General features: G+C 39.0%; 4 protein-coding genes across 4 annotated transcripts; all 4 read right to left on the reverse strand.

Annotated features, from left to right (window-relative positions):
• Positions 1-37,993: 37,993 nt before the first annotated feature.
• On the reverse strand, positions 37,994-38,371 carry LOC110704668 (uncharacterized mitochondrial protein AtMg00310-like). The gene has a single exon (XM_021882487.1). It carries the CDS (start codon positions 38,369-38,371, stop codon positions 37,994-37,996), a length of 378 nt encoding a protein of 125 aa, XP_021738179.1.
• Positions 38,372-38,599: 228 nt separating this feature from the next.
• LOC110704669 lies at positions 38,600-41,529 on the reverse strand. The gene is made up of 4 exons (XM_021882488.1): positions 41,020-41,529; positions 39,807-40,857; positions 39,450-39,724; positions 38,600-38,995 (listed from the first exon to the last, which is right to left on the reverse strand). Exons 1-4 carry the CDS (start codon positions 41,527-41,529, stop codon positions 38,600-38,602), a joined length of 2,232 nt encoding a protein of 743 aa, XP_021738180.1.
• Positions 41,530-43,202: 1,673 nt separating this feature from the next.
• Positions 43,203-43,877, reverse strand: LOC110704670. The gene has a single exon (XM_021882489.1). The coding sequence runs from the start codon at positions 43,875-43,877 to the stop codon at positions 43,203-43,205; it is 675 nt and encodes a 224-aa protein (XP_021738181.1).
• A 1,268-nt stretch (positions 43,878-45,145) lies between these two features.
• Positions 45,146-53,134, reverse strand: LOC110704813 (lipid phosphate phosphatase delta-like). Its single transcript, XM_021882630.1, has 8 exons — positions 52,673-53,134; positions 52,468-52,563; positions 52,231-52,305; positions 52,015-52,145; positions 50,963-51,066; positions 50,701-50,829; positions 46,305-46,420; positions 45,146-45,683 (listed from the first exon to the last, which is right to left on the reverse strand). Exons 1-8 carry the CDS (start codon positions 52,832-52,834, stop codon positions 45,270-45,272), a joined length of 1,227 nt encoding a protein of 408 aa, XP_021738322.1. The 5' UTR covers positions 52,835-53,134; the 3' UTR covers positions 45,146-45,269.
• Between the last annotated feature and the right edge of the window lie 5,160 nt (positions 53,135-58,294).

Genomic DNA, 58,294 nt, shown 5'->3' on the forward strand with positions numbered 1-58,294 from the left:
CGGAGCTAAGAGTGAAGATCCAAATCTTCATATTTTGGATTTCTGCCAATATTGCAATACCATCAGACAAGCTAGGGTCACGCAGGACCAAATCAGGGAGATTCTTTTTCCCTTTTCTTTATGTGGTAAAGCTAAATTGTGGTATAATGGATTGAATAGGACTGCTCTTGGTATTACTAACTGGAATTCTCTTGCTATGAATTTCTATAATAAATATTATCCTGCAGAGAGGACAACTTTGTTGAGGAGTTCGATCCTTAATTTTTCCCAAGAAGTGGATGAAACTTTATATGATGCTTGGGAAAGATTTAAGGATTTGTAGAGAGAATGTCCCCAAGGGATAGCACAGTGGCAAATAATCCAAGCCTTCTACAACGGGCTTGGAAATTCATCCAGACCAATCTTAGACTCAGCAGCTAATGGAAGATTTATGAATATTCAAGAGGATTTAGCAGGAACAGTTATTGAAGAGATGGCAATTTATAATTCCCAATATGGGAATCCTAAAGATTTTGCAAACAAAGGGAAACACAATGTCGATTCCGCATCCTTTGTGCAAGCTCAATTAACCTCTATTTGTCAGAAATTAGATAATATTAGTACTGATATTCCTGCTTCTTTAGCTAATGTTTCTGCTGTTAATAATAACGCTACTGATGTTTTTTGTGAAAATTGTGGAATTGTAGGTCATTGGGCACAAGATTGTAGGAGTTCCGTGGAGCAGGTTAATGCCTTCCAAGCCTATAGGCAAAATAACCCATACTCCAACACTTATAATCCTGGTCTCTGGAACCATCCAAATCTTTCCTATCGGAGTACTAATGTGCTAAACACTCCACCTCCAAAACAACCACAACAACAAGCCCCACATTCAACCACAGTTCAAAAATATTACCAACCCCCAAACCAGAGGATCCAACCACAAACTCCACCTCCATCTACTGATCCTGCCCTGTCAGAAATTAAAACGATGTTAGCAAATACACAAAAGCAGATGTAGAGTAGGGATGCGCAAATTGACTCGATCCTAGAAGATAATAAAATAATAGATAATCAAATTGTGCAACTTTCCTCTACTCTACAAACTCGCCAGTAGGGAGCCCTACCATCGCACCCAGTACAACCTACAGATCATGCTAATGCAATTACCCTGAGAAGTGGTTCACACTATGATGGGCCTTCTATGCCCAAAGATGATGAACCTGTTATAACAAAAATTGCTAATCTTGATTCTGTTATACCAAATGATGTTGTTACTAGCCCCGCAGGGCCCCAGGCTAAAACTAACCCTTCTGATAATTCTTTGCAGGGTAAATCTCAGGACAAGAATGGAGATGTGCAGGTCCCAGCTATCAAACTTCTATTCCCTAATAGACATTTAAAGAGTAAGTTGGATAAGCAATTTGGTAAGTTCTTGGAGGTTGTTAAGAATTTGCAGGTAACAGTTCCTTTCATAGAATTAATTACACAAGTACCTGCATATGCTAACTTTATGAAAGATATATTGACAAGGAAGAGAGCCTTTAATGAGGTAGAGACTATAGCTTTTACAAAGGAATGTAATGCTTTATTGCAAAATAAATCTCCACCAAAATTAAAGGATCCCGATACTTTTTCTATACCTTGTCATATTGGTAATGTCTTCATTGATAAAGCATTATGTGATTTGGGTGCTAGTGTTAGTGTAATGCCATCGTCTGTGTGTTCAAGGCTTAATATGGGTGATTTAAAAGTTACTAACATTACTTTGCAAATGGCAGACCGTTCCGTTAAATATCCCTTAGGTATTTTAGTGGATGTACCTATTAGAGTTGGTAAATTTTTTATCCCTGTTGATTTTGTTGTCCTAGACATGGTTGAGGATACACAAATTCCAATAATATTATGTAGACCTTTCCTCCCCACTACAGGAGCCATTATTGATGTTAAAAATGGAAAACTCACTCTCTCTGTTGGGGATGATAATATTACATTTAATTTAGGGAGGGTGTTGAAAGGTCCTATGTTAGAGGAAAATTGTTGTAGTATTGATGTGATTGATATTATTGATGTTATTTGCAATGATAGCTTACCACAAGTCCTTGCAAGGGACCCTTTGGAGGAAGTTCTTTGTGGTGATTTTACTGCAGGTGATGCTGGTATTTGGAGTAGAGAGGTGGATGCTATTGAGGAAGCTCTCGCACTTGAACAACTGACTCTAAGGAGAGCAAGAAGGTAGTAAAATTAGTTCAGGAACCAAAACCTGCAGAGGTTAAGAAACCTGAGCTAAAACCTCTTCCTTCTCATTTAAAATATGTATTTCTTGATGAACAAGAACTGCACCCACTGATCATCAGTACCGCACTCGATAATTCCCAAATTTCCCAACTCTTAGAGGTTCTTCAAACCCACAAAAGGGCAATTGGGTATAGTATTGATGATCTCAAGGGTATTAACCCAGACTTTTGTATGCACAAGATATACTTAGAGGACAATCACAAGCCATGTATTCAACCCTAGAGGAGGTTGAATCCTAACATGCAGGAAGTAGTCAAGAAAGAGCTTATGAAATTACTTGATGCAGGTATTATCTATCCAATTTCTAACTCAAAGTAGGTGCGTCCCGTATAGGTAGTTCCTAAAAAGGGTGGGATGACTGTGATTAAGAATGATAAAAATAAATTAATTCCCACTAGAACTGTAACAGGGTGGCGTATGTGCATTGATTATCGTAGATTGAATATTGCCACCAAGAAAGATCACTTCCCTCTCCCTTTTATTGATCAAATGTTGGAAGGTTAGCTAATCATAATTTTTTCTGTTATTTGGATGGGTACTCGGGATTTTTCCAAATTCCAATTCACCCTGAAGATCAACAGAAAACAACATTTACATGCCCTTATGGTACTTTTGCATATCGTAGGATGCCCTTTGGTTTATGTAATGCCCCTGCTACCTTTCAAAGTTGATGATGAGCATTTTTTCTGATTTCATAGAGTCTATTATGGAAGTCTTTATGGATGATTTTAGTGTGTATAAGTCTTCACTTGATACATGTTTAGCTAATCTCACTAAAATATTAAAAAGATGTGAAGAATGCAATTTGGGTTTAAATTGGGAAAAATGTCACTTTATGGTGACATAAGGTGTGGTCCTTGGTCATATTGTATCTGATAAGGGTATACAAGTAAATAAAGCTAAAGTTTCTGTGAATGAGCAATTACCTCCACCAGTTAATGTTAAGGGGGTTAGAAGTTTCTTAGGTCATGCGGGGTTTTATCGTCGTTTTATCAAAGATTTTTCTAAAATTGCTAAACCACTAAATCAGCTTTTACTCAAGGATGCCCCATTTGGTTTTATTGACAAGTGTCTTGAGGCTTTTAACAGGATTAAGCAGGCTTTGATATCGGCACCTATCATATGTGCTCCCGATTGGGATCTCCCATTTGAGATTATGTGTGATGCCAGTGATTTTGCAGTAGGAGCCGTGCTAGGACAAAGTTTTGCATGCTATTTACTATGCAAGTAAAACTTTGGATGAATCCCAAGTCATCTATGCCACTGCGGAGAAGGAGTTTCTTGCTGTGATTTATGCTTTAGAAAAATTTAGATCATATCTTGTTGATTATAAAATTATTGTTTTTACTGATCATGCAGCTTTGAAATACCTCATAGCTAAGGCGGAAACAAAGCCTAGGCTCCTCCGTTGGGTTCTCTTGCTCCAAGATTTTGATGTGGAAATTAAGGATAAAAAAGGAGCAGAGAATGTTGTTGCAGATCACTTGTCGAGGATCATGTATGATGAGGGTAAGGATTCTCTTCCTATAGATGATTCTTTCCCCGATGACCACTTATTTGGAGTTGTAGAGCAACACCCTTGGTATGCCGACTATGCTAATTATTTGGTGGGCGGTACTCTACCTCCTGATTTGTCATACCAACAGAAAAAGAGGTCCTTTATGATGTTAAACATTATTTTTGGGATGACCCTTTTTTGTTTCGTGAGTGTGCAGATGGACTTTTTCGTAGGTGTGTTCCCGAATGGGAAGTTCACGGTATACTTACAAGATGCCACAACTCACCCTATGGTGGACATCATGGCCCCACTAAGACAGTAGCAAAGATCAATGAGTCAGGTTTCTTTTGGCCTACCATGTTCAAGGATGCTCACTCTTTTATTCAAGCTTGTGACTCTTGCCAGAGGCCTGGAAATATCTCGCGGCGACATGAGGTGTCTTAAACTGGTATTTTAGAAGTTGAAATTTTTGATGTTTGGGGTGTTGATTATATGGGACCTTTTCCCTCTTCAAAAGGAAATCGTTATATCCTTGTCGCTGTTGATTATGTATCCAAGTGGGTTGAAGCTATTGTCACACCTACCAATGATGCTAAGGTGGTCCAAAAACTTTTCAAGAAAATAATTTTTCCTAGATTTGGTGTCCCTCGAGCCGTTATTAGTGATGGAGGATCTCACTTTCATTAGCGGAAGTTAGATACTCTTCTAAAGAAGTATGGTGTTTACCATAGGACGAGTTTAGCTTACCATCCCCAAACTAGTGGCCAAGTTGAGGTTTCTAACCGTGAGATTAAGTTTATTCTAGAGAAGGTGGTAGTGAAGTCTAGGAAGGATTGGAGTGATAAGTTAGATGACACACTTTGGGCATATAGAACCGCATTTAAGACCCCAACTGGTACTTCCCCCTATAGGCTTGTGTATGGAAAAACATGTCACCTCCCGGTGGAATTAGAGTATAAAGCTTATTGGGCAATTAAAGAGCTCAATTTGGATGCTAAGTTAGCGCAAGAAAAGAGGCTTCTACAACTTAACCAATTAGATGAGTTTAGGTTGATGGCCTATGATAGTGCACGCGTCTACAAGGAGAAGACCAAGAAATGACACAACAAGATGATCTTTCCGAGAGAATTCAAAGAGGGTGATAAGTTTTTTTTTTTAACTCCAGACTTAAACTTTTCCTAGGAAAGTTGAAGTCAAGGTGGTTGGGTCCTTTCACTGTGAAAATAAAGGGCAAATAGATTTGGTTCTGTTGAGTTATACGATGAGCATGGTGGTAGGTAAATGGTCAAAGATTAAAGTTATACCATGAAGGGGCTATGATAGGTGTAGTTGAATTACTTCACCTAATTGATTCCATCTCATCTTGATTGGCATATGGTAAGAAGGTCGTGCGGGACCTAGACAAACCAGCGCTTTGCGGGAGGCAACCCGTATTTTTCTTGCTTTATAGAGTAGTATTTCCTTTTGTTTTTGTCTTTGAGAGAAGAGAGGAGGGAAGTTAATGTGTTTTTGAGTATTTTGTACAGGTTGGAGAAAAAGAGTTAGCAAAATGTGAAGAAAAGAAGAAAAAAAATTAGAGTCACAATGCTGAAGGCGCGCCCGACCGGGCGCGAGAAATACATCAATTACGAGGCAAAATCGCCCGACCAGGCGCAAGAACAAGGTTGGAAAAAGAAGTCGAAATCGCCCGACCGAGCGCGAGAGGAAGCAAATTTTTTTAACAACTTTCGCCCGATCGGGCGCGAGAAGGAAAAAATTTGATGGAAGGAATCGCCTGACCGGGCGCGAGTAATACACATTAAGTTCGTCAGATCGCCCGATCGGGCAAAGTAGCGCCCTACCGGACGCGCCCTTCTTTCTTCGGAGTTTTCTTTTTTTCTTCTTCCTCTTTATTTCTTCTTTTTTCTTTTCTCCTTCATCCTCCATTACTTTCTCTCTCTCAACCTCTATTTTCTCTAACTTCTCTCTAAGATCTCTCCTCCATTTCTCATCCAAATTCAAAGATTTTTACATATTTCTTTTCCTCTCTTCATCCTCTTTATTCCTACACTAATTTTGAAACAAAAATTTTGTAGACCCATTCACAAACATGGCAAGTAAAAGGGCAAGAACACAAGGTGGTGGACGTGGCTCAACCTTAAGGGCACCAATTGATGAGGCTCTACAACTAGATGCGTGGCCGACGATCCAGATCGCGACACCACAACAACGGAGCCGGCTCATAAACCTCTACGACCGGGAGGTACATTCTTCTCGGTGGTTACACCGAGACACTCTAATTGCTTTAGGTGTCTATGACCATATTAGGAGATTTATGAATGATATTGGAATGCAGAAATTTTTGACATGTATTATCCTATGTATAGAGAATTAACTTGTGAATTCCTATCTTCTTTACATGTTGATCAATCTAGGAATGGTCCCAACTTGCGTTTCGTTTGAATAATAGAAATGTTAAATTAACATATGTCGAGTTTGCAAGATTATTTAAGCTTGATCCCCATCCCCCCACCCAAATACATGAGGACTTTAAAGCTAATGATGTATATTTATCTTTAACGGGCAAACCTTGCCCTAATATTCAGCATTGTAGTTCACTTCCTTTTCACCACCCCGTCCCAAAAATCTTTCAAAGATTTTCCGGGACTTGCTTTTTGACCTGCCATGAGCCTCATAACCGCCCAATCCTTGGAGCTAGCTATCCTAGGGCACTACATGTTTGGTTATGGTAAATTAAACATTGCTAAATTTATTATTAGCCATTTAAGCAGGCATGCTAACACTTGCGATACCAATGTCAAAACCCCTATTCACTTTGGTGGCCTAATCACTAGGATAACGATTAAAAAGGCGGGGTGTAGTGAGACTAGCTACCAGGGATTGACCAACTGTGTGGGGGCCACTTTTTAGAACTTGCCTTACTACCAACACTTGAACTGGGTTAAGACTAACCACCGCCAGGTCCTATAGTGGCAAGTAAAGGTAGGGAGGGATTATGTGCCTGTTTTTACTCTCCCTAACTCAGACTTGACCGTCTTCCCTGCTAGGCAGCAGTCTTATACCTATGATCGTCTGCTTGCACAGGCCCAGCCACAGCCTCAGGTGCATGTGCCACAACCACATGTGCCTCAACCACCCCATCACCAGCCTAGGCCGGACCCCGAGACCATTTAGGACCTACAGATTATAGGTCGGGCTATAGGTAAGATAGAGGAGACCCAAGGGGAGCTTAGGACACAGGTGGGAGACATTAGGAGGTTAGTTGGCTCCCTTGACCAGAGGGTGGGTTATGTGTAGAGGAACATGGGTAGGGGACTTTTCCCTATGTACGATGACTATGCTCGTTGTGGTGCTATACCTGCTGACTCCCTTTACCCTAACTGGTTCCAGCCACCACCCTAGGGATATGTGGGATTCCGACTCCCGTGGTATTTACACAGATTACTTCTCATTCTCTGGCTACGGCCAAGACTTTCCTTTTGGGGGAATGGGGGGTAATGTTAACCCTAACTATTTTGATGGGAATTCTTCTTGTGCAGGTGGTAGCGGTGGAGGATTTGGAGCGATGGATGGATGGTGCTGATTAGCCATGCCGCGGCTAATTCCCAAGCCAATGAGGACATTGTTATTTTGGCTTAGGGGAGATTTTTGGATTGAGGTATCTTATTTGTTTTCTCTCTTTTCTCTCTCTTTTTGTTTTGGTGTGTTTAGTTTAGCTTTATTGCTTGCTAGTGTAGATTTTATTGCTTTGAAAAAATGAAAAAATACAAAAAAAAAATTTGAAAAATTGAAAAAAATACAAAAATACGATCCAATGAATGATAAATCATGCTTCCCTGTGCCCCATACATGTAAATTGTTTTGATTTTTGGTATATGATGATGAATATTGTGGATAGGTTAGCCATGATTTGATGTTTGATTGCTTTGATGCCCTAATTTGAGTCAACTTTGTCCAACTATTTGTGGATTTGGTGTTTGACTAGTTGATTTGGTTAGGAATTGTGTGTTAGTTCCTGGTATGTCAATGAAGTTGAGTATTGGTTTTTAACTTTGAGTAATGTTTGTATGACTCATATTATGCACCTTGAAGAGGACGAAGGCATTTGTTCTCTTAGGTAGCCTTCAGACGATATTAGATGCATTTGTTCCCTTCTTGCTACCCATGTTGTTGCCTTGACTTTTCATTATTGTATAGCCACATTACAAGACGATTTTGCCCCATTGGTTGCTAGTCCCAAGCTTGGCTTGGGGGTGATATTAGTGAGTGAGGTGAGGGAGTTTGTAGTGTGCTTATATTTTGCACAATGTGGGTGGGTTTTGGGAAGTTGTTTTGTTCTTGATTGAGGTTTATTTTTGATGAGTTTGAAAGTTGAATTTTCATGAAAAAATAAAGCATAATGAAAAAGAAGAAGTTCAAGAAAAGAAAAAGAAAATGAAAAATAAGTGAAAAAAAAGAAGAAAAAAAAGTGCAAAAAGAAAAAATTGTTCAATGTTCAAATGTTCTAAGTGAAGGTTGATCAAAAGAAAAAAATGAGTTCTAAGAAAAAAATCAAGTTGAAAGAAAAAAAGGTTTCAAAGTTTGTTTGATTCACTCCAGTTCTATAATATTATATTTTGTATATATGAGTGAAGTTGTAAGTGTTGGGAATTTTTTGTTTGATTGGATTTGTGTTTTGCGAATTTTTGGAGTTGAGTTGAGATATGTTGGAAAATTATGGTCATTATTTATTTTTTATCTTGATTTTGTTTGTTAGGTTTTGGCTCCCTAAAGCATGGCTTTGCTCTCACATTTTCTCAAATATTTCCTACCCTTTACCTAATCCTTACATTACAAGTTTTGAAGACCTTCCGACTTTTGTGCATAGAGTTGTAAGGATGTGAAATTAGTTGTTTATCAATGCAAAGAATGATTTGACATATTTTGAGTCGACTTCTAGGTTGAGTGCTTGTCATCTTAAACACACGAGTGTTGTGAGTTTGGGAGGGCATTGTTCACAATAAAGGGGTTGGATGGAGAGCGATCGGATACATTCTATATCCGCCACATAAAATGAGCACTAGTCATGAATTCCATATACACTTGTGGTTCGCTTGTTTGACGATTGTTAAGATAGATGAGTAGTTGGGTGGATTTGATTGGTTGACTTTGATGCATATTTGTTGGATTTTCCTTGAGTCGATTATCACTAGTAGAAAAAATGAATTACGCAGCGCATTTTTCGCACCGGTTCTTGAAAACCGGTGGGAAAAGAAATGGGCGGGATTGGGGAAATACTTTTCGCACCGGTTCAAACCGGTGCAAATTACGAAATATTAAAAAAAAGGGTGGAAGGGATTTCGCATCGGTTCAGACCAAACTGGTGTTAAATACTGTTTTCGCATCGATTCAAACCGGTGCCAAATTTGAAAAAAAAAGTGGGCTGCTTTTCTTCTTCTTTCTTTCTTTCTTTCTTTCTTTCTTTCTTTCTTTCTTTCCATGTTCTGTTTTAATTTCCCTCTCGTTTTCGCCTTCGTTCTCTTTCCAGCATCCCGAATTTTCACCTTCTCCGTTGAAGTGGTTGCCCTAGCTTTCTCACTCCATTGAAGCAGCACCTCCGCCTTCTCACTCCATTGAAGCAGCACCTCCGCCTCCATTGAATCGTGCTCTATATTCTCCATTGAAGCCGAATATGAGCTTTCTCACCTCCATTGAAGCAGCTTCGAAGTAATGTGGTCTTCTTAATCTATCGGAATCCTTCGCAATCTAGGGTTTTTCGTTGATTTGTTTTTCAATTTCATAATTCTAGGGTTAGTCTGCTTCTTCACGTTTGATTTTCGTTTTATTTTTTTATTATTAAGTAGTAGTAACAATCCTACATAGTAGTAACAATCCTACATTTAAACCTTATTCTGGCTACTTAGGGCCTATAACTCCTAGAAGTTGAACTCGCTCGCAGGTAGGGAAAATTGGTTCACATTCATTCCCAGCTAACCAACAGAGTGATTAGTGGTGGGCAAGAGGGTTTACAGGGTGAGGTAGTTTATTTATTAAAAAAGAATTCCCATGGCCACAGTTCGTTAGCTTTCTAAACTCCTGAAAAATTTACTAGTCATCGCCTTGAGTCTGCCCTTTCTAGTTGTGAAATGTATTTCTGATTTTTGATGTTTTTTGGGTTCTCAGAAGGGTGTTGTGGACAAAAGACTACCTCATAAACGACCAGATCTTAAGGAAATTACCAAGGTAAGTTGTACTTCATTTTTGTGTGGTATTGGTGTTGTAATTTATGTGGACATTTTTCATGTTTGGTATTCTAGGGTGACTTGGTTTTGTCCTACAAATGCTTGCTTAGTATGCACATTGTCATAGAAAAGATTGTAATTACGATTGTTGCTTGTACATGCTAATTATATGGTGAGTGGTGATTAGGGGATTTTGCTCCTACCAATCGGAATGCGCCACGTGGATCAATCAGGTCCTGCCAAGTGTCCCCCAGTTGGAACAGTCAGGGCTTCCCACGTGGCACGCGCTTATTCGTCCACCTTGGACCTGTTATGTCAAGACATGTGGCATACTCCATGCCTAATGGAAAAACCGGCCACCCAGGCCCAGCTTCCGAGGGAAGCCCAATCAGCCCTAGGTTTACCTAAACCTAGGATGGGCACGTTTCCCAAGGTTATAAATACCTCCCTTAATCCTCATTAAGGGGAATTACAAAAGGGGAACAGAAACATTACGGAAAAAACACATTAATTACACACAGTAATAACCGACTGATCTCGCTAACAAAGCAGATTACCTTCATTAAACACTCTCACCTAGAGAGACCAAATTACTTTAATTTCCGCATTAATTACTCCTTAATCAGGTACTAACTTGACCGTTGGAGGCGGAGCTCACAAGAGTCTCCGTTATTTTGCAGGTACAGGCGTCCGGTTCCAGTCTCGGAATTGTAACTCTCCCGCAGGACATCAGAAAACACCGAAACATTTGGCGCCATCTGTGGGGAGAGTACTTCTGAGATGGCATCCAAGTCTGTACCGACTCCTGAAGAGAGGCGTCCCCTAGACGACCCTCAAGTTCAGTCAGACCATGATACCGAAAGTGAATTTGAAGTTGAAGCTCATACAGCTTCAGACGGGACCCTAAGGGCCCGACGTACCCGTCATACCGAAAGGAGGGAACGGGAGCATCTTCAAACAGGAAGCGAGCCAGCAGGCGCATCGCCTGTTCGGCAACAGCCGACTGATGGGTCTGCTCCCATCACAAGGAACGAACTCATGACCTTCATGAGGGACTTCAAGGGAGAGATTCAAGAGTTGATCAACAAGAAGCCGCCTGCTCCAGTCAAGGAGCAGTCGGCCAAGAAACCCTCCACTTCACTGAAGAGGAAGCCAGTTCAAGGGCGAGAGGCGACTCCTCATCCTAAATCTAGGAAGCGGGAGCCACCTTCCCTTGATTTCACAAAATTCCGTTATCCTACAGGAAATAGGAAACCTGTTCGTCATATTCAGGCGGACGGGTCGAAGCAAACATTCATAGATGCTCGGCTACTGCTAGAGCAGAAGAAGAGTGACCGATTGTCAGAGTCGGCCTCTACTTCAAACTTTCAAGACAGTTTACGAAATGCCTCGATGAGGCATACTCAGTCGTATCATGAGAGTCATTCAGGCGGCACCTCCCGTCAGTCCGGCTTTCATAGCGACCAGGCGGTACCAAACTTACCATTTGTGCCGCAACAACAGTATTTTTTGCAGCCACCTTCGTTTGGTGGACCTGCAGCAAAAAACGTCCAACCTATGGACTGGCAGCTACGGTTGCTTAGACTTGGTGAACAGCCTTCGGCCTTCTCCAAGGAAATTACTGAAGCCGCTCAGCCGGCCAAAGTGAAAAATGTACTAGTAGGCGCCTATGACGGCACTACTAACCCAGAAGACCATATGATGACATTCACCAACCTGATGTACCTTCAAGGGTTGGATGATCCCACCTGGTGCAAGTGTTTCCCAGCGACTCTCAAAGGAATAGCACAGCAATAGTTCGGCAACCTGCCGACTGGTTGTGTAAATAGCTTCAGGACGCTTGCTTACTTATTTGCCTCCAACTTCGCCATGAACATCCCTGCGAAGAAAACGACCCTTGATTTGGGAACAATTCAGCAGGGCGAGAAGGAGGGGCTTCGTTCTTACATCAAGCGGTTTAACCTGATGAGAATACAGATTCAAGGGTTACCGGATGAGGTAGCTTATACTGACTTTTTCAGAGGTCTCAAAGACGGGTCTACCTTCAAATTTGATTTGGTTCGAAAAAGGGTGGCGACTCTTCAAGAGGCCTTGATTGAAGCAGAAGCCTATATACAGGCGACTGATCTTTGTACGATAAAACAGTCGGACGGGAAAAGGTTCGACAAAAGAGAAGGACGACAAAAACAGTCGTCAAACAAAGATGAGAAAAGAAAAGAGGTCTGGGCGGCTGATTCCTCTAAACATCCGGCCCAGAAAAAGAAAAAAGAATTCAAACCATACTCCCCAAAGTATGCGTTTAACAAGGATAACCAGTTTATCCTAAAAGAAATCAAGGGACGGATCTCAATTGAGAAGCCGGTCCCCATGAAGGGTTCTGCAAACAACCGAAACCAAAATAAATTCTGTGCTTATCATGATGATGTTGGTCATCACACCAATGACTGCATCAGTCTCATGCGGTACCTAGAACGCCTGGCTGAGCAAGGTGATCTTGACACTTATTTCAAGAAATCCGCGGGGAACACTTCCTCAAAAAAGCAGTCGGCCAAAAAGCATCAACAGGCCGATAGCTCCGATACAGATGATGCAGTCGTCTACACCATTGCAGGCGGCTTCTCAGGAGGCGGCCCCACTATTAGGGGCAACAAAGACAATATCAGGCGGTTAGATGTAAATTCCGTTCACCAAGAACGGCCGTCCAAATATTCATTTCCTGAGATTGTCATCACTGAAGAAGATCTAGGAGGGGTAAGAGGGTCGCATGACGACCTCTCGTTATTGAATGTAAAGTGGCCAACCAGAGAGTTGGCCGAATCCTCATAGATACCGGAAGCTCCTCAGATCTCATCAGTAGCAAATGTCTGGCGAAACTAAAATATCATACTGATTGCATACATCCGGCCTCCCACCCTTTAGTAGGGTTTGGAGGAGGAGTCGTCCACCCACTGGGACGAGTAGATTTACCCATCCGCCTGGGCGAAAAAGGGGAAGGACGACACATGGTAGTCCGGTTCCTAGTAGTAGAGGAACTCTCGGCCTACAACATGATTCTGGGTCGACCTACCCTGAATAATTCCAAGGCTGTTATAATCCCATCTCTTATGTTGCTCAAGTTTGAGAGGGATAATGGAACAGTCGGCTCCCTAAGGGGAGATCAGAGGATGGCCCGAGAGTGCTATCTCTCGGATGTCAAGCCCACTGTTATGGCTACTGGGTCAAGCGGTGAAAAAGCAGAACTTGACAAGGAGAGTGCGCCTGTTCAAGAAGCAGGCGGGAAAAAGAGAAAGGCATCCCAGACAGGGGCCGCAAGAAAAGAAAGAAAATAGCAATCATTGGCAGAGGAGCGGCCAGATGAGTTCCGCCCTCAGCCGGCTGGTGAGCATGCAGACCTGATCTTAGACGACTCACGTTCTGACCGAACAGTCAAAGTTGGGACGACTGCTCTGAGAAACCTTGGTGACAACTTTCACAAACTATTGAAAGAATACAAGGACATCTTTGCATTCGAAGTCCATGAAATGCCAGGCATTAGTCCTGATCTGGCGGTACATAAACTGGCCGTGGATCCGAAAAAGAAGCCGGTACGGCAAAAGAAGCGGAACCATGGCGAAGAAAGAAGTCAGGCGGCAGCCGCCGAAGTTAAAAAATTACTTGATGTAGGGTTCATTCGGCAATGTTACTTCCCAGACTGGGTTGCAAATGTGGTGCTTGTTAAAAAGCCGAATGGCACCTGGCGAATGTGTGTAGACTACACAGACTTAAACAAGGCGTGCCCCAAAGACAGTTACCCTCTGCCTAAAATTGATAACCTGGTCGACTCAACAGCCGGCCATGCCTTGATGAGTTTTATGGACGCCTATTCTGGTTTCCATCAAATTCCTTTATGGAAGAAAGATCAGGAGAAGACGGCCTTCGTCACTGATCAGGGGTTATACTGTTACACGGTCATGCCGTTTGGTCTTAAGAATGCCCCGGCTACCTTCCAACGAATGATAAACACTGTGTTCTTTGATCAGATTGGGAGAAACGTCGAGGCATACATTGATGATATGATTGTCAAGACTAAACTTCAGAAAGATCATCTGTCGGACCTCCGAGAAACTTTCGCCACACTCAGGCGGCACCATGTCATGCTCAATCCCAAGAAATGTGTATTTTGAGTTGAGTCTGGGAAATTTCTCGGATTCCTTATCAATCAGAGAGGAATAGAGGCGAACCCTGAGAAGGTGCAGGCGGTCATTGACATGCAGTCGCCTCGTACCATCCGAGAGGTTCAGAAGTTAACAGGTTGTCTGGCGGCCTTGGGAAGATTTCTAAGCCGATCAGGCGACAAATGCCTATACTTTTTCCAGGCAATTAAGAAAAAGGCAAGGTTTGAATGGGGGCCGGATGCTGAGGCCGCCTTCCAGAAATTAAAAGTTCACTTGCATTCCTTGCCGAGGCTGGTCAGCCCTTTGCCCAAAGAGGTTCTCTACATGTACCTGGCCGTCTCTGATCATGCGTTAAGCGCTGTTCTCCTTGCTGAAAGGGACGGCTGTCAGCTCCCGGTCTACTTTGTCAGTCACGTACTGAAAAATGCCGAGTTGAGGTATCCCCTAGTGGAGAAATTTGGTCTTGCACTCTTCATGGTTGTTAAAAAATTGAAGCCCTACTTTTTGGCACATGCAGTCGTCGTGTATACAGACCAACCTATCAAGCGGCCACTTACCATCATGGAGTCGTCAGGCCGAATGATCAAATGGGCCATAGAAATACAGAGCCTCGAAGTTACATTCGAGCCTAGAAAAGCAGTGAAGGGGCAAGCCTTTGCTGATTTTATTGTAGAGATGACTCGTCCTCCTGACTCTCAAGTTCCAGACCAAGTATGGAAGGTATATGTGGACGGAAGCTCTACTTCAAATGGTTGTGGAGCAGGCGTCATATGTCAGTCGCCAGAGGGCGACATGTACGAGTATGCTCTACGCTTCAGTTTTCAGGCTTCAAACAATGAGGCAGAATATGAAGCTTTACTAGCTGGGATCCGCATGTGCAAGGCGGCAGGGGCAAGAAAAATAGACGCCTGTTCCGATTCACAATTGATAGTGAGTCAGTACAATGGCGAATGCGAAGCAACCCATCCGGCCATGATCAAGTATTTACAGGCGGTCCGACAAGCAGTCGGCTCCCTTGAGGATTTCCATCTGATCCAAGTGCCGAGATCAGAAAACAACCAGGCGGATGCACTGTCAAAATTAGCATCATCCGCCTCCTCTGATACTCCTCGAACTGTTTTTTGGGAAGTAATGGAGAAGAGAAGCATCGAGGAAAACCCTATTGGAATCCTAGACAGAAGCTCAACCTGGATGGATTCAATCAGGGCATATCTGACAAACGGTACACTGCCGGATGATACTCAACAGGCGGCAGCACTGAAAAAATGAGCCACCTGTTTTGAAATGATAAAGGGAGAACTTCACAAAAAGGGGTACCTTCAACCCTTCTTAAAGTGTGTTACTCCAGAAAAGGGACGAGAGATACTAGACGATCTTCACTCTGGTTACTGTGCTTCTCATATAGGTGGTAGGATGCTTGCTCAAAGGGCAAGGCGGCAGGGCTACTTTTGGCCTACTTTGGAAGCAGATGCAATGGAGATGGTGAAAAAATGTGACAAGTGCCAAAGGTTTGGCAAACTAATTCACCGTCCGGCTACTGACCTCACTACCAATCACAGCCCACTACCGTTTGCTAAGTGGGGCATGGACATTCTGGGTCCATATACGCCTGCTACAGGCGGAAGGAGGTACATACTTGTTGCCGTCGACTACTTCACTAAATGGGTGGAGGCGGAGGCTGTAAAGGGAATCAAGACGAAAGATGTAATTTCATTCATTTGGAAAAATGTCATCACTCGGTTCGGGGTTCCCATGTTTATGGTTTTTGATAATGGTCCCCAATTTGAGACGCCTGTTCTCAAAAGCTGGTTGGGTGATCAAGGAATTGCAAACTACTTTGCATCTGTCGGCCGTCCACAAGCAAACGGCCAGGTAGAAGCCTTTAATAAAATCATCTCAGACGGTCTCAAGAAAAAGATTGAACGAGCAGGCGGCCTATGGGCGGATGAACTACCACATGTTCTCTGGGCCATTAGGACGACTGAAAAAGGGGCAACTAGAGAAACTCCATTCCTCCTAACTTACGGTGCGGAAGCTGTTCTTCCAATAGAACACTACGAGCCGACTCTTCGAGTAATGCTATATGACGAAGAGGCAAACTGGGAAGCCATGCGCCTGGCATTAGACTCACTTCCTGAAAAGAGGGGCAATGCTGTCTTGCGCCATGAGATCTATCGCCTGAGAATGACTAGATCATACAACAAAAAAGTACACAGGCGTCCACTCAAAGTAGGGGACTTTGTACTTAGAAAAATGGAAGCAGTTGGTAGGGCTAATGAGTCTGGCAAACTAACTCCCAACTGGGAAGGACCCTACCGAATCTATGAGGAAGTCAGGGACGGTACCTACCGTCTGGAAACACCAGACGGACAACCGTTGCCTCGAACTTGGAATGTAGATAATCTTAAGAAATATTTCTTTTGAATAATGTAAAGTAAAGAGCTACTTAATAAAAGTTTGCACTTACTATTCAATTTTGTACTACGAGGGGCATGCCGTCTGTACCTTTACAGTCGGCTACTCTCCATTGAGTTTTTCACTCTATCTTCAGAGGGGCATGCCGTCTGTACCTTTACAGTCGGCTACTCTCCATTGAGTTTTTCACTCTATCTTCAGAGGGGCATGCCGTCTGTAAGTTTACAGTCGGCTACTCTCCATTGAGTATTTTACTCACAATAGGGGCATGTCGTCTGGGCATATAGTCGGCTACTCTCCATAAGAAGATGGCCGACTGGTTCCAAACACATAGCCACCCCCCTAATACTAGCTAAAAAGATTAGGGCCTGGCCGACCCTGTGCCTAACAGGCGGCTACCCTCCTTTTACTTAGCACCTACGTTCACCAAGAACTTACCAAGGCCACAGGCCGAATGATCAGACCAGGCGCCAAGCCAACTGATCAAATCTACAAAACTAATACGACCTGTCCCAACATCATAGCAGGCGTCCGACGGCATCCCTCCGGATGAAATTCGTCGCAGAGAGCAGCTCCCTTTTGGGTGGAACATTGTTCTATAAACTAATTACACGACACTTATACGACTGTCCCCAAGGGCAACCACGTAGCCGTTTTTGAGACAAGGATAACTCTATCACTAACCAAACCAGTGGTAGCAGTTGACATCTGAGTCAGATGACCGCCTGTATTACTTGGGATAAATGCAGGGGGTACCTATTGAGTTAATAGCCAACAAACATTGGAGAATCAAGGGGTCTAGCAGGCCTACGCCGCCTGGTACTTATACTTCTCAAGAAAAAGTGACGGCGACTGAGTAACTCCAACGTTAACTCATAGTCACTCCCTCAAATTTGGTATGGAACCTAAAAGGTTTGAGTAGACCACCTTTTTTTTGGCTAACAGGGGCACTCAAACCCCTATTCCTACTAGGTAACCTATTGAGTTAATAGCCAACAAACATTGGCAAATCAAGGGGATCAGCCGGCCTCCGCCGCCTGGAACCTCTACTACTCAATCAAGTGTGACGGAGACTAAGTAACTCCTATGTTAACTTATAGTCACTCCCTCAAAATTAGTATGGAGCCTAAAAGGTATGAGTCGTCCGCTTGTTTTTATCAAACAGGGGCTCTCAACCACTACTCCTGCTAAAGTTAACAAATTACGAGTTAAAAGCCAACAAATATTGAATAGAGGGAAACAACCGGTACCCGCCACTTGTTATCTCAACTACTCAGTTCCTTGGCGACTAGGTAACACTCATGTTTACTTGGTCAGACCACTTTCCTACTTGGTTAAATTTACAAATGACAGGACCGCCTGCCAAAAAAGGATCCAGACAAAATAGTTCGAATACTGATTGGATAAATGGCCGACTGATCGTCTATCCTGGAAACAGACAACCAGTCGTCCAGGGGCATAGGCGGCGTACTAACTATCCGTACCAGTCTGCAACGTTCGGCCATGTAAAACAGTCGGTCTAGTGAACAATTGGATATTAGATATGGAATACTTAGACAAATTTGTCGTAAAGCAAAAATTCATTAAAAATAAGCCGGTCATTAAAGACCATTAAAATATTCAAAGCCCCGGCCCCCTGGCCGGGTAAATACAAAGAAAACGGCACGCAGGCCGTGGAAAGAATACATAAAGCTTAAGAAGGGGGCAGTTCAGTATTAGCAGCTGCCGCCTGGTCAGCACTCTTCTTGCTGGACTCGGCTTCAGCTGCATCCTTTTTTGATGCCTTACCCCCAAGCGGCACAAGCGCCACTACCGGCTCCTCCTCCTCCAACGCTTCCCCCAACGCCTCTTCTTCAGCAGCCGCCAGGATCTCTTGATTATATGTATCCGAACACTGGCGGTACGTTCTTTCCCAAGAGGCAAAGTCGGCACTGGGGAAGAGGCGGCCCCAGGTCATGCGCTGGATTTGAGCGGAGTCTTCCATCATCTCCCGGACCAGCTCTTTCTTCTCTTGCTCGGCCTTTTCCGAGAGCTCTTGGGTAAGACTCTTCTCCTGGGTCACCAGGCGTTCCTTTACGCTGGCCAAGGATTTCTCCATGGCTTCGTAAGAGTACATTTTCAGGCGAAGAGGTTTCAGCTCGGCCTTGAGATTTGTGATGGTCGCCTCCAGCTCGTCATTCTTCTTCTAAGCCGCCTCTAACTGAGCCCGAACAGCGGCGGTAGCCTGCGCCTGATAATAAAGAATATCAATGGTCAGTACTTCCTTTTGGGCAATTTGAAACATTGTCTTATCACAGTCAGAGGCGGCCATAGCTTTTGCAGCCTTTACCTCTTTGTTCTTCCGATCAAGCGGCTTGCGAAGGCCATTAACTCGGAGCATGGCCTAAGTACAAAAAAACAGGCGTCAGTTTCCAAACAAAAAATAAAACAGGCGTCCAGAAATTCAAATACTCAAAAATATGCTAAGTATACCTCAGCAAGGACCCCTGCAATCCCGTCAAGGTCAAGGGTGCCGACACCCCTGACCGCCTCCCTTTCAGCTGGAGGAACTGCCCTGATCATAGACTTGGCCATCTCTACCAAGTCAGGCTCCTGGGGGCCGGCTGCATCAAGCATAAACAAACGGATTATACTTAGTAAAAAAGGGAGCAAGTCTAAAATTTACAAGGACAACTTCATACCTCTAGGCGGCCCAGTTGGAGTTTTAGAAGAAGTGGCCGGCTGTTTCTCAGCCGCCACCTGTTTCCTGGCAGAACCAGGAGAGCTCCCAACAGTCGTCTTCCGGGCCTTGGGGTCCGGCTGTTGGGAAGATGAAGCTCTTGGAGCACCCGTCTAAAAAAGAAGAAAAAAGTCAGTATATGCATAAACACTCCAAAAAGAGGGTGAAAGGTTCGGAGCTCACCAAGGGTGCCCCCTTTTTGGGGGAGTCGGTTGAAGCTTGTTGCATAATAGAGGCCCCAACATGGCCGCCGCAGTCTTGGAGGCGATGATTTTGCTCATGGCGTCAGCTGCAAAAACAAACAACAAAGTTAATAAAAGATAAACAACAAATGTATGGAACAAAAGAGTATTCGACAGGCCGACTACCTCTTGAGCACCGACTGCTGAGGCCGCAGGCGGCCAAAAAGTACTCGTCATAGAGCCACTTGAAGCTCGGGACGCAGTGCAGGGGTACTTGCTCTCGTACCCCTGAAGTAGAGTCGACCCTCGACTCTACTTTAAAGAGTCCTTTATCAAGGATCTCTTTCTTAGCCTTGGGGGGAACAGGCGGCATGCTACGGTCGCCTGCAAGAAGGGGCGGATTCCTGTTCCACCTATTGAAGCGCTTGTTCTGCTCAATGTCTGAACTCTCAATGATGAGGAAGGTGCTCCTCCAGTCCTTCCACTTGTTTGCTTTACCTCTTGTCATGAGGTAGCCCCTGTGGCTTGTCAATTGATACCAGCCGGTACCGCCTGTCTTAGGGGTCCGGCTGAGATAGTTCATATGGGCGAAAGCCTCGAAACTCGGCTCCACCCCGTGCAGTTCGCACCCGGCCACATAGCCGAGTACGTTGACCCAGGAGTTTGGGGCTAACTGCCATAACCCCAACTCATACCCATCCAAAATCCGCTGAACATCCGGATGTAATGGGAAGCGAAGCCCTGCCTTGATGGCCGCCTCGTAGCAGCCAAAGCAGGCGCTTTCATAACTGGAACCAGCCGGCCAGACGACTGTGTCTTCTGGATCCGGCACAAACACTAGAAAGTCGGAGCCCATGGTGTGGTTTGCAATAAATCTCTCCACTTTCTCTTGCATGGCTGTGATTCGGCCCCGAGGTACCGTGCAGTAGTAGGGGGTATTTAGCTCTCGGTAAGAGGCGGATGGTTCCGCCCAATTGTCCCCCTTCTCAACTGCGTGAGAAAGTCTCGCCTCTTGCAGGCGGCTGTTTTTCTCTTCTGTACCCAAAGAAGCATGGCCAGAAGAGCTTGACTCGGAATCGTCCTCCGACGAGTCTGAAGAGGACGACTCCTCCCCTCTCCTGGAGGGGCCCGCCTCCTCTCTTTGAAAAGGAGCAGATTTGTTAACTGTTAAATGGGAAGGGGTCACTATGACTCCCCCCACAGAATTGCCGGCATCCAGGCCGCCTTGTTTCACTTCCACATCTGGCGCCTGGTCAGATGTTTCACTAAGCGGCACCCTGTGGGAGGAGTCGTCTGAATTTGAGATCCTAGCTGTCTTTTTCGTTCTGGCCATCCTGCTCTGCATAGACACAGATACAGTCGGACTTTGTATAAAGGGCAAAGATGGGTCCGGAAAAGGGCAGGCGGCACTCCTAGTCCTAGATTCAGCAGTCCCCGGTGACCGACTGATCACTAACCTAGGTCGTGTCGTGTGCTTCCGTGGTGCCATTTCAGAAAATAAAAAGAAAATTAAGAGTAAGAGAACTGAGTTACATGAACGAGTGACGGTTGATGAAGTTCTGGAAATCCTGTGCAGTCGGCTTGTCAGAACAGGCGGTAGGCAGAAAAGGTCCAAAATGTCAGAGCAAGTTCAGGGGTCCGAATGTTCTCAAAAAGTTCTCAAAGTGTGAAAATGACTCAAGACAACTCTCCTTTATATAGGCGAAGTGAGAAGGCGAAGGGTCACTTTCAGAATTCAAAATTTGGGCGGGAAAATCTCTCGTCCTTTCGCCGACTGACACCTGTAGCAGGCCGTCGCCTGTTACAGTGCGACACCTGTCACAGGTAACACGTGACCAATCACGTGCCACCTGTGAGGGGCAAATGATTAGGGGATTTTGCTCCTACCAATCGGAATGCGCCACGTGGATCAATCAGGTCCTGCCAAGTGTCCCCCAGTTGGAACAGTCAGGGCTTCCCACGTGGCACGCGCTTATTCGTCCACCTTGGACCTGTTATGTCAAGACATGTGGCATACTCCATGCCTAATGGAAAAACCGGCCACCCAGGCCCAGCTTCCGAGGGAAGCCCAATCAGCCCTAGGTTTACCTAAACCTAGGATGAGCACGTTTCCCAAGGTTATAAATACCTCCCTTAATCCTCATTAAGGGGAATTACAAAAGGGGAACAGAAACATTACGGAAAAAAACACATTAATTACACACAGTAATAACCGGCTGATCTCGCTAACAAAGCAGATTACCTTCATTAAACACTCTCACCTAGAGAGACCAAATTACTTTAATTTCCGCATTAATTACTCCTTAATCAGGTACTAACTTGACCGTTGGAGGCGGAGCTCACAGGAGTCTCCGTTATTTTGCAGGTACAGGCGTCCGGTTCCAGTCTCGGAATTGTAACTCTCCCGCAGGACATCAGAAAACCCCGAAACAAGTGGTGCTAGAATCATTAATGCAGAATTTCAATGCATTCATGATAGATTAGACATAGTTGTTTTCAGATTTTAGAACAAAGAAAAAGGAAGATGAACCAAGTTAGTATCAATATTACTCTCTCCGTTCAATTTTGCAATCAAGGGTTTGTTGTTAATCTAGCAATTGTGTTTTAAATTAGTGAATAAATTAGTGAAATTACATTATGTACTCGGTTTTTAAAAAAATTAGTGATTAGCAATTGTTAGTTTGATTAATGATGCGTTATACTTTAGCAATGTATGTAGGTATTAATTACTTACTAACTTTTGTTTTTTGTTTTTGTTTTTTGTTTTTAATTTTTTATAGATTCATATGTGAATTGAAGCACAAGTTTAGCTGCTTGAAGAATACATATTGTAGATATAGTGGGAAGTTAGAAAGAATACATCCATTGTACTTGCTATAGTGGTATGAATTATAAGCATTTCTAATCTATATTTCTTTTTCTTTATTCATTTAATGAAAGTTTTTTCATGCTATTACAACTTGTGTATTGTTTAATGACAAATAAATACAACAATATATAAATGTTTGCATCATCATATGCCTAGATACCCGTTCAAGACTTTTTCATTAGGAGAAAGTCTTGAATAGTCCCCGGTTGGGACTGTTCTTGAACGTTTACTCTCACTTAGGTGGTGAATGTATGTCTTTTTTTTTCGATTTTAAGGAACATCTTGGCTTATCATTTCCTCACCATGTTCTCTGGGTACATATGTGGGTAAGTAATTATCTACATCGTGTACTTAGAGAACTGGGGGGAAATGCTGCCGGATTTTCCTTAAAATTGGAAAGTCGCCATACATTCACTAGTGAGAATACACGTTCAAGGATGGGTTAGGTTGGAGCGATAAGGACCCTTTGGAAGCATATATGCATTTTTTTTACTATAAGAATATTATATGCATGGTGTGTGTTTGAATTTTATTTACATATATAATATATGTAGCAATTATACATTATTTGTAATATGTTGCTATGTTTAGAGACAATTTACTCAATGGAGAAGGATCGTGGTTGGATGTATGGTAGACGTGATACATTGGAATTATTTGATGGGGTTCAAGAGTTTTGCGAGAGGGCTTTATCTTATCAGCGCAGAATGGGTGTCGATTGCCTCTATTGTCCTTGTGTTGATTGTAATAATGTGAAGGTGGTCAATAGTGTTGATATCATTAGAGATTATGTAGTTTGTCGTGGGTTTAGGCTTAAATACCATGTATGGATTTGGCACGGTGAAGAAGGAGAATACAGTGGGGATGTTGATGGGAATGATGTGCATGATAAAAGCAATGAGATTCGTGTGGACGAGGAATACAGGAATGATGAATATATTATTGATAATGGTGATGAGGATGGATTTGAGGATGATCAGGTGGATGAGGTCGAGGATGAAGGGGTGGATGAGATGATGCGTGGTGTTGAAGGTGACGTGTTTGAGTCATTATCGGAGGCTTCTAAAAAGCCTTTGTATCCTGGGTGCAAAAAATACTCCAAACTATCAGCTGTGCTAACACTGTTTAACATTAAGTCGAAGCATGGGTGGACGGACAATAGTTTTACTTCTTTGTTGACCGTGTTAAGTGAGATGTTGCCTGACGAGAATGAAATTCCTAAGTCTTACTATTATGCAAAGAAGCTCATGTGTCCATTTGGTTTGGAGCATAAGAAGATACATGCATGTCCTAATGATTGTATTCTTTATCGAAATGAATATGAACAATTGGAGGAGTGTCCACGATGCAAGAAGTCACGCTACAAGCGCATGAGTTGCAATGCTGGTACGAAGGGGCCTCTTGCTTAGGTGTTGTGGTATCTTCCCATCATTCCAAGGTTTAAGCGTCTTTTCTCAACACCAAAAGACGCTAAAAACTTGAGGTGGCATGCAGAGGGAAGAAAGAAAAACAGAATGCTGAAGCATCCAGCTGACTCCCTGCAATGGAAGAACATTGATATGAAGTTTGGGGAATTTGGTGATGAAGTCAGAAATTTAAGGCTTGGGTTGTGCACGGACGGGATGAATCCATTTGGCACTCTTAGTACCCAACACAACACATGGCCGGTACTTTTAGTGATCTACAATTTGCCTCCTTGGTGTTGCATGAAACGTAAGTATGTAATGCTTTCACTACTAATAACGAGGCCAAGGCAACCTGGAAACGACATAGATGTTTATCTTGCGCCACTTGTTGACGATTTGAGAAAGATGTGGGACGAAGGGGTTTCTGTTTTTGATGCTCATAAGAATGAGATGTTCACATTGCGTGCAGCTCTTATGTGGACTGTTAATGATTTTCCTGCATATGGCAACTTGTTTGGGTACAAGAACAAAGGAAAAAAAGCATGCCCCATTTGTATTGATGACACCCCAAGCATACACCTTGATAATTGTCACAAAGAGGTGTACGTGCGGACTCAAAGGTTGCTCAGGCGCGATCCCCCGCACCGTAGGAAGAAAAAGGCTTTCGATGGGAAAGCGGAAGAGGGGACTGCGCCTAGGCCGTTGACTGGTGAGGAGGTTTATGCTCGAGTTAAGGGTATACGAACAGTATTTGGGAAAACAGAAAAATCTGCGGACTCAACTGCTCTCTTTAAAATAGAATGAATCTTTTGGAAGCTTCCGTACTGGAAAGAACATGACGTTAGGCACTGTCTTGATGTAATGCATATAGAGAAGAATGTGTGTGATGCTCTTGTGGGAACGCTGATGAATATTCAAGGAAAAACAAAGGATGGAAAGGGTGCACGGTTAGATTTAGAAAAGATGGGGGTTCGTCTAGAATTGTGGGCTCAGGAAAAGGTTAGAAAGGGAAATGAACAGGAAAAGGGAGATGCAATGAGTTCGAAAAAAGGAAAGGGGAAGAGCAAGGTAAAGGGAAAGGCCACAGATGCATCGAAGAAGAAATATGAGGGAAAAGCCAAGGATGACAAGGCTTATTTACCTCCGACTTGCTACACATTGTCAAGGGTAGAAAAACGGATGTTTTGTGCATGTCTGTACGGCATTAAGGTTCCATCAGGGTACGCATCTAACATGAAAAGATTTGTATCCTTAAATGGAGAATTGAAGCTGACAAGTATGAAATCCCATGATTGTCATGTTCTGATGCAAGTATTCCTACCAATTGCAATACGTGGTATTTTATCGAAGCACGTGAGGGAAGCTATTACAAGCCTCTGTTCAGTTTTCAATACAATATGTAGCAAAGTGCTTGATCCTTGTACACTTGATGCTTTGCAGGCGGATGTGGTTGTGACTCTATGCAAATTTGAGATGTACTTCTCACCCTCATTTTTTGACATAATGGTGCATCTTATTCTTCATTTGGTGCGTGAGATTAAGTTGTGCGGTCCCATATTCATGAGGTGGTGCTATCCTTTTGAAAGACACATGGGTACATTGCAAAATAAGGTAAGGAATCGGGCTCACCCGGAAGGAAGTATGATTCAAGGGATCGTGGTTGAGGAGATTGGTAATTTTGCGGACGACTATATAGCCGTTGCTGAACCTATTGGTCTTCCTCCTTCTTGACATGAAGGGAGACTTGATGGTCAAGGCACAATCGGGTCAAAACGAATGTCACCTGACCGAGATAAGCTTTTACAAGCACACCTATATGTGTTGCACCATGTTGCAGATGTTCACCCATACTTAGATGAGCACATGGCTAGTTTGCGTGATGAATTTCCATTGAAAGGTGAAAGGGCATTGATGTAGTTGCATAATAAGAGGTTTGTGAGTTGGTTTCGTGATCGAGTGATGGGTAGAATGGATGAGAGTGTCATTGATACAGTAAGGTGGCTTGCTTATGGTCCTAGGGATGATGTTCGCTCATTTGAGGGATATGACATAAATGGGTACACTTTTTGGACTGAGCGTCAAGATTTGAAATCTTCCTCGACCCAAAACAGTGGTGTAACGCTTGTGGCATTGTCAAGGGAGTTTGCAAGTGCTAAGGATAAATCACCCGTTGATGCAGAGTTGTCAAACTATGGTCAAAATCAAGAAATATGGGAGCTTGATTATTGTAACTTCACGATTGCTCTTTTCCGGTGTAAATAGGTTGATAATATGAGGCGTAACGTCAAATATGATGACTTTACTCTTGTAGATCTTGGCCACCTGAATGACAATGCGGAACCATTCATCCTTGCATCTCAAGCTAAGCAAGTGTTTTACGTAACTGACTCAGCTGATTCAAAATGGTCTATTGTGCTAGCCGGCAAAAGAAGAATCCTAGGCATTGGAGATGTCGAGGATGAGGAAGAGTATGATGCGTTTGATGACTCGGCACCTTTCACTTCCTAGACCTGTTGTACCAAATGACATAGACGACCAAGCCAATTATATGCGATCAGACCACAACGAAGGAATATTAGATTGAGGTACTATTTTTCAGCAATTTTGAAATTGTAGGCGTTGAAAGTATTATTAAATCACAGGTTAGGTGAAAATGAATGAAAGTGTTAACTTACTTGCCCATTTTTCACATTTTCTTTTAAATGAATAAAGTAACTTTTAAAACATTTGAAATATGGAATAAAAACGACCTACACTTGTCCATTTTCTATGTTGATTTGTATTATAATTCAACCATTTATATTTGATTTTATAACTTTACCTTACAAATTTATTTATATTACAACTAATAACGTGTTATGTTTGTTATGGCAGGTGTTTAAATCTCATGGCGGACGATCAGGACCGTATTTGTGTCGAGGATGTAGAGGATGATGATGATGATTTCTCTGAGGATGAGGATGAGCTGTATAATGTGAACAAGGAGCCTGATTTGGGTGAGGCAGAAGATCAAGCTCAGGATGAGTTGGAGCGTAGGCTTGATGAATTTGAAATTTCAGCTGAACAAGCGCCTCCTATTGAAAATGCAGTTTCTGAGACGGTTGGTGAGAACCCTACTTCCCACACTCAAAGCCAAGGACAAAGTGGAGGAGGGGTGAAGGCATCGGCTAAGAAAAAGGTGAGGGGTCCAACGACAAGTTTCAAGAAACCCGTCGGTCCCATGGTCCTAGAGTACGACAAGGCGGCCAACCTACAGGCAAATGGCGTCGTCTATATGCTGTTCACGTTGGCATTTGTGCGCGTAAAATCTCGATTACACTTGGTTGGCGGGAAGTATCTCCAGGCTTGATTGACACATTTTGGAATGATACAAGGGCAAGTGTTTTGTTTGCACATTTACACAATTATAAATACCTTCACTTTATTGTTATTTAAAAGGGGAAACTAATAATCGATTTTATTTGTGCTTGCAGAGTCTGTTTAATATTCCTAACGACGGCGCCAAACGAAGGGTGTTTGAATCTTTACTAGCGGAAAGATTCAGAGGTTTCAAGACCACCTTAGTTCGTGGTTGGATAACAAAGACAATTGTGAAAAAACCAAAGAAGAAGAAAGGAGGTGGCAATGATGATGAAGTCATCGAGGAAGAGCAACTCCCATGGCAAAAATGGCCAAGCGTATCGAAGGATGATTGGGAAGTTTTCTTTCTTAAAAAAAGTAAAAAGGAAGCAATTGTAAGTTTAAGTAAATTTGATGACAATTGTATAATATATTAACTCTTTTTAAAGTAATGATACTAACATTTCTAATTTATGTAGGAACTGAGGGAGCAAAATTCCAAAAAATGCAAGGATGAAGCAATATACCCAACGTATGGGGTGTAAGACATTTGGTGAATGGACGAAAACGTGGGTCAACGAAGGAGTATACCCCACTCCTCTTTTAGGGTCCTCCAAAGAACCCTCTGATTCCACGATCACTACGCTGGTGAGTCGTGCTGGTGATTTCTTCTGTTCTCTGTATGCACGTGATAAGGAAACCGGAAAATGAGTCATTAAGGCTCTGGAAACCAAAGAAATAGCAGATAAGCTCGTAACCAACTATGAACTTGTGAACTTTATGAAGCTTTTGCATGAATATCACTTATGGTTTGCTATGGTCTTGCTTACCGTCCTGTCTGCTGAGTGAAGCTGTGTGTTGGTTTGGATGTTGTTGGTTTCTGTTCTGTTGCGTTTAGTTGTCTTGTTTGTGTTGGTGTTTGGCTATTATTGCGGTTTGTCCTGGTCCTCGTATTCAGTACCCATCCTAGAAGGTGCCTAAAGGGCTTTTGTAGTTGGGGTGTTACAGTTTTGCTATTTTGTAAAGTTGTAACTATTATTCTTTGGTAGTAAAATTTCTTATTTACCCAAAAAAAAAAAATATATTCATGTTGCCTTTTTTTTTGCTACAGATTGAACACACTGAAGAACTGGTTGAAGGCAAGCTCGTCCCAAGTGTAGAAAAAGACCCTTTCACCTTGGCTTTGGGAAAGCCCTACCATCCAGGACGGGTAGTAGGTGCGGGAGGGACATTGCTACACTAGTAGAAAAAAGTTAATAGGAAGCCCCAAATGGGAAGCGGTTCTTAAAACCCGCTACGAAATCCCTACAAAAACCTGCTAAAAAAAACATCAAACCTCAAATGGCAAGCGGTTTGGGTTGAACCGCTCCCAAAAATATAATGGGAAGCGGTTCAAACCGCTGCCGTTTCTAAAACAAAAGCGAGATCCAAATAAAATATGAAACCCTTCCCCGCTTTCAGAGTTTCACTCACTCCTCCTTCATTTCGCGTTCCCCTTTCACTCTCAATCACCGGCACTCCACCACCACCACCATTGCCCAAATTTTGGAAGCCTGGAACCGAGAAAACTCGACTGGTAGAAGACGAAGATGGCGGCGTTCTCTTCTTCAACTCTTCCTCGTCTTCTTCTTCATCTTCTAGTGTCGGAACATAAGCGCAGAGACGCCATTCTCTTTCTAGTTGAAAATCATGCTACTAACATTGTTGTCGGCGAAACTGGCAGCGGAAAAACTACTCAAATTCCTCAGGTTTTCTCATTTTCTTCAATTTTATTGTTTCGGTTGTTAATTAATTTTGATGAATTTTGTTTGTTTTTGTTGGAATTTCTAGTATTTAAATGAAGGATGATGGGCTGATTCTGGTCATGTTATTGCTTGCACTCAGCCTCGTCGTCTCGCTGTTCAGGTATTGTGTTCTTAATCTTTATAATGTTTTGTACTTTTGTTTTGTGCTTCTTAGTATATTACTGTAATAAGTTCTCCAGTCGATGATTTCGATGGCAAATGTTGATAATGTGGTGTTATTGATGTTTACTTGTTGCTGTAATTGTATTTCTTATGTGCTAAAAAGCATATAATTTGGTTTGTTATGTTTAAGAAAATGTATATATTTAACAAGTTTCATTTAACTAGGTGTTTGGTAGCAAAGTGCTCATAGAGAAACAGTGACTGATTGTGTAAGTTAAAGTCATTGTCAATTATCATGGAAAATTTTTACATTTTTTATTCCGGCTATTACGAATTCAGGAGAAGTAATATTAGTTTTTTTTTGCTGCTTAATAAACCTAATTCAGAATTTATTTTAGGTTAATTTATCAATTTGAAGGGAGAGAAATGAGAGTCTGGTTTCTAAGTTGAGAGTCAGGCTGCATTTTCGTGTTTTCCTTTTGTTTTTTTCCCGAATAAATAGAAGTATGGTTGTCTATGCTTATAGTAGCTATTGAGCTTCGTGATCTAATCTTCGATTTAGTCTTTGGACTATGTACTACGATTCTAAAACATGTGCTTCAAAGGTGCCTTTTCCTTTCAATTTGCACTGCAGTGTTTATGATGGTGAGCTCTAGCATATGTAAGCCATGTTTCCATACTTTGGTGCCTTATTTTATGTTTTTTGTTTTTCTCATAAAACCATAGTTTGGTGTCTTGATATGCTATATCTTTTTATTTTTTCAGAAATAAAATATAGATATGCATGCTTCAAAGTTGTGTTCAAAAGAGTGAATCACTCTCATTTTTGCGCTAAAATAAAGTTGGGGGGGGGGGGTAGCTCTGGCATGCATATATTAGGAATGTTAGCTAGACCTATATTTTTTTGGTTTTCTGCTAATTGTATCATATACAATAAACTCTTTTATGCTCTTCCATTTTAACGAATGAAATTCCAGTCAGTTGCTTCAAGGGTTGGGGTTGCTGAAGAAATGGGTGTTAAACTTGGAGAGGAGGTTGGATATGTAATCAGATTTGAAGATGTGACAACTCCGGTAAGACACTTTCACTGGCCAATTCCTATTTCTTACTCTCATTTATGTGCATAATTTTCAACTTGCATTACATGCAATTTGTGCAGTGTGTTTTATTTGTATGTAATCGTTGTGGAATGATATTGTTTTGCCAGCACAAGGTGTTACCAAAATTAAGTTTCTTACTGATGGAGTGTTGCTGAGGGACATGACGTCGATCCTCTTCTGTCCAAGCCCAGGCAGCTGCACCAGGCTAGGCAGTGTATTAACATGCTTCTTTCTTTCTTTGGCTCTTAAAAAAATGAAGCAAATATCCTTAAGTATTCCTCATGTAGTTTCAATGGCCACCGTTTGTGTAAGGGTCTTCGATTCTTGCTGTGATGTTGATAATGAAGCACCTGGTAAGGAGCTCTACAATAAGCTCTGATTTTCCCCTGGATGTTTCAAAATCCAAATCATATAGGAACTAAGTGGTTATTTGGTATTTTATTATGCAGGGGAAAACGAGAAAGTACCTGAGATTTCTTAGAGTAGCGGGGCCGTTGACAGGGATTGTTTTTGGTACTGCTATTGTCAAAATATTTCATCCATCTGCCATCGGTGTGGTAACTTACCACATAACCTTTGTTATTTGAAGTTCTAGGTTGGGTTTTCATTTTGGGAAAATTTGTAGTTTTGATATTAGACATACAGGTTACTAATGAGATACAGTCCTATTATTTTATATATGTACTGGTCTAAGCCTATATGTTAATATACATGGATAAGGGAATACTTGCACATAGTTACTTTTTATCTAAGTCTTTCTAAATTGAATTTCAAGATGCCATGTACCTTCTTGACTGCTTCATTTCACGATTGTTTTATTTGGCAAAACTAATGCACTAGGACAATCTAATGAAGCATCATTGTCTGGAGTGGAATGATCCACCTACTAAGTCTTAACAGCTTCATTTTTTATTGTTCATGTCTCTTGCAAACACCTGATGCTCTAAAATGAAAGTGTTTGTTGAAAGAAGCCTACATTGGAAGTGGAGCTTAACCTATAATAAGTGCTTGACTTAGTTGACTATGAAAGTGATATGTATCAACCTCAATCGAATCAAACAATTCTTAATAGCTTTATATCGTTTCAAATAAGGCCTTTAGGGTGAATTTTGGTGAATTTCGGTGAATGGGGTAATTTTGGTGAATGGGGTGAATGTTGGTAAATGTGGTGAATTTCTTGCCTAATTGTTTGTGAATTTTGATGCCTAAGTATTTGCGGATTTTGGTGACTAATTTTGAAATATTTGACGTACATTTTTTGTGATACTCATGACAATGTTTGGTTTTTTTTTTCTTTAAAGGTTTGCAAGATTTAAAGGGAAGGCCCGTTAACAAGCAAGGAAATCAATGAAGTTCGCGACATGTGGGCTTTTTTCGTGACATTTGATGGCATCTAGAATTTTCGGAGTGGTTATATTAGTTTGTTAGCTTGACTTTATTAGTTATTATGAACATTATTTAATTTTAAGTACGTAGTTATATATTTTTCTAATATATTAACATTAATTTAAAAGTAGTACGTAGTATTTGTAATTGTTATATTAATATATTTTGGTGTAATTACATATTATTGTTTCATTAAATATATTAATGATGTTACTTTTTATATATATAATTACTTCATGTTATATATGTCATTGTATTATTGTTTGTAATATTATTAATATTATTAATTAATAATATTAATTTTATTATTAATTAATAATAATAATTTTATATCGATTAATAATATTATTTTATTATTAACTAATAATACTAAAATTATTGTGAAAGGTCACTAATAATATTATTATATTATTATTAATAATAATTTTTTAAAAAAATGGCTAAATGGGAAGCGGTTTGGCGCCAAAACTGCTTCCCATTACATGATATATTTCATGTGTGAAATGGGAATTGGAAGCGGTTTGGCGCCAAAACTGCTTCCCATTCTCCACAAATTGGAAGCGGTTTGAACCGCTTCCAATTTAAATGGACAATGGCAAGCCCCCCAAACCGAAGCGGTTCAAAACCGCTTCCAAATAGGGGGGTTGAACCGCTTCCCATTTAGTTTTTTCTACTAGTGCTAGGATGGGAAAAGGTGATGGGTCCAGAATATACCAAATCAGGAAGATCCCGAGCAAGTGTTAACTCACCTCATGACTTGGTTTCCACGGTGGCATCAATTAAGGAACTAGTGCGCAACGAGCTTGTAGGTGAATTCAATGCTTGGGCGAAGCAAATGAACTTACCGAGCTTACCATTCCCCTCGATTACACCAGTCAACTCATGTAGTCACCCAAAAGGACAAGGAGAAGATGAAATACATGGAGACGATGATATACATGAGGTAGTTTTAAATTTTTTAGTTTTGGCATATTGAGTTACGTGGGATCTAAGGTGGCATTAATTAATTTCCTATTGCAGGGTGGTACTCCTACACATGCGGACTCGAGGGAGCTCGATAATCCAGCACCTCATCATTTTCCAGATTTACAGGTGACTTTGTTCAGTACTAGCTTAGTGAATATGGGTACATTATCAATTGTGTAGGAAACGACCCCTTGTGATATGTTTGGTTCTGTGGTCGCATATGGTAGTGCACAACCGGCCGAACAAGGTACGATCCATTTGCGACCGCTTAGGCCACAACATTACTCGGTCGGGATCAATTTTGTGATTGCCGGGTTCGAGGATATCCTAATACCAGTGCCCGTAGAGGAGGATGAGTTTACTACACTTTGGGCAGCAAAAGGTAGCTTTGTGCAGTGGCCATGTGCTTGGGTAAGGTTGATGAACCAAGTAATTAAGATTTAGGGTTCACTCTTTACTCTATGCCCGATTGTCTTCACAAGAGTTAGATGGATTTCTTTTCTAACCAATTGCGTGATTTGTTTTATCAGATTTCCAAATAAAGCCAAACTTCAAAGAGGAGGTTGGATCAGCATAAAAGCATTGATCAACCGGTGCCAAAGAAGAGGAGTGAACAACGGTCGGAGAGTGAAAAAGGGTCGATGAAGAACTCTTCGAGAGGTTCAGCTATGCAAGCTACTCCACTTCTTGCTGACACGGTCCTTCAAACGCTCTCTAAAGATTTAACTTTTCTACACAACCGTGTTAGTATGTTGCCTAGTGACACTCCCATTCAAGTTGCACTACCTAAGGCAATGTTCCACTTTGATGAAGATGCAGTTGCATGGCTTAGCAAAGAAGATGTGAAGGAATTTCTAAGTGGTTCAATGCTTAACATTTCCCTCATTCAAACATTCATGAGGTAATTCAATGCCGCTTAAATTATATTATTCAAATTAGTGGTGATTGTCGTTTATTTTTCCATTAATATTCTATTATCATGCATGCAGAGCACTACAGGAGCACTTACTTGAGATTGATTCTTCAAGTAGGGTGGTTATGCCCTAAGCAGATCTCCACTACTAGAATCTTAGGCAACTACCCTGACGTGTTGTACTATGTTGAACGAGGTATCAAGGAATTAGTGCATGCGGGAGACAAGTTCATATTCGCCCCATGTTTTGAGGAGTACGTCTGACCATGTCAAATCCATTTGTTTCCCCTAATTATATGTTGTACACGACTAATTATTGATTTGTTTGTGTATTGTGAATTTATGTAGTTTGCATTGGACCCTGCTGGTGATTTGTGTTTCCAGTAACACAATATTCCTTTTTGATTCAGCTTGATTGCCTCATCCAAAAAAGCTCCTCGTGAAGTCTATACTGCGAAAGTAAATGAAGCTACCTAGTGTTGATTATCATTACCTAACTCATTTATTAGTCATACTAATCAAGTTTGAACTTACTTTTCTATAGTGTTATGAAGAAGATAAATTGTCGAGCTCCTCAAGGTCCCACATGGAAATCACCGATGGTAATGCTACATGATATTGTGATTTTTGTAATAAACAATGCATAAGATGTTGCTAATTTGCTATGCATGTTTGATTCATGTACTTTGTTCCTATGCTAGTGCACACAACAAGATAACGGAGTTGATTGTGGACTATACGTGATGAGATTCATGTTCGACATACTGAGTCGTTGTACAGACACACTACAGCTTGATGAGGTATGCCATTGACTTAGTTAATTTGCTCTTTTCGTGTGATTTGACAAGAAATGTACGAAATAGGCATCCTAGTAGTCATGTAGGCCTTATTTGGTGCATTTTGAATGAAATTGAGTCCTAAAACCCTTGAATTGCTCTTTTAATGTAATTTCAAGTCTTAGCTGCCTAAAACTAGTTAATAATGACATGTTAAGAGCAAGAATGAGTGGATTTGATAAGAAATGTAGAATATAGGCATCCTAGTAGTCATATAGGCCTTATTTGGTCCATTTTGGATGAAATTGCGTCCTAAAAACACTTGAATTGTTCTTCTAATGTGATTTCAAGGCTTAGCCGCCTATAACTAGGTAATAATGACATGTTAAGAGCAAGAATGAGCTGATTTGATAAGAAATGTAGAGAATAGGCATCCTAGTAGTCATATAGGCCTTATTTGGGATTTTGGATGAAATTGCGTCCTAAAACACTTGAATTGCTCTTTTAATGTGATTTCAAGGCTTAGCCGCCTATAACTAGGTAATAATGACATGTTAAGAGCAAGAATGAGTTAACTTGATAAGAAATGTAGAAAATAGGCATCCTAGTAGTCATATGGGCCTTATTTGGGCCATTTTGGATGAAATTGCGTCCTAAAACACTTGAATTGCTCTTCTAATGTGATTTCAAGGCTTAGTCGCCTATAACTAGATAATAATGACATGTTAAGAGCAAGAATGAGTTGACTTGATAAGAAATGTAGAAAATAGGCATCCTAGTAGTCATATAGGCCTTATTTGAGATTTTGTATGAAATTGCGTCCTAAAACATTGAATTGCTCTTTTAATGTGATTTCAAGCCTTAGCCACCTATAACTAGGTAATAATGACATGTTAAGAGCAAGAATGAGTTGACTTGATAAGAAATGTAGAAAATAGGCATCCTAATAGTCATATAGGCCTTATTTGGTCCATTTTGGATGAAATTGCGTCCTAAAACACTTGAATTGCTCTTCTAATGTGATTTCAAGGCTTAGCCGCCTATAACTAGGTAATAATGACATGTTAAGAGCAAGAATGAGCTGATTTGTTAAGAAATGTAGAAAATAGGCATCCTAGTAGTCATATAGGCCTTATTTGTGCTATTTTGGATCAAATTGCGTCCTACAACCCTAGCCGCCTATAAATAAGTAATATTGACATGTTATGAGAAAGAATGAGTTGATTTGACAAGAAATGTAGAAAATAGGTGAAGTAGTAGTCATATAGGCCTACGTAATAAATTTTTGCTTAACTTAAATTGTAATTGTATTTTTACATACATAACCTAAGTAATTAATTCTAACATAATTTTTGTTTATCCAAGTTTTGCAAGGTACAGAAAGGAGGTCCATTGACGAGCAAGGAACTTAATGAAGTTCGAGACATGTTGGCGTCTTTCATCACATTTAATTTAATTTGGACTTGTCAACTACATTAATAATTAGTATTGTTTGTAAATATGACACTTTTTTTTTATAAGGAGTTGTAAATATATATGACACTTCATTGTATTGCATTTGGGATTATTAATTAACATCCATGTATTGTTGTTATTATTTCAATTTAGAAATTATTATATTATTATTGTTATTAGTATTATTAATAATATTATAATAATAATAATTATTATTATTATTATTATTATTATTATTATTATTATTATTATTATTGTTATTATAATATATATTTATGGTAGAATTAATGCAGGATGTGCAGGTTTTTATTATTATTATTAGTATTAATATAATTATTTATAGCAAAAATTTTTTTTTTTAAAAAAAAGGGTTTTCGCACCGATTCACAGAAAGAACCGGTGCTAAAAGTATTTAACATTTAAGGCGCGCAGGACTTTTGGCACCGGTTCTAAGCAAAAACCAGTGCGAAAAGTGTAGTTTTTGGCACTTGTTCTCACCCAGAACCAGTGCGAAATGTATGGGGTTTTAGCACCCCCCAGATATGGACCGGTTCAAAACCGGTGCTAAATAAGGGGTTTTGAACCGGTGCAGATTACGTGTTTTCGACTAGTGTATGCTTGGTTTTAGTTGATTTTGGGGTGAAGTATGTTTTATTTGTTCATTGATGAGATCTTTGCTTTGGGACAAGCAAAGGTTTAGGTTGGGGGAGTTTGATATGTCTATTTTATATAGTGTTTTACCCTCGTCCCTTGGTAATATTTAGGAGTATTTTTGGCTCTGCGGAGCTACTTTTATTACTAATATGCGCTTTCTAGTGTTTTCGTAGCTTTGGTATTGTTTTATAGGATATTGCAAATTTGGAGCATTTTCCCGGACTTATTTGAGACACTACGAGCATTGGATTAGGATCGCGTTCATACGACCCCATTCCGTAGCCCAAGACCGCGTTGGAGTAATCAAACCAGTGATTAAGGGCTCAACAGTTGAGAAAAGACCGAGGCAATGGACCGAGTGTTAAGGACCCAAAGAGGAAATCCAAATTGGGCCAAGAAAATAGCCCAAACGAAGAAGTCTAAGCTGCCCGGATGCTCGCCCAACCGTGGAAGCCCTCGCCCTGAGGCGCGCCCGGCCGGGTGAGGAAGGTAGGAAGGAAACACTTTTCGCCCTGAAGCGCGCCCGACCAGGCGCGAGATGAGAAGGCTGCCAGCGGAAGGCGGGCCCAGTCGGGCGAGATGGCGCCCAATCAGGCGCGTGCTATTGAGGATCTTTTGTGCGGCTTAAACTTTGTTTTACTTAAGGATTTAGGAGCCTAAGTATAAATACACTTTGTTCAGAGAGATTTGCGGACATCATCCATTAGTTAATTTCCAGATTTTTAGTTTTAAGCTTTTGAATAATACTCTTGTTCTCTTAACTCTTTTGGTTTATGCAATTCATTATTTCCGACTATTTTGGTAACGATTCTTTCCCTTTTATTTTCAGTAATTTAATTGCTTGATTAATCATGTCTTGTTTTATTGTTTTGCTTAGCTTAGATTTTAATATGCGTGAGTAATTTTATTTCTAGGGTTGTGAGGATCCATAAATAATATGAAGGGGTAATTTATTATTGTTGATTGTTAATGCTCGATTGATTTCCTATTGATTGATTTAATGCTATGCAATTAGATTTGGCTAGGTTTAATTGTATGAGTTATGCAATATTAATCGAATTCGAGAGATAAGAATTGATGTTTATGCTTAGTTTCAATAGGCAGCTTAATTTAAAAATGGTTAAGTCAAGATTCGAGAGATGCGATTTAATGTCGGTAGATTAAGTTTGTGATTTTAATACGTAGCGAAAGCCCTTTATGATCTGATTAATTGATGCATTGATGATTGATTGTTGTGTTTTACCCTGGAATATTATTTATTGGTGAACCTATGCCCTAGGCTTTGATTTATTGATTTCCCCTCAATTTTATTTTCTTTAGTTTAATTATTCTACTTAATTTAATTCTGATAAAAATAGTTTGGTTACTTGATAATTTAGATTATATTAATTTATTAGGAACAGAAAGACATTATTTCCCTGTGGATTCGACCCTACTCCCTATTTGCTTTAGTTAGAGGACTTAGGTAATTCTTTTGATTAGGAGATACGACTCTATCCTATCAGCTGCATTCCAAACTTTGCTCCAGATGCTGTGTTTTCTGACATTTGAAGACGAGGCCATCGCATTCCTATTTGAGTTCAGGTCAACATAGTATGCACTCCTGACACTAAAAGTTCCAGACTTTGTGAGAGTCCAGGTCCAGTAGTCTTCAAATTCATGCCTTGCAACAGGATATGGCATCATCCTCCCACTCTAAGAAAAGAGTCCCTAATAAACTGTTGTTCCACATACCATCCTCCAACAATTCACTAACCTAATTGCAGCCATCAGTGATAGGATTTTGCCTTGTAAAGACGCGAAAATTTGGTAATTTTGGAACCCACGATTCCTTCCAAATATCTACATTATTGCCTTTTCCCATAGTCTTCAAAGCCCCCTTGGAAATAAGTTCTCTGACAGAAAGAATAGAACGCCAAGTGTAGCTTATTCCACTTAAGATTTTTGCATTCATGAAGTCAGAATTAGGGAAATATTTCCCCTTAAGAACTCTCGCCATCAACGAGCTTGTATTAGTGAGCACTCTCCACGCTTGTTTGGCTAACAAAGCTTTATTGAACACATGAAGATCACGCATACCAAGGCCCCCTTCAGATTTTGAACATTGTATTTTGTTCCAAGCAATCCAAGCCATATGTCGTTCCTCTTTTCTTTGACCCCAAAAGAATTTTCTATACAACCTCTCGATCTAATTGAGAATGCTACTCGGAATTGAAAAGCATTGCATAAGTTGGGATAGCTTGTGCAATAGACTTAATAAGGATTTCACGCCCGGCTTGAGAGAGATACCCTTGTTTCCACCCCTTTAGCTTTTTCCAAACTTTATCTTGAATAGATTGAAAAACCCGCTTTTTTGAACTCCCTAGATAGGAAGCCCAAGATATTTGTCATGTCCATCAACAGCCTTGAAAGATAACTTCATCTGAAGCAATTGTTTCTGTGTCACGCTCAAATTTCGGCTACAGGACATTTCGGATTTTTCCATATTCAATTTCTGACCGAAAGCAGCTTCATAGATAGAAAGGATATCAAGCACAATCTCAACTTCAACCTCATTTGCACGGGTAAATAGAAGACTATCATCTGCGAAAAAAAGGTGAGAAATCGGATCAACCTTCTTTCCAATTTTCACCCCATGAATTAATTTCTTTTTCTTCCGCATCTCGTAGTAGAGTAGAAAGGCCTTCAGCACATTTCCAATTTTCACCCCATGAATTAATTTCTTTTTCTTCCGCATCTCGTAATAGAGTAGAAAGGCCTTCAGCACATATAATAAATAAAGTTTGGACAAAGGGTCACCTTGTCGAAGACCTCTAGAGGGAGAGAAATTACGAGAAGGTTGGCCATTCACAAGTATTGAAAAAGAGGCAGACACAACACCTTTCATAATATTGCTAACAAAGAGGTCGGGAAGCCCAGTTTCAACATCATCTTTTCCAGAAAACACCACTCCACCCTATCGTAGGCTTTGCTCATGTCCAATTTTAATCCCAAAAAACCATGTTTTCCTTTCTTCTTCTTCCTCAAGTAATGAAAACATTCATATGCTACCAGGATATTATCAGTGATTAATCTACCCGAAACAAAACCGCTCTGAGAATCATGAATAATGGCAGGAAGAAATTTTTTTAATCTATTTGCCAAGACTTTTGCAACAATTTTATAGAGCACATTGTATAAACTAATCGACCTATAATCAACAGGAGACTCACATTCCTTTTTTTCGGAATTAAAGCAATATGTGTCTGATTAATAGACTCGATTTCACCATTGTTGTTCAAAATATCAAATACTCTATTTATCACATCCGAGCCCACAATATTCCAGAATTTTTTATAGAAGGTAGCACACATGCCGTTGGGACCGGGGGTCTTTGTGGGGTGCATTTGGAAGAGATCTTCCCACACTTCTGAGTCGCAAAAAGGAGCAGCGAGCAAATCAGCCATGGTGGTGGAAACTTTCAGCTGAACAAGATCAACAACCGGGTCTGCATCAACATTGCCCGAGGAGCTAAACAACGCATCAAATGTGAAACAAAAAGTTCAGAAATTGTGTTTTCGTCTTCATACAGTGTCCCTGCTTCATCATAAGTAGCCTCAATGTTATTTCTTTCCACCCGTTGTTTCGCCTTTGTGTGAAAAAAGCTCGTGTTTTTGTCTCCGCATTTAAGCCAGTCTTGACGATACGTTGTCTCCAAAAAAGTTCTTCCCCTTCCTCTAATTCATCCATCCTCTCATCAATTGCTCTCATTTTTTCAATAGTCTCCTTTTTTTGGGTTTCCTCCATGAGTTTTGCCATGTTTTGCTTACAAGTCCTCATCTCCTTCGCAAAGTTCCCAAAAGTTCGACCACTCCAGGCCCTTAAACAACTAGCAGTTCGAGAAATGTTGCTAGAGGCATCCCCTCCATCACTCCACGCCTCTTGAATAATGCTCAAACAGGAATCGTACCTTAACCACATCTCCTCAAAATGAAAGAGCTTAGTCTTTTTCTTCTTTTTCGGGGCACTTATTCTTTCTTTGATGCATAACAAAATAGGAAGATGATCTGACTTATGTTTCTCCAGGTGAGTGACAAAAGACCCCATAAAGAGATCCTTCCATTCCTTATTCGCCAGAAAACGGTCAAGTCTTTCTTGGATATTGTCTACGCCTCCCCTATTATTATTCCAAGTGAAACGGTGTCCAAAGAAACCCAAATCCTCTAATCTGCAAATGTCAACAACCCTTCTGAAAATAGCAGCATCACTAAAATTGAAAGCATCCTCACCTTGTTTCTCATGTGAACACATCATCAAATTGAAGTCACCCCTGCACAACCATGGCATATTTTGATTATTAAACAAAGCCTCCATAATTTCCCCTGTTTCATACTTCCGTTCTTCATCAAGGAAGCCATATAGACCAGTGAAACGCCACACTTCAGCCCCAGGAACTTCAATGTGAGCGTCTATATGATTTATAGAAAAAGACCTGACATCAACATCAATATTATTCTTCCATAATAGAGCAATACCACCCCTCCTCTTCCTGCCCGTACCCTCACACGCAACAGCTACCTTTCCTCCATATTTTATTTTATTTTTTATTTTTTCCATTTCAGTCACATTTAACTTAGTCTCCTGCAAAAAAATGAGAGAGGGCAAAAAAAATGAGGGATTTTCCGTGAAAACAACACGTTTTAAAGCATTGATAGCACGAGCTCCTTAAAGCCCTACAATTCCAAGAGAGGGCGTAAATCATTCGTCACCGAGAGACCAAGTTGTGGGGCCCGCCACATTCACCATTGAAACAGGGACATTTTTCTTGTCTTTCTCACTATTTCCCACCTCCAAGATTCTTTTCTTCATAGGATGGTTTGAATGTTCCTCCATGGAGGCATCACCTTCAAGAGAAGAATTTCTTTCTTTTCTCACAGCCCTTGATAATGTACTACTCACCACATTACCTCCACCTCCATCTCTCCCATCCCAAATCTTCTTATTTATCTTCACAGATTGACACGGTTTACCTCCAACACCTCCTGCACACGCCATGGGCATTTCCTGTAGGGTAACAGGTATTTTAAATAAGACATCATCAACAACATTCTTCACTACATTTTCCTCCTCACATTCTTTCTCAGTCGCTTCCTTTGTATTACCAGGCTGGGTGGTAGCAGAAACACATGGCTCCTTAATGTTTATAACATTGAGTTTACTCACTACTTCTTCCAATTGCTTTTTCTGAATCTTCTTCTCCCCATCCTTATTCTCCTTCGTCTTTTTAATAAATAATTTCCTGGCACAATTCATATTCATCTCATTTCCCCCACTTAGTCAACCCGACGAAACTTGCTTCCATGGAGAAGCCTTTAGCCAGTCACCATACCGAAACTGTGTCACACTATCCTCATTATAGTCTTCACAGTCCTTTAGACCATGACCTAGCTTGCCGCAATGAAAACAGAAAATTGGGGGTCTTTCATACTTAACGACAGGCTAAAGTCGTATCACCTAATCAAAAATAATTCCAAAAACCTCTAACTAATAATAGATAGGGGAGTAGGGTCAAATCCACAGAGAAACAACGTTCTTCTATTCCTAATTAATTATTATAATCTAAATCATCAAGTAACAAGTATGATTTTATGTGAATTAATCTAAGGGAACTAATTAAACTAAGCAAATAAAACTAAGAGAATATCAAATAAATAAAAGCCTAGGGCTTCCTCCTATCTGGAAGACAGCTATCTTGAATATAGGTTCACCAATAAATAATATTCCGGGATGAAAGGCAACAATCAATTATCAATGCATAAATTAACCAGATTATAAAGGGCTTTCGCTATGTATTATAATCACATAATTAATCAATCGATATTAAATCGCATCTCTCGAATCTTGACTTATCCATTTATAAATTAACATGCCTATTGAAACTAAGCCTAAACATCAATTCTCATCTCTTGAATCAATATTGCATAACTCATACAATTAAACTAGCGCTAATCTAATTGCATAGCATTAATAGGAAATTAATTTAAAACATTAACAATCAACAATAATAATTCATCCCTTCATATTATTCATGGATCCCCACAATCCTAGAATTAAACTACTCGTGCATAATTAAAACTAAACTAATCAAAGCAATTAAACAAAGCATAATAAAAACAAGAATTAAAATAAAGAGAATAATAACATTAAACTAACAAGAAAACAAAATAATAAAACTTGATACCGGAGACTAGAAACAGAAACAAAACTAAAAGAAACTAAAACTAATCTAAAACTACTAATCTAAAAACTAAACTAAGAAAGCTTGCCTACCTCCTATGTAACTACTACCTAATCCTTTCATAAGAAAGGAAAAGGAATTTGTTTTCCTGTCAACTTCTAGCCTTATAATCCCGCTGAAACAAGGATTATTAACAACTTAGTACGTAGTACAGTATAATATAAGGAAAAGTTGTCTCCCGCTGCCCCAATCACATACGGAGTAAAATATTGGGCCCAAATCTGCACAATCCAAATAGCAAGAAGGAATCTCGCTGATCTCGCCCAATCGGGCATTGGGCCACCCGTTCGAGCCCGCTATTTTATTTTCATCAATCGGCTGATTTTGAAGGCTTGTTTCTTGGATTTATACTTGGGATCTTAGAGTTAATTACTTGCTTGGTCCGTATTCCGTGTGGGAACTTTGGATCTCTTTTACTTAATCGAGCCCTTAATCACCGAACTAAATTTCTCTAACTTGGCCTTGGGCTTAAAATATCCGGTCATAAAATACGATCCGACTCCAATGTCTTTGTAATGGTTCAATAAACTCCGGAATTATCATAAATCTGCAAATTCCTACAAAATAAAACCAACTCTACAAAAACACTAGAAATCGTATATTAGTAATAAAAATAGCTCCATAGAGCTCAAATAAGCACACATATGACCATGGAACCGGGAATAACAATATATGTAAAATAGACTCATCACTTAACATCAAAAAACTCTTCACTCCCCCCACGCGTTGTGATTTTAACTTTCTGAAGCAAAGGCTTTCGAGCATCAATCATAATTCTCATTCTAACAAACTTATCAATCCCAATTGAACCCGAACTATCCATTTTGATGTAGGATCCAATTTTATTTCCCACTGCCTCCACATTCGCATTATTCAATCTCCCTTTGAAAGGTAGGTTATAAACCCTAACCCACATTGGAAACTCATGTAATTCCATCTCCGAAGGTTTTTTGTTCCCTTCGATTTCTCCTAGAACCAGCACATGTCTATCGAAATGCCAGGGTTGGCCTTCAATAACACGCTGCTTATCCTTCCAGTGATAAAACTGAAAAGCGAAGAGATTCTTCCCACTGCTGCTTATATCGAGGCCATGTTTAGGCTGCCATATGGTTCTAACCGTGTTCATGAAGGCGCTCACATTTATGTGTCTATCTGTCCAGATTTTACCCACTAGTCTCAGTTCTACTCTCTCCTCATCTTCCGCCACGCCATCCTCCTCCCAGACAACAGCCTCCTCAGTTTCTTCGACTAAAACATTCGAGTCTAAAATTCGCACTTCCTTTCCAGTTATGATTTTCGTTGACAAATTGTTCTCTTTGACCATATTTCCTTTCTCCTCGCAAATTTGTGAAGAGGAAGCCATAGAAACGATCTCAAACAAACCCTAGAAGAGGAAAACCTAGAAATCCTTGCTTAGACAAAACCCTCCCAAGGAAAACCTAAAGGGAACGAGACTTTATAAAATTATTTTGAATAAAAATATTTGGTAAATAGCTAATTAGTTAAAATTATTTGAGTATGCGAAATAACCAATAAATACATTGACATACTTTATTTTGGAATAGTTTTAGGTTAAATAAGGATATAATTGTCATTTCACTAATGAAAAAGCTCCTCAAGCTTATTTAACTTGGCGGAATCAACTCTTCAAATTAGCTAACCACCATGCAAACACCCTAATTAACTTATTGAATTGGCCAATCGCCTAAAATTGGTCAAATCAACTACTTTTCCCCAAAAAGCTCACCAACAAACATACTCTTAGGCCGTGTTTGGTGAAAAACTGAAAGATGAAGCTGATTCTATTATCTAACTTTGGCTAGTTGATTGTATTAACTTATTTGACTAAGTTATTTTATTAGCTGGTCATATAAAAGTGTTTGGTAAACATATGATTGCTTAAAAATGTTTTAAGTATGTGATATGACCAATAAGCTAATTGTGGAGGGTAGGCATTAACATAGGATTTTAAATTAAATGGGGGTATAAGTTTCATTTCATCGTAAGATATTGAATAAGCTAATGACATAAAAGGAGTTTTTTTAAAAAAGAGCTTATTGAGTGGAATAAGCTCTTTACATAAGTTTTCCACCAAACACTTTAAATTAGCTTGTTTATTATTCAATAAGCTAATGTTGGTCAAATAAGCTATTTACCAAACACAACCTTATATTTTTTGACAACAGCTAAATGCATTAAATAAGACAAAGTTGCCTCCTTTGGATCCTAAAATTTTAGATCCACGAATTTGATCCAAATCCGACTCGTTGCCTCCTCTAGTTGGTGGTGATTTTTGATTTAAAGATAAGAGTTGAAGTTGGGGCAGTAAACACAAAAGGTATCCCTTGAAAATTTGTAGCACTTATGAGGTGTATATATTATTTTTAATTTTTTTTTGAAGAAAACTTACAGGGTATATTAATTGTCAAATTTTATCCAATATAATATTTACGGATTTGTTGCTCCAATAAATCGGGTCAAACATTTGAAAGTAGGGAAAAGGTACCAAGTGCCCTCACTTAGCAAAATTCAAACCTCAAACCTCCCGAGGTAAGAAGTCTTGCCAAGTGAATCAAGCCTTACTTGGTTACTTGTATCTAGATGTTATATGATTTTCAATTAATCAATTAATTTGTGTGTAAAAAATTATATTTGAATATATACTTACTATGCGAATGTTTTTGCCTGTCGCCAAGCAAGGGGTTAACAGCAGATCCAGAGATACCTCTACAGATAAATGCCAAAAATATACTAATCACAAATTGAGCTGAGAAAATAGAGATGGAACAAGATCAACCACAGACCATGCAAGGCCTGCATACTGGATAAATCTGATGCCAGTGTCAATATCGAAAAAATCCTCCTGGGAAGAGAAGAATATTTTCTGAAGGTGCCCCGATTGCTGCTTTGTTTTGTCTGAATTTTTAACAGTTGTAGATACATTAAGAGCAGGAAGATAAGTCGTCGACCTTACAGATATACCCATTGTATTCAATGCCACTGGCAAAATCCACTTTGCCAAGGCCTTGCTGCAATACTTTACCAGTAAGATGGTGGGAATACCCACTAGGATCCGCCCAATAAAAGTGGGAGCTGCAAGTGTAGGGGTAAAAAGGCGTGGCACATCCTCATGGAGAAATTGGTAATATGTCTGTTGTACCCCAGAAACCTTCACAACACAGTTCATATGAAATCATGTTACAACATAAACTTTTTTTTTCCTTCAAAAAATTATTTAGTCTTATTTTTTACATAAGCTGGAAGAAATTCCCATCTCCGACAGTAGAGTTTTTTTTATTCATTTTATAGAAAGATCTTAAGAAAGCACCAAAATACCCTGACACATGCTAGAAACTACTCGTACTTTTAAGTTACAATGCCTCTCTGAGAGCGGGTAGAGATGAGTGTATCGCCCCTCATACTGAGCATTTGTCATATTAAATGCAAAATACAAAGGCCACTCCACACTTTTCCCTTTATCTTATTTTTATCTGACAATTCATAGGAAAGCAAGAGGCATATGCAACAGATAAACACGGAGTATAGGATCAAGGGTAGGACAAGCCCTCATTGAGGGCACTCTTATTTTCAAGAATTAGATGATCCTCTATTCTTCTCTCACTATTCTCTTAATTTGATTTTTGTTCTATCACCAACTTAAAAGCTAGGTTTACTTTTTCCAGAAACACGAAAACCTCATTTCTAGAATGCATAGACACCTTGTTTCAGAAAACATGTGGCAATTAAATGAAATAAAAAATGATACATTAGGCTCATAAAGGACACTTACAATGCCAAATGCAACACCATTGAAGGCTGTATGGAACTCAAAGCTTGGTGTTGGAACCTCAGGAGTTGGGTAAGCAAAGAACAATAAGAAGCTAAGAGCAGCCCAAAATGTAGTAACTGTAAAATAGCATGATTTGGACTAATTAGAAGACATGAAAACAATACCAGAAAATACAGTAATTCAATTGTAACCCAAGTAAATCTCAACATAGCGCAACAAAGTTAGAAGGTTCTAGGGATCAACAAATCTCAACATAGTGCTCCTGCATTTGCAATCTCCCCCCCCCCCCCCCCTCTTCTCTCTCTCAAAACTGAGGCACTAGCTATTCTTCATGCTATTGACAGCCCCTGCATCTCTAATAACGCTATTAAAGTTTGGGCTGACTCAGATGCCTTGATAAGAAGCATCCATCATGTAGAGACGGCAAGGAGGGAAATCAAGCAGATCATCAAGGAAATCAAACATAGAGCTAATTCCTTCTTATCTTTTACAATTTACAAAGTTGCGAGATCTGTAATTGCTGGGGCACACAACTTGGCAGTCTCTGCTAGGATACAGCCTTAAGCTCTTTTCTCTTATTTTTTTGGTTGTCAAAAAAAAAAAAAAAAAAAAAAAGGAAAAAATACTCTACAAAAGTCATGTCTAAAATGCACTTATATCTGATGTCAACTAATACTCTCAACCGTTTCTCTCAGCAACCCTGAAACAAAGTTATGTGCCCAAGCCAAGTTCGAGGCACTTCACATCCTCTTCTCAACAGTACGAAATTGCTTCCCATTCAGTGATACTCAAGTTTATGCTCATCAAATTTATGTTCACTTCACTCAGTTTCAACAAATAGAACACAACACTTCAAGTTTGAATTTTATTTGTATAATTTTATAACCAAGGTATATTATGAAATAAAATTGGCAGAATAACACAGCTGCATAGTGATAATTTTGGAGTTGAAACAATAATGGAATATACAACCAAATTCAGCTTGACGGATCAATGAATACTTTTGGAAGACTTCTTAGACCTACAAACAAATTGTCTTTTGGAAGACTTTAACCCATCACTCACGCTTGATACAACCAAACAAAGCCACATTATCTTAATTAGCCACAAGCTCATAGGGCCATAGGAGTGGCCATCCCCTCTGCAAACTCCCCAACTCTCCCACCCTTGATTGCACCCCTGGTTAGCGCTTTGACTTATGAAAATCCGTATCTAAATATCTAATTTCTACACCTTTACTTAAAAAATGATTTTTAGTTATTACTCCCTCCAATCCTTTAAGTTTTTCTTAGTTCACTTTGATGCGTTTGTCAATGCACATTTTAAATCGTTACCATCCCTAATTACATGTTAGTAAAAACTATATAAATTTGATATTCTAAAAATACTCATTGAGACAAATCAAACTAGACCCACTTGATCATGTTTTTCTTATATAATGGAAATAATTTAGAAGATTCTCTTAAATTGTAAGTAGCGTTTAAATTCCAAATGAGAAGAACATTCAGGGTCAAAGGGAGTAAGAAGTTACAACTTTGCCTACAAAATAATTTTCCATGTAAAAGTTAGTGGTATTCATAGGCCCTAAAGCCACTTCTAGATGATAATAGCGCCAACTAAACATGATCAACCTTGTTATTACAAAGGAATTGTCTCTTTTCAAAAATTTTGGAACAATTTCAAGATGGATTGCAATAAAGTATCAGGCAGTTAAGAGAACCAAAGCCCTTATAAATAAGAATTCTCTTTCAACTCACTAAATTAATTCTAAGCATATGCATCATCATTCTCTAGGCATAAGTTCTGGATAATTCCAAATTGCTTACATACTCTACTCTATGGGAAAAACAATTCATATCAACAAAATTTTACCATCTAGAGAAGTAATTTCAAGGTCTTGTTTCCATAGTCAAAATCCTAACCATTTGATAGACCAACGTCAATGAAATTTCTGCACCAACACTGCATGCAGAAGTAAAGGGAGAAAATAATCCTAATGCACAACAGAAAAAAGCAGAAGAAAAAGTACAGAGGACTGCACGTTATAAATCCCTATGGATCCTATGCTTTGCAATCCTATATCATAGCCACAAAACCACAAAATACAGCCACCTTTTCTAGAAACCAGATCAGGGTAGCATGACATTTTATTTCCCACATTATAGAGAATAAGAGATACAAAGAGGGAATTTAGCTCTTGTTTCACATTCCATCCCAGGTAAAAACGAAAATTAAATCGTAATTTTTTCTTTTTTTTTTTTGTTGGGCTGGCGAAGGTGGCTGTTAATCCAAAATTTTGTAGCAAGTAAGGTTTTTTTTTTTAAAAAAAAAAAAACAAAAAAAACTATGAAACAGCTCAAATAAAGCAATAGGAACAGTGCTTTCCACAGAGCCCTCTTCCTTCTCAGCATGGAAACGGCACGTTGCAGATTTTCAGTTCCAGACCCTTTTTGGAAAATATAAAATCAGTAAGGGGCCATTCAATTCATCACAACTTCACAAGGAAACAGGTGAGGGAATTGGGGAAAGGAACCATGAAAGAGAAATGTAACATTATGTTTGGTCCAACAGGATATAAATCTAATTCCTCAATCACTTGTTTGGCTAAAATATAGGAAGAAAGAATTGATGTCTTATTAAGCTTCAAGCAACCCCAACAAGCACCACATTGCGGCCTTATCAACTATCCAATGGATTAATGTATACTGCCGTCAGCTGCTTTGATAAGCACTCTTTATCTTTTACCATACTGTCCTTCCAATCTAGCTGCTTAGAGGTAAATTTCATCACCTTGTTAGAGTTTCTAGGGCCTTATTAATTGTTCTCTCTTGGCTGCTACTGATAACAGCAGTGGCAGAGTTCTTCAGAAGTTCTTATGCACCAATATGTTTGATTTTAGAATAGACTAACTGGAGATTGACCGACACTTCAGATCAAAATCGCAGCCAATGGCGCAACAATGGAGGTGGATGCTAGTTGCATCTAAAGATGGCACTGAGCCCGAAACACAGCCCCATAGGCCTTGGCCACTATTTTTTTTTTTCTTTTTTTTATGTGAAGCACAACAAGACATGACAAGAAAAAGCACCCTGAATAAGTTAAATTTGGCTTTGGCATGCAAGCACGATGGCACATGGCATGTGTCATTTAAAAGTTTGGCACGCCACATAGCGAGTGGTCTCATTACTCATAAGTGGGACGTGCTTAGCCAGGCCCAAGGCACATGGGCCCAGTAGGGCCCACAACCATCTTCAGTTGCATCCGTGGTGGTATATTAATGGTGATGGAGAGGTGTGGAAGAGATAGGGCCATACTTGTCCCAAGGGAGGTAGGGAAATCAAGATGAATCGAACCTGGGTAAAGTGGAACAGAAATCAATAAAACTTCAACCAAACAGTCAAGCACTTTGAAAGTATATCAAGGGAGATGCTTTCCTTTCCCTTACTTGAAACCCCCAACCTAACAGACTCTATAGCTGGCTGATAGCCAAAATCACTAAGCTTTCTTGAATCTACTTTGGATATAGAAGACACATTAATCAGCCCAAACTCCATGAAGGTACAGTGTAGAGCACCCTATTAACATGCTGTTCTTCCCTCATACATTCCAGGGCAATATGCCAATATCCTAGCGTATGAAGCTATAATACAATCACTCTAAAGAATGCAATTATTCAAAAATAGAAACATTAAAGTTCTTCAAACAATCCTCTTGTAACTCTTTCAAATCTAATGCAATTACAAAGCTTTCCGCATACGGTACACAGATAACAATGCATCAGTTATTTTGAAATTGCACAAGTAATTAAAGTTCAAACCAAGTATAGGACATTCATTTTGAAAAGGAGTAACAGCTTAAGTCACCCCCCTCCCAAGCCAAAAATGGATCCAAGAGCTGTGTTTCATCACCAAAGACCATAAAAACACTACAGCTGAATTCCAAGTGATTATGGGCATGTTATGTTCAATAGTTCTCTGCAATTCAGCTGACTATGGGTACGTCCAAGCGTCCGACTCGGCTATTTTGTGAAAAAGGGATGACGCAGGAGAGAGGAACTCATAAAACTGTAGGGAAGATCAGGGAAACGTAATATACTAATATCCCCTCTTGAAAGTGACAAACTATCCTCCCTAAAACCCAAACTATATATAAAATATTAGTTATCTTCCACCATAGCTTCAATACTAGATGTGACCCCCTCTTTCATTCCAGGCATAGTCTGGTTTGCAAGTTAACTTCTCTTTGGATCTCAATCATCTTATATTTAAAAGATCTAGTTGAACGGCTTTTATTTTGGATTTACTTCAGCTTATGTATTAAACTGATGCATTAATTTCATCTGCATGCAGAGCAAAAGAGGATGAGCTTTAAATCATCAAAATGGAATCATGCTTACCATTTTTACCAGAAGTGATAAAAGTGTCAACATATTCATGGACTGTGAGCCAAAATGCAAGGATTGTCAATCCAAGAATCAACCCGCCTAAGACATCAATCAAACTGTGCATGCCAAGGTAGATTCTTCCTAACAAAAAAAAAGTCCATTTCAGCTTCAAGATATAAATGTCAGGAAAACTAGTGAATCGACCACATGTATGTTCAGGGGTTCAGCTATAAAAACTGTGAATGTACGAGAATGTCATAATCTCAAGACATACCAAAGGCTATAAGGCCAACAAGCAAGCAAACCACAGCGAGACCAACAAATTCTTCCGGACCAACACTTCTTTGGTTATATGATATAACATAATACAAAAGGAACCTGTAAATTCCAAGACACAATTAGAAACCATTATTCAACCTACACAGGCGTTTTAAAAGAGAACAGAATTCTAGTGCACTTTGCCAATCAATAAAAGGGGGTTAAAAGCATCCCCATCAAAATTATGGCACCAAAAAAGTAGGATTAGAACATATAGGACTCAAGTCAATATCATTTGAAGTGAAGAATATTGGCCCGATACCTAATAAACATGACCACCATATGATATTAAGGAAGCTCTTAAGTCATGTTAGGACTCAACAACATTCTTGCCTGCATTATTACTCTTTGCTAATAAGAGGGTTAGCTAACCACTTTCCTATGGAAAAGACAACAAAAGAGATATAAAGCCTGTATTCTAATGAGTCAATGACTCAACGTCTTACTTCTATGATTTAATGCTTTGCTCTGATTATACACCAAGGATCTTTGAGTCTGACGATAATGAAATATACGTAATTTCACAATGATGCAGCATATACAGCATTATATTGCCTTCTATCGTACAAGGTAACACAATTACAAATGCAAGCATGTTCATTTCCTTTAAATTTCAATTACTTTCCTTACTAATTATTTCCACTTCTCTGCATGAATCTGAAGACTTGGGACTAATATGGACAAGAAGCTGTAGGTAAGTATACAAAACCTGAATGCAAGCTTTCTCTATCATCTATCCTCAGAAATATATTACCTTGAGCTATATGTCTAACTAGAGCTATGACTCATATTCTATAGCACACCATTGCCTTTTCACAGGAAAGCTTTCTCTGAAAGCCTTAAAGCAGACTGAACTAAGGTGATCATATAACCAAATAGGCAAATACAATACATACATTATGAGCACTTCTAGAATTCGAAGCAGCAATCAATAGACGATTGTGAGTTGGGACATCTGAAGCTATTTATAAAATCAACTACCAGGAAACTTAGAAAAAATATTATTACCCAGATAAGCAAACTGTGTTGAGGGTATGAGATGAAGGCAAACCATATTCCTGTGCATTTTCTTCTTCATCTTTAGTAGCAATCAATCTCCTAACAGGAGGGCAACTCGGCCTTGGAGCCGAAATTACATCCTAAACATACACAAAATTTAATTGAAACACCTCAATATTATTCTCTATTTCTCACACATTTAGTTAACTTTGAACCAAATAATACCTTTATACAATTCCCAACATAATCACAGAAAGCCATTAAAAGTGTCATTTGCCTTGCTAACTTGCCATGTCCACTCTGCAATATTGTCATCCAAACCAAAAACCCATTAACCAAAATTACCCACAATAATTCTTCAAAAACCCATTATTTATTATTTTATTTTAAACAAATAAAAAAAAAATAAAAAAATAAAAAAAAAAAAAAAACTAAAGATAAAAAAAATAAATAAAAAAATACCCAAAAGAGGAGAGGAAGGAAACCAGTGTAGAATGGCACAGAAACTACACATGATAGCACAGTAAACAGAACATCATAAAATTTATGCCGTGATTTCTGCAAATTTACCAAAAGTCAGCCAAAATAATCAATACCCACTTCATAAAATCAACTAAAAAGCATTAAAATCAACAAAAATTCGAACAAAAAACATTAAAAAAAAAACCTGGATCTGAAGAACAAGGGGAATGCCAGTTTTAACATGGTGTATAACCCAAGGTTGTAACAAAGATCTAATCTTTCGGGTAAAACCCAAAAAAGATGAAATTATAATCCATGCTACAATTCCACATAGAACTTCTGCTTGCCATGTGGGTATCTTCTCCATTCTCTCTCCTCTCTATGTATACAATTACAGGGAAGGAGAAAGATGTAGAAGATTCAAAGAAGAATTAGTTTCTAAAATTTTGATTCCTAATTACATGAATTTTGTGGGTTTTGTTTACTAAAACGAGTAAATGGGAACCACATGACCCATGATACTTGTGGCCTTGTGGGATATTAGGTGTCAAATAGCAAAAAAATGGGGCAATGAAAAAGACAAGTTTGAGAAAAAAGTTTGATTGAATCAAATAATGGAAGGTTACAAAGAAGATGATGGTGTTGTTTTCAGAGGTTTTATTTAGGTATTGTGGGTTATGGATTAAAAAAAGGATGATTAAGAAAGGTAATTTGACTAATTTGTCAATAATGGGGGTTTAGAGAGTAGGACAATATTGACATTGGACTAGTTAACAATTTATTATGCTCTGATAGATACAGTCGGATTTAGGCCAATTCGAATTCGTTTTGTACATAAAATTCAAATTTTCAAGTTTAATCCAATCCAAATTTTTTATATATTATCTTTTTAAAATTGAAAATATTAAATAAATTTTTTAAAAAAATTAAATTAAATTGTCACTAATCAAACAATGACACGTGTCCCACATACATGTCAATCAAGTCACCAACTAGTCATAATTTGTTTAAAGCAATGTCTCTCAAAGTTTGTATTATTTAGAAATAATTAAAAGATCTTACTTTAAGCAAATGGGTGAAAATTTGTATTATGTTATGAAATATTTGCGGATGCCCATTATATTTCTATACACTTTGGAATATTCTAAGTTAAGGGTTTAGTGTGTTCTGAAAACCCTTGCCATTGTATATGTATATATATTCCCTACTCAATGAAATAATAGATTGATCTATTCTCTCCCCAATTTCTCTCTCATCATTTATTTCACAACACGTTATCAGCATCAAAGCTCTACGCAAATCGTTTAATTTAGATTCGAATTAAAGGTACACATATACTACCAAATTGATTTATGTAAATAATTTATATACGAGCGAATATGAATAATTTTTTTTTCTTTTTTTGTATGTTAATTACCACCGATTTGATAATATCAGTTAAAGAGTACCCAAGGAATGCAATTTATTCTTCTGCCACCGCTTATGTTTATTTGCATTGGATTGTATGGGTTAAATATTATCTTTCTTTATTATATGACTTTGTATCAATAATTATTCAGTATAGATTGTTATATGATGATCGGCAAATACCATCAATGGTTTTGAGTTATTTATTTATATTGGACTCTTTTATCAAGGCCCCTGCTTATTATGTTGGTCGGTCGGCTACCTTATTTATCCCTTTATTGATGAATCATGCAAATTACTTTTCTTTGCTTATCTCTTTGCTTTGTGTTAGCAGTTGAATGATAAGTTATCATTGTTTTTCTCTATAATTAACTTTATATATCCTAAGTCTGTGTGTATGTAGTTACATAATTGTTGGTTTACATAATCTCTAAAATATACGATATTTCACTACCTTAGTTTTTAAGAATCTTGGTGGTTTTGATGTGTGAATAATAAATAAATTAATTAATCAATCTTATAAGAATTAATTAATAGATCGTAATATATATGAGCATGTATTATGGTATCGTAAGATATATTTTATGAAAGATATGTAGTATATCTTGTAATTTGACTTATTGTCATCATGGATCTGACGATGGTTAAAAAGAAACAAAGATAGTGGAGATTTATTTCTATCAATTTGCCAAGCATTATCAGACTTTATGCATATTGCTTTTGTCAATTATATTGTGTACGTGTACAATGCTTAGTTTTTCATAATTCATTAAATTGGTGTAGGACTGTAGGTAGATAATTATGTGTTCAAGTTAGCATGAATCAGTTTAATTTTCATTACTACCCATGAATTTTATGAAGTGCTCCATATTGATTTATTTGATTGATTACGCTTAATTTGTTAAATTAGCATTATCTTTAAACATGTAAATATCTATATTAAACTGATTATTTGTGCGAGATCCAATTTTATTGGTTAATGGCTATCCTAGAAATTGTATGTTGTACGCTTTATTTTTGGTGAAGGTTTACTATGTACTTCGTTAGATTTTGGTTTTATTGATTTTTGTGAGACCTTGTATTAACTTTGTGTGTTATGATTTAAATAATAAAATTATGGTTTTATTGGTTTTTAATATTATATTTGTTTTCATTGAATGATTACTTCACTGCTTTATCTAATTAAAGATGTCGAACTATGAAATCAATCATGCTAAGTATAATTTTCATATCTTTCGTTTGTTAATATGTATTATTTGGTTAACCAAGTTGGATCTTTTATCCTTACAATAGCATGGGGGTTTCGACTGAGTCAAAGCGAATCCATATGAGCACTTCAGTGTTAATGTTCTATTCGCATTATGTTTTTTGAGCACTTACATTATGTTGGTTACAAATAAGATGTCTATATTTAACCCCATAGAGGTAACAATCTATGTTGATTATATAAAGCCCAAAAACGATGGTAACTTATGGCCATTTTTTTTCCTTCTGCATACAAGATTTGTCTATGATAAACAATAGGCAGGATTGAATTGGGCGATTGAATAGTTGACCTTAATAAGTCTAAATTGACTATTGTCATTTTATTTTTTGAAAGAACTATTGTCATTTTAAATAAGGTAGTATTTATATTATATTGTGCCACTTTTGGTGTGAAGACCTATGTGTACATGGTTGTTATGTATTCCTGATCTTGATGTTATGCTTTTGTTATCCTTGTATAATGATCTACTTGTAATTTTTGAAGCTCATAAAATTACTTAATACTTTTATGATTGTGATTTTATATAAATATATATATATATATATATATATATATATATATATATATATATATATATATATATATATAGGAATAGGATCATGTAAAAACAAGTGTTAAAGTAAAAACTGAAAACGTTTAATCTGAGCCGTTTATCAAATTGTATGGCTCAAATTTCTTTCCTCTTATTTTCAGACATCTCTGAATTTCTCTCTCCTCTTTAATTTCCAGATTATTTTCTCTCTCCTCTCTCTTCTCTCTTTTCTTTCGTACTTTCTCTTTCTTCAACCAGCTTCTTTGTTTTCTCTCTCTACTGCGTGTTTCTCTTTCTTCGTTCTCTCTCTAAATGCAGCGGAAGGAGGAAGGCGGCGAGTTTTGGTGGATTCGACTTTCAGGAGAAGCGGCTAAGGTATTTTTGTAGTTCGATCTGATATTTTTAATTATTTTGGTTTTTTGATATCTGGAAAATTAGGTTTTCGGTGCATGTCTGATCTGTGTTGTTGTTATGTTATGTATATTGTGGAATTTGCTGGAACTTTGAATTGATTTTCTCATTGAATGAGAGGTAGAATCGAAAAAAGGAATTACGTTTAATGTAGTCGAATTTTGAGTAATTTGAAGTGTTTTTAGTGGATTTGTGAGTGAATTAGTGACAGTTTGGAGTAGTTAATTCAAATTTTGAGTAATTTGAAGTGTTTTTAGTGGTTTTGTGAGTGAATTAGTGAGAGTTTGGAGTAGTTAATTCGAATTTTGAGTAATTTGAAGTGTTTTTAGTGGATTTGTGAGTGAATTCGGGAGAGTTTGGAGTAGTTAATTTGAATTTTGAGTAATTGAAGTGTTTTTAGTGGATTTGTGAGTGAATTCGGGAGAGTTTGGAGTAGTTAATTCGAATTTTGTGTAATTTGAAATGTTTTTAGTGGATTTGTGAGTGAATTAGTGAGAGTTTGGAGTAGTTAATTCGAATTTTGAGTAATATGAAGTGTTTTTAGTGGATTTGTGAGTGAATTAATGAGAGTTTGGAGACATAAATTAGCTCTGCTTTGTACACAGAGAATGAGTACTAAGAAAAGGAAAACCTCTGCTTAGAACACGATCAACATTGAGATCCAGGAGTAGAGTTGTCTTAGAGTGAGCTTAGAGTTCTAGTGTAATATGAGGTTATCTGGATGAAATCTGGATGAAAGTCTGCATTTCAAAGTACTTAATCTAAATGTATGTATTCTGTAATGGATGTAGCTAGGTGAGACCTCAAAAACCAGTATTTTATGTTGGTATATAAGGGACAATTAAGAGGTTGGTCAGTGGAGGTATGATTTGGTTGATTCAGCTGTACTCGCTGATGTTGAACTTTGATTACTGGTGTGATTTTCTTTTCCTTTGACTGGTGGGATGCAGAGTGTGACCCCAAAGATCTCTCTAGGTGGTGAAATTTTCTGGACTGGTCAACATAGAAAATCTGGTGTTGGTTATGCTGCTCGATACATTAATGACAAGACGGTAATTTGACTTTGATTTTCATGAATTTTTACATGTTCAGTTTTGTACCAGTCCTTGTTATATTAGTATCTTGGCCTGTTAAACTTTTGGGTCTATGTTATGATTTGAATTTATGTTTTGGTGCTCTACCTTGCCTTCATACCTCTTCAGTTATGTTCGATCCACATAAACTTAAGTCGGGATTCAGGAAGTATGTTACTCTCATATTCAGGAGTCTGCATATGATGAATTCTCAGTTAGAGTATGAATTTCCATATACTTGTATTGTCTAAGAGGTCCAACTTCCAAGTTTATGTAATGTGCTGTTCTGTTTGAATTTTGTTTTTTTTTTTGGCCAGCGTGTTTACTAAGATAGAGCTAGGACTTTGTTTTGCATCTTTGTTTTTAGCTTTACTTTTATTGATCAGATTTTTCATATCTCTTGATTACTTGAATGGTATTAAGACTTTGTATTTTGTTTGAGTACATTATCTAAATCCAGTGGAAAATGATGCATTAATTACTCCAATCCATCATGCATAGCAGTACAACACTCTGAATCTAATTTTACAAGGCCTCGATTAGTCAACTTGAGCAAAATTAAATGTTCACGAATGATGATTTTATTTCACCCTTTATCGATCTTAGTTTTTTATGTGGGCGTGATTTTTGGCATGTTAAAAGCCTATTAACTCAATTGGTCGAGCACCGTGTAATCACGGGATGTAGGTTCGAATCCTACGTAGACTTTTTTAATACTTATTTTTATATTTATTGACCTCTAGGTAAATGGTGTCAAATTGATATAATTACCCGAAGTTTATATACAGTTACCTTATTTTCGATATAATGACCTTAGAATTATGGAAATGTTGTAAATTTTGTTTCAGTCACTTTATTTTTATATATAGTGACTTTTATTTTTGTATATAGTGACCTTTATGTAAATGGTGTCAAAAACTCAGTCAATATAGTTACTTTATTTTTGTATATAGTGACCTTAATGTAAATGTTGTAAAAATTGTTAAAGTTACCCTATTTTTGTATATAGTGACCTCTATGTAAATATGGTCAAAATTGAAATAGTTACCCTATTTTTGTATATACTGACCTTAATGTAAATACGGTAAAAATTGATATAGCTACCCTGTTTTTGTATATAGTTACGTTATTTTTATA

This window comes from Chenopodium quinoa, unplaced genomic scaffold (assembly GCF_001683475.1).
Source record: "Chenopodium quinoa cultivar QQ74 unplaced genomic scaffold, ASM168347v1, whole genome shotgun sequence".
In the NCBI taxonomy this organism is placed as follows: Eukaryota; Viridiplantae; Streptophyta; class Magnoliopsida; order Caryophyllales; family Amaranthaceae; genus Chenopodium; species Chenopodium quinoa.

Excerpts from the sequence above, each read along its gene's own strand:
- LOC110704668 (XM_021882487.1), bottom strand. The coding sequence starts at position 38,371 with ATGGCTTGGATTGCTTGGAACAAAATACAATGTTCAAAATCTGAAGGG.
- LOC110704670 (XM_021882489.1), bottom strand. The coding sequence starts at position 43,877 with ATGGCTTCCTCTTCACAAATTTGCGAGGAGAAAGGAAATATGGTCAAA.
- LOC110704669 (XM_021882488.1), bottom strand. The coding sequence starts at position 41,529 with ATGAATTGTGCCAGGAAATTATTTATTAAAAAGACGAAGGAGAATAAG. Across the intron at positions 40,858-41,019 it reads AAAATGTCCCTGTTTCAATG|GAGACTAAGTTAAATGTGAC; the intron begins GTGAATGTGGCG and ends ATTTTTTTGCAG. Across the intron at positions 38,996-39,449 it reads TAATTCCGAAAAAAAGGAAT|GCCTTTCTACTCTATTACGA; the intron begins GTGAGTCTCCTG and ends TATGTGCTGAAG.
- LOC110704813 (XM_021882630.1), bottom strand. The coding sequence starts at position 52,834 with ATGGAGAAGATACCCACATGGCAAGCAGAAGTTCTATGTGGAATTGTA. Across the intron at positions 52,306-52,467 it reads TCCTTCCTCTCCTCTTTTGG|AGTGGACATGGCAAGTTAGC; the intron begins GTATTTTTTTAT and ends ACAATATTGCAG. Across the intron at positions 45,684-46,304 it reads ATGGTGTTGCATTTGGCATT|GTTTCTGGGGTACAACAGAC; the intron begins GTAAGTGTCCTT and ends TGTGTTGTGAAG.